The 71,442-nt window shown below is 42.5% G+C and overlaps 3 protein-coding genes across 4 annotated transcripts in view; 2 read left to right on the top strand and 1 right to left on the bottom strand.

Moving 5' to 3' along the window:
• The window catches only part of AZGP1 (alpha-2-glycoprotein 1, zinc-binding), a 6,199-nt gene extending 562 nt beyond the window's left edge, over window positions 1-5,637 (bottom strand). Inside the window, exons 1-4 of the mRNA XM_007073968.3 lie at window positions 5,493-5,637; window positions 3,472-3,732; window positions 650-925; window positions 1-17 (exon numbers count right to left, since the gene is read on the bottom strand). The exon at window positions 1-17 is cut by the window's left edge and continues 562 nt beyond it. Coding sequence (XP_007074030.3) covers window positions 1-17; window positions 650-925; window positions 3,472-3,732; window positions 5,493-5,568 — 630 coding nt within the window. The 5' untranslated portion in view covers window positions 5,569-5,637. The remainder of the gene's footprint in view (window positions 18-649; window positions 926-3,471; window positions 3,733-5,492) is intronic.
• Window positions 5,638-30,210: 24,573 nt separating this feature from the next.
• Window positions 30,211-31,802, top strand: GJC3 (gap junction protein gamma 3). 2 transcript variants are annotated; one of them, XM_007073966.3, is made up of 2 exons: window positions 30,211-31,006; window positions 31,319-31,802. In XM_007073966.3, the coding sequence occupies exons 1-2, from the start codon at window positions 30,226-30,228 to the stop codon at window positions 31,324-31,326; spliced, it is 789 nt and encodes a 262-aa protein (XP_007074028.1). In that variant the 5' UTR covers window positions 30,211-30,225; the 3' UTR covers window positions 31,327-31,802. The 2 variants fall into 2 exon arrangements, with proteins under 2 accessions (XP_007074028.1, XP_042827915.1); XM_042971981.1 differs by lacking the exon at window positions 31,319-31,802 and having other exon boundaries at window positions 30,211-31,052.
• A 4,466-nt stretch (window positions 31,803-36,268) lies between these two features.
• TRIM4 (tripartite motif containing 4) lies at window positions 36,269-53,265 on the top strand. Its single transcript, XM_007074028.3, has 6 exons — window positions 36,269-36,979; window positions 41,973-42,068; window positions 42,737-42,967; window positions 47,302-47,324; window positions 47,588-47,685; window positions 51,072-53,265. The coding sequence occupies exons 1-6, from the start codon at window positions 36,587-36,589 to the stop codon at window positions 51,656-51,658; spliced, it is 1,428 nt and encodes a 475-aa protein (XP_007074090.2). The 5' UTR covers window positions 36,269-36,586; the 3' UTR covers window positions 51,659-53,265.
• Window positions 53,266-71,442: the final 18,177 nt, after the last annotated feature.

Genomic DNA, 71,442 nt, shown 5'->3' with positions numbered 1-71,442 from the left:
GGACATAGATGGGGGATCTGCGGGGGGACAGAGTGTGGACATGGAGGGTGTGCCCTAGATGACTCCCTGCTCGTGTCCCTTCCCTCCACTCTCTGGGTGTTGGTGATGAGCAGAACTCCAAGTTTTGTGTCTGCCTCCCCAGGGAAGCTTTACGAAGATCAGGGAAGGCTGAGGGTTCCCATGTTGGATCATGGAATGACTGTGGCCACCCTCTTGCTCCCCTGTCCCTCCACCATGTACTGACATCTGATGGCAAGAAATTGTGAATGCCTCCATACAGTTTTTATTTTTTCCCAAACTTCTGAGTGGGCTTTGGGGCTCTCTCCTCTCCCAGGCTCAGCTCTAGGCCTCAGTTCTGCCTGCGGCTCTGTCTGCCTGCGGCTCTGTCCATCAGACCCTTCCCTGCTGTATCCTGTAGGACCCTCATTCTCATCGCCTCCCAAACCAACGTGTTAGCTTGTGCCGACCAGTCCTGTCGCAGGCAGGCATTTTACATGCCTGCCTCCATCCAGTGTCAAGCCAGGAGGCATCAGCATAGAGACACCACCATGGGATGTGCCTGAGATATTCCCTGGGCTCCCAGCCTGAGATCACCTTGGTCCTTCTCAGCTCAGCTCGGGAGGAGCAGGGCACAGGAAGTGGGGGGTACCTTGTCGGTCCAGGAAGGCCTTGCCATATTGCAGGTACCTCCGCAGCATCGCCGGGCACTCCTCTTCCAGATAGGCCTTGGCCCGCTGCACGTAGACCTCTTCTGCCTCCCACTTCCTCTTGGTGTTCAGAGCTGCTGGGTCCTGGGGGACCCAGCCTGGGATTTCTCTGTTGAACTCGATGAAGTTCTGTCCATCGTAGGCATACTTCCAGAATGCTCCACTGCTTTTGTTATTCAGGAGCTCACAGCCAAACCTTCCCTGAAAGGTGTGAGACCCTGTACCCTCCCCGGGCCCCCAGGAAGTCAGTCAGTCTGGCATCATCTCCGTCTTAATAACTGCTATTCCTACACAGTTTGCAAAAACAGCAGGAAGAGTGGTTTTGGAAACCTAAGCACACGGTCCCTTTATCTTGACAAATGGGTTATGAGCCAGACATACAGCAGACAGAGACAGGGAAAGTTGCTTTGCTTTGGGTTTTAGGCCCGTCTGAGCAGAGAAACATTCTTCCCAGCTGGGGAGTATCAGGGAGCTAGAGACTAGGCACAGGATGTCTAGTCCCTGTGCATCATCTCATTTAGTGAACTGTGAATGCACTGGGAGCTCTTTTTATATTTTGTAAATTCTTTTACTAAACATTTTTTAATGTTTTATTTATTTATGTAATTTTTTAAAATGTTTATTTTTGAGAGAGAGAGACACAGAGACAGAGACAGAGAGTGGGGGAGGGGCAGAGAGAGAGGGAGACACAAAATCTCAAGCAGGTTCCAGGCACTGAGCTGTCAGTGCAAAGCCAGATGTGAGGCTCAAACTCATGAACCACGAGATCGTGATCTAAGCTGAAGTCAGACACTTAACTGACTGAGCCACCCAGGCGCTCCTATGTTTTACTTATTTTTGAGAGAGACAGAGAGAGACAGAGAGAGAGACAGAGTTGGAGTGGGGAGGGGGCAGAGAGAGAGAGGGAGACACAGAATCCAAAGCAGGCTGCAGGCTCCCAGCTGTCAGCACAGAGCCTGACACAGGGCTCTGACTCATGAACCGCGAGATCATGACCTGAGTTGAAGTTGGACGCTTAACCCACTGAGCCACCCAGGTGCCCCATCGGAAGCTCTTAGAAACCTGACACAACCACGCTGAAGTGCTGTCTCTGAGTGAAATAGAATTTCATATTTAGAGTTTTATGCAGATTATGAAATGTCCCCCATTTCCCCCTCTCATTTCTAAGTGGAGCTGACATCACCACTGGAGTAAACGTGATGTGATCACTGCTTCCCTCTTCTCCGGAGTTTGATGTCTACATTACAAATCTCGGAGGCCCCCTCTCTTCCCAGCGAGCCACAAGCCTTGGAAATCATCCTCCTTAGGGAAGGGGACACATGTCTTCATTTTGGTGATAAAGGGAGGTGTTTACCCAATACTGATTAGCGCCGAGGGCACAGGTTCTCATCTCAAGCTCCCTGGCCTCAAGTGGCAGCTCTCTCCCCACCCCCACCTGGCTTGTGCACCAACTTGGGCCTTTAACCTCTCTGGGCCTCTGTTTTCTCATCTTGGAGACAGCGATGGTGACAGTACTACTTTAGAGGGTGAGCGCGAGCATGACAAGTGTTAACACCCGTGCCTGGTGCCTAGCAAGTGCTCGATAAGTGTTCGCTCCCATCCTTTTTCTGCCACCCTGTGTTCATCTCTTTACCCTCTTTCCTCATAATTACTCGTGTCAACATTTTTATTCCAGCTGGTGAAATGTCTGCTGGCATCTCTGGGCACTGTGCATCACTCACCCTGTCCTACTTCTGACACACTCACTGGGCTGTTTTCCTTACCTGGGCTTCCCATTCCTTATCCTTCAGATTTCTGCAAAACTCTGGCCTCCTTTAGGAAACTTTCAGGTTCCGTGTAGCTTCTTAGGCATTTTTGTACTCAGAAACCCATCTTTCGATGCCCGCCCTGCAATGACTTAGCATCAACAGTTTGCCAGCCTGTGACTGGCTGACTTGGGGAGTGGGCAGTGTGCAGGACTGCGTAGTGGACTGGACACATGGGAGCCAGTCCTGGTGCCCTGCACTGTCCTGGCTCCTCAAATGCCTCCTACCACATGTCCAGATGAGCCCTCATGGAGAGGAGGGCCTTTAGGATTCCCTGTACCTCTAACAGCATGTGGCTTTGAATTCACTCACCACTAGCTCCCGGTATGGGCCATGGTTGGTGCCAGGCACTTTCTCTCAATCATGCAACACATTTCATTTGAGCAGGTGTTACTGGCTATCCTAGGGGATGGGACTAGAGGGGTGATCAAGACAGATGAAGTTCTAGCCTTTGTGGAATTCACATAGGTAAGTTTGATGGAATCTCTTGGAGATTCCAGTTTTGCCGATTCAGACCAGGCATTAAGATGCGTTCACTGTGAAATGGCTAGTGACTGGCTGGGCTGCGACGTGAACCCACGTCTGACCGACCCCAGGGTGAGCTCACTCTCTGCTCGACATCCCTGGGCTGGGGAGTCTGATGCCTTCTGAAGTGCCAGCCAGCAGCCCCAGAAGGATTGGGGTGTGGAGCTGAGAGGTCACATGTGCCTGGGTGAGAGCTGACTCTGACATCACTTCCTGTGAGAGCTGAGGTCTGGGAGTGAGGATGGGGACATGACGGGGCAGGCGGAGAGCAGCTGCATTGTGGGGTGGGGGTGGGGAGATGCAGAATGTCTACATATTTCTACTCTGCTTTCTGTTCCTTGTTAGGGGTGGGGATTAGTTCCATCCTGCTGATCCCTTTCCACTCACACCTGCAGGGCTAAGACCCTCCACCCCACCCTCCTTGGTCCACTGACCTTCTCTGTCCTTGTAATAGTCCATGATGTCCTGCAGAGTCTCCATGAAGATGCTCTCCCTGGCCTGCTGAAGTTCACTCTCCTTCTCCCAGTCCTCTATTCCTTCCATCTGGCTCCATGGGTCCAGGGGTATGGCCTTCCTGCTTTTACTGTCATAGTGAAAGAAGACCTGGTCATTGAGGTGGGCAGTGGCCTGGAAGCTGGGGAGGCTGTCAGTGGGCCTGGACACCCCGGTGTAGAGGAAGCTGAGACGGTAAGACCCTGAAAAAGAGGAAGAGACTTTGAAGTGTGGGGTCCATGCAGGCCCAACGTGGGGCAGCAGAGGGCCAGGAAGGGGGATGTGGTCACTGGGCCTTGGCCTCTGCAGCCCACAGCCTCACCTCACTGGAGGCTCGCTCGAGTGAAAGGGCCCTCCCAATTCTAGGGATGGCATTTCAGAGACCATTCTGTAGCTTCACTACACTGTCTTGTCTTGGCACGAGACAACACAATACTTCTCAGCCCCCTTGTAGGTATATTGGGATCATGAGACTGAGTTCTGCCAAAAGGGGATGTGAATTGTAGTGATGTCTTTCTTCTGGTCTCAGGCCCTATTAGCTGGTTTGTTGTCTCTGTCTCTTATTTAGGTGATGACTGTGGAGGCCTCAGGATAAAACAGGAGTCCCTGGATTCCCGAGTCACCCCACGGAAGACAGGAAAGTTGCCTTATCTGTATTCACTTTACATGAGTAAGAAATAAACAATGTGTTGGGTTAAGCCACTAACAACTTTGTTACTGGAACACAACCTAGTCTAACCTAGTCTAATACATATAGTTCGAATGTGTAGGAAGAATTTACCAGAAAACTCAGGAAATGACCTAGAATGGATCTAGAGCTCAGAATTCCCAGGGCTGTGCCTTATGTTTTGGTATAAGGCAGGGACTTGGAGAGGAGGACATTGCCATAATTAATTCATGATACAACTCACAGGGGTGTTAAATGTTAATCACATTTAGAAACTAATTAGCAAGAATAATTTCAGTACTTGAACTAGGAATCTGCCACATGACTACCAACATTATTAATTCAGTAGACCTCAAGTAAAGCATATTACCCTTCATAATGTGGGTGGGCCTCACCCAATCAGTTGAAGGCCACAAGAAAAAAGCCTGGTCCCCCAAAGAAGAAGTAATTCTGCCTCCAGACTTCCTTTGGTCTCAGGATGGCAACACCGACTCTTCTCTGGGTCTCTACCTGCTGAACTAGCCTGTGAATTTCAATTGTGCAAGCCAATTCCTTAAAGTCAATCTCTGTCTGGATATGCATCCTATTAGTTCTGTTTCTCTGGACAACCCTGGCTAATACAAATTTTGGAGTAGGGTGTGATTAACATTCTCAAATAAAACCTATGTTCTCATAGTTTGTAAATGTAGCAAACTTAAAACATGCACACTTTGGCTTATATTTCTTCCCCCTGAGATTTTTGGCTGAGAAACAGCCTCATTTTCCTGTTCTAGAGTTGACTTTGGTTCTTTCAAGGTTCCAGCTGGCCTCTCTCCCAGTAACTTGCCTTCAGGGTTAACAGTGGCACTGTGGGGGGAGGGGACAGATTTCTTTCTAGAACCCTCCAGTTAACCTGCCTTCATATCTGCCCCTTGGGGTTGCTCTCTCTTCCCTGAGAGTCAGACAGATTCCTCCAGCCCTTGGAAGAAAGAAAAGAACAAGAAGTTCTACCTGTGTGGCTCCTGCCCCGTCCTGGCTGTATGACTCTGGCCAGGTCACTTCACCTCTCTGGTCTTAGTTTTGTTCATTTGTAAACTAAGGGGTTTCAGATCTTTACAGCCTCATTTAGCATGGGTCCAGAGGCTCCCTCAGTGCTTCTAGAAGTTTCTGAGCTGAGTTAGCTGACAGCCTTGGCCTCCCATTCACACAGTCTACTTGTGGATCACAGCTGTAGGAGGGGCCCTTCTCCAGCCCACCTGTTCCATTTATTACTTCCCCTCCGTTCTTCTCCAGAGCCACCCTTACTTCCTCACTCACCAGCTTGGGTCTCCTGAGGGACTGCAGGACCCAGAAGGAGCAGCAGGGACAGCAGGACAGACACCATTGTGCCCATTGTGCCTGACTGGAAGGTTCTGGACTGCCTTGGGTCCTGGAGCTCAGAGCAGACTACTTGGAGATAAAGCCAGGTGTAGTTATGGGAATGGTTGGGCTTTGAGCCCGGCCCAGGGAAGGCAACTTTGCAGGCCAATGAGAGTGCAGGACAGGCTCCTCCCCTGACAGTGAGAGAGAAGGATGCACAAGCCACCCTGGGCAGAGGCTGCACTCAGTGAGCTCAGAGACAGTGTGCAAATCGAGAGCTGAGACGGCCGATCTGCAGGCTGAAAGTCTGTGTATCCCCCAGGTGAAAGAATGCCAATGGCCGGGGGTATCAGGTGGCAAATGCCTCTGCAGTCTATCATGACCCACCCTAGGCTCACTGTGGGTGCGGGGAGGGGACTTGGGTGTTGTCAGACCACCTCTGGAAAAGCTCTGCACCTGGCCAGAGCCTGGGCCCCTGGCAGAGCCCATCTAGGGTATGACTCTCTCTCTCTCACACCCAGCATCCCAGAGTTCTGTCTGGAGGACATTCACATCCCTGACTCCCTCCCTATCTCTCTGTCCCCAGAGGAATCTGCCAAAGAGACAAGGGAGTACTAAGGGACTGAGGAACTGCCAAGAAGGAGACAGCGTGTGGCAGTGAGGCCCTCCTGGGGTGGGGCATCTTTAAAGTGCGCTTGAATTTGGTTCTGCCTGCAGGAGGATCTGTTGCTGGTTCTCTGTTGGGCAGGTGGGAGGTGCTCAGGGAAGGACACACATTTGGTCCTCTGGGCACCTTATCCTCCCTGGTGAGCCTGGGGGTGCCCATGGCCCAGCTCCACTCTCAGTCATGTCCCTTGTCAGGTCCCTGTGACCCTCCACTCAGCCGTCTCATGCCTGACTGGTCAGGAACAATCTTTTTACCTCTTCTTGGCCAGCTGTCTTGGCTTTCACACCTCCTCTGAAATCTGAACCCCTCCAGGAAGTTTCTCTAGGTGTCTGAGTGGCTCTGTGTCCCTCTCCCCTTCCCCCACAGCTGGCCAGGACTGGGGTCTTCCAAGGTTCCCTTTCCTGGCCGACCCCCAGCCTATGTCCCCTGTCCTGGGTGGGGCGGGGTCTCACATTTCAGTCTGCCTTAGCCCTGGCCTGTTCTGTGGACTTTGGGTTTCCTTATTGATCTGAAATTTTTCTTTTGTCATGTGTTCTTTCAATTTGTTCAAAGAGCCCAAAGTTGCTTTGACATATCACTGGCTGAGTTATTTCCTTCTGAGTTATTTGGGTTTTCTTCCATGACTAAATATCAAAGACCGTATTTTTGCATATGGCTCACCCAATTCGGTGTAAGAGAAAGTACTATTGGGCAAGAGATCTGAAGGAGCTGGCTTATCCAGGCCAGTTTCTCCCTAGGGAGCTCAGGATAAGGACAGAATCTGAACTTAGGCACCTTCCTTGAGTCTCACGAGTGTGCTGGCTGGCAATGTCTCTCCCTGTCCCCATTCTCGTCCTGAACCCAGAGCTTTTGAGAATACGTATAGTGGCTAAAGTAGGATTCTGAGGAACACCATTGCATACTTCTAAGCCCTCTTTCTATTCTGCAGGGTCTTCTGCCTGCTGTGTCCTCTCTTCTCGAGGTTCCTTGGTCCTTCTCATGCTCGTTGCTGGCGAGTAGAACATAAGAAGCAGTGAATGCTTAGTCCAGGTAGTAGGCGCTCACTCTGAACAGGTCAGAGTACTCCGCCTCCAGGTAGACCTCAGCCACTTCACTGGGATGTTCTCTGATTCCCATTTTTTACTGCTGTCCAGGGCTACAGGGTCCAAGGGTGCTCAGGCTGGGATTTCTTTGTTGAATTTGATGTCTTTTTTTCTTTGTTTTTACTCTAGAGCTTTCAACCCAACATTCCCTGGAAGGTGTGAGACCCTGAAGGTAGGGCCTCCATACACAGCCAGCTAGTCTGGCTTCATATTTTTTTATTTTTTATTTTATTTTATTTTATTTTATTTTATTTTAGTTTAGTTTAGTTTAGTTTAGTTTTTATTATTGATTTTATCCTATAAAGCTATAAAAGCAGTTGAGGATTGAGTCAAATTTGTGTTCAAAATAAATTTCCAGGGGTACCTGGTTGGCTCAGTTTGTAGAGTGCTCAACTCTTGAGCTTGGGGTTAAGTTCAAGCCCCACGTTGGGTACAGAGATTACTTAGAAATGAAATTTCCACATTGTTACTTCCAATTGCATGATCTTTCTGCAGTTCTTCTCTTTTCTGTCAACCATTCCCAGTGAAAATTCTTTACTTAAGGACAGTAAGTATTTTTTCAATGCCTGGTTTATGCAAAGTAAAATGATTTCCAAAATATTTTTTCTTTATTTTTCATTCAATGATTTTCATATCTTTTTAGATGGTTATTTTGGAGATGTATACCTCCATGTTTTTGAATAAAATGCTTTCTTGATATTTCAGTGTCAGGCATTATATAGATGTATATAGATATCCTAGATATTCTGGAAGAGATGATTTACCTTCTTTCTTTTGCCAGCCTCCATCACACACACCCACTTCCCATCATCCATCCCCCTAATATAAATATTATATATGAGAACTTAGGTTAGATCTATATTCATTGTTTTCATTATTATGACTATGTAATACCTTTACAGCTCTGTTATGCAATCAACTATAATTATTTTACTTTTCCACACAAACTTTTGTTTTCAATGGAGCCGCTAAGTCATTACTTTTCTATGTTCTTATTCAACTGCAAACTCCTCACCAATCATATTAATCTCATTGCAACACATGCAGAGAGTTACCAAAGATCAGTGTGTCAGTACCTTTGGGATACAATCCTGCCTTGCCAGCAGAGCAATCATTTTGTGAGTTGCAGAGCTCATGGCGACAACTGGTCAACCCAGTGCAGAGGTAGGGGGGGTCAGGGGTGTCTGCTGGGCAGGGCAATCTGCCATGGGTCTTGAGCTTGAGCTTCTTGCATGTTCTTACTGGGCATGTCAAGAATGCCAAGCCCTGTGTGGTCACCACCTGGGCCATTTCGCAGGGTAGTGTTTGCAGTGAGCAACCTCAAGAGATGCCCTTTGGAAAAAGATCAGGCTCAAGACAGTTCATGAGAAAAGCATGCCTTTCCCAAGTTCAGTGTTCCTTGACTGTAACGTACACAAGCCTACTGCTTATATAACATCCATCTGGGTCCTTCAGAGATACTGCCTGGGATTTAGGGGCACAGGGTAACTCTGGCCAACGTGATGTTCATACTGCCTGATGTGCCATGACCAACAGTCCTTTGTGTCCGAAGGTTCTCCTGTCTTCTGCCAGCATCCACGAAATAGTAACAGTTAATTTATGGGCTTGCAAGTAGGGCTAAATTCCAGACTCTGACAAGCACCTGCCTCAGGGATGGTCCCACACCCCTCCTGTCTGCATGTGGATTCCCACTGGCAGAGGGGATTTTGTGTGCCAAGGTGATCAACCCGCCTGTGTGCTCCAGTCTTGGCGGAGGGGGGTTGAGCAGGGAAGGCTCCTTTTGCATAGATATGCTGGTGCAATTTTGGGAAAGCTGGTCTACCACTGCAGGGCAAACAGGATGATCCAGTCCTCACTGCTGGCCTTCTGGAACTGCAGTAGACCTATAAACCTAATATCCCCACATCATTAAGGTCCAAGTCAGACATTTCCACTTGGGTTGGTGTTTCTTGAGTCTTAAAGGTAATCTCCCATTTGCCACAAGAGAGAGCTTATTGGTGGGCTGGGAGAGGAAAATCAGATCTGAGGATGCTCTTGAGTCAGTTGAACAGAATTTATTTCTTTGGATATCTTGTGACTGCTGAGAGCACCAGACACAACATTTGTAGGTATTCCAGAACCAAATAAAAATTATTTTTAGTCTTTATATTATTTGCAATTTTTCTTTCCATTCAACGTAAGATTTCAACTGTTCAGTTTTATGGTTGTGCAGTGATTATGTCTGCTCCTTTATTTTTTTACTGGCCCTATCCCAATTCCGAATGTCCCCATCTCCCCCACCCATTTTCAACAATGCCCCTTTGTTTTATCCTCTCTGAGTAGCCAGTCTCTGGGATCAATATAATCCCTACCTAGGGCTTCCTCCTCCCTCCTTCTGATTACTCAAAACAGTAACTCCTAATATGGTGAGAGTTTTGGTCAATGATCCAGGTTTTACAGAAAGCATGTCTGGGTTTGATCCCCAGTGCCACCATCACCTGCTACATTTGTGACCTGGAGGAAATTACTTAATTCTTCTCTGCTTCAATTTCCTCATTGTTAAAATGGATATTAATAGTAATAGTTTTATCTCTGATGTGTTTTTTGGTGAGAATTAAATAAGATCACAGGTACTTGGTACATAGCACTTGCTTAATAAATGCCATCTATTATAATTACCTTGGGTCCCCCTCTTCCTCTCTTTATTTATCATCCATTACTCATGACTTCTGACCACAAGTTTTCTGTTCCAGGTAATGTCCTTTCCAGTCCTCTGTGCCCTAATCACTCCTACTTATGATCCAGGCTCTTTTTCTGGTTCATCCTCCTGGAGATTCCAGATTCCCTGCAGCTTTTGGGGCATTTTGTTCTCTACTCCCACTCTTAGTCTCTAATTCTGTGGTCGGTATCAATAGTTTACTGGGTATGAGGAACTGGCCTCTTGCTTTGCATCTTGCAATCTGTATGACCCACAGAAATGATTTATTCTGGGTCTGCTTCCTCTTATGTAAAATAGCCTGGAGGATCCTTAGGGTTCCACGTGGCTGTAACAGTCAATGGCAAGGAAAACATTCAGTAAAAACCACAAATGGACTATGAACTATGGACCATATTTAATGAGTAAGTTCTAAATGCCAAGTAATGTCCTTGGCAACGGGGGAACAGGGCAGATCAAGAGACACTATCCCTTGTCCCCATGCAGCTTACATAGGCTAGGTTTTAAAAATGGAATTCTCACAATAACCATGAGAGGAGTTGTTGATACAAAGCAGCCCAGATGATTAAGTCACCTGATGAAGCCACTATGAAATATCTAGTGAGTAGTAGAGCCACCATGTGAACCTTGGTCAGAATGACCCCAAAGTCAGCTCATTTTCCACCCAACAACCCTGGGCAGGGGTGAGTCTGATGCTTTCTAAAGTGGAATCAGCCTCAGATGGGTAGGGGTGTAGTCAGATGTGCGTGGATGAAAGTTGGCTCTGACACCACTTCTTGTGTGAGAGCTAAGGCCTGGGGTGAGGATGGGAGGAGGAAAGTAGATGAGTTGTGTCTGCGTATTTCTACTGTGTCTTTTGTTGGTTTTCAGGGCTCTGATATTGCCTTCTTGCTAACTTCCCTTTTCATGCCTATGAGGGATTATCCCTTGAGCTGTGAAAACAGCATAGCATTCATTCTACTGGCCTTCTCTGACCTTGGAATAGTCCATGATGTCTTTCAAAGATGTCTTTTCTAGTCTTCTGAACTTGGCCTTCCTCTCGTTCTCCATCCCTACTACTTGGCACTAGAGTCCCAGGGGATTTCTGCTTTTATAATCATGGAGAAAGAAGGCCTGATTGTTGGAGCAGGCAGTGACCTAAAACCTGGGAAAGACTTCACTAGGCCTGGAAAATCTGGCATAGAGAAAGTCACAGACTAAGGAGCTACCAAGGTGGAGAGGATTTTGAGGTATGGGTCAACTGTGAGTCCCTTTGTGAGGTAGCAGAAGATCAAGGAGGAAAAAACTTGGTCATCGGGATCAACAGCTGACCATGGCCTCTGGTCTCCAGGCTTTCCTTCCTGTCCATCTCTCAGCGTTGCATTCTTGCATGGGCAAGAGCTTGCCTTTACGTAGTACAAAGTGCAGGAAGGAGGATTTTCTAGAAATTCTAGAAATGAGCCAGATGGGATCAGCATGGAATAAAACCAGGATGCTGCCTCTATATCATCAGTTCTTGAGTTAAACTTGTTGCTAAGTTGAGTTCTTTCCATAATGGTGAGAAATACATTTGTTGACTATTTGTAAATGTTACAGATTTTAAACCTGCACAATCTTAAGAAATTGTTGGTTTATATTTTTGTTTCCTCCAGATTTTCATTGTGATGATGGGTCCAGGACTAGCTTAGCTCTCTTCTTTCCAGGTCTCTTAGGTCCAGTGCTGCTGTATTCAATTCTCTGGGGGAGATGTTTTCCTTCTTGTTCTGATACTTTACTTCTGCTGACCCCTCCTCAACCCTTGTTCCTGGTGACCTCTCATACTCCTCCAAACCAGACAGATATATCCAACTGTGAAAACGAAGGAGGGAGGGAGAGAAGAAAGGTTTCTCCTCCCATAGAGGTGGGTTACAGAGACGCCAGGCCTCCAAACTTTTTTTTACTCCCTACCCTTGGGTGATCCCTGCACCCTGCTGCTCCAGGTCATGGCACATGTCAACAACATAGGGCTGTGGGAGGAGGCTGGTCTCTTTTGGTGGGAAGAGGAGAGACAAAGAAGGCATTGTTTGGTGGAATAAAGAAGTGGGAGGAGAGCTCTCTCGACCCTCGGGGGCTTCTTTCTTGGCACCAACCCTCAGAAACTTATTGTGAAAGAGAAGTTTGTCTTGGTGTTTTAGGGTCTTGTCAGAAGTTTAGAAATAACTAGGCAAAAACCCCCTTCTCCTACTACTCCCCCCGGCCCCGCACCAAACTTAGCCTCCTCCCTTGATACCCACACTGACCCGGGCACTGGGGACATTTATAAATGGAGCCATTGAAGAATCTGGAGAAATTCATGCAACTTTGAAAAGTGTCCCTATTCCCCAGGCTCTGTGCACCTCCCCACTTTCCACCCCCACTTCAGACATTTAAACAAGGACTTTGGTCACTCTGGCGGACCATCTGCATAACCCTGAATGTGGGGTCACGGCTCTTGGTTTCCAAGGAGATGATTACAAGCCATATGCAAAGATGTGCAAAAGGCACCTGACTCAGTAGCTCCTCCTCCTTGAGAAGTGGTTTGGCAGAGGACTAAGAGTCTGACCCTAGAGCCACCCTTAGTTCCCATCCTGCCTCTTTCAGAGTAGAAATAAATGAAACAGGGACCAGAAACACAATAGAAAAGATGAATGAAAACTAAGAGCTTTTTTTTTTTTTAAAAAAGGATAAACAAAATTAACAAACCTTTAGCTAGTCTTACCAAGAAAAAAAGAGACAGAACTCAAATAAAATTACAAATGAAAGTGGGGATACTACAACTGATACCACAAAAATACAAAGGAGTATATGAGACTAGAATGAACAATTATACATCAACAAATTGGATAACCTAGAAGAAATGGATAAATTCCTAGAAACAGACAACCTACCAAGTCTGAATCATGAATAGAAAATCTGAACAGACTAATAAGTAAGATACATAAGGAGATAAGTAAGGAGATTAAATCAGTGATCAGAAACCCCACCCCCAACAATAAAAAGCCCAGGATGGGGCACCTGGGTGACTTAGTCTGATGAGCATCTGACTTTGGCTCAGGTCATAATCTCATGGTTTGTGAGTTCGAGCCCTGCATCAAGCTCTGTGCTGACAGCTTAGAGCCTGGAGTCTGCTTTGGATTCTGTGTTTCTCTCTCTGTTTCTCCTCTGCTCATGTTCTCTGTCTCTCTCTCAAAATAAATAAACATTAAAAAAAAAAGAAAAAGCCCAGGACCAGATGGCCTCATGGGTGAATTCTACCAAAAATTAAAAAAAAAAAATTAATGTCAGTTCTTCTCAAACTCTTCCAAAAAATAGAAAAGGAGGAAGTACTTCCAAACTCATTTTACAAGGTCAGCATTACCTGGATACCAAAACCAGGTAAGGGTATTACAAGAAAAAACTATAGACCAATATCTCTGATGAAAATAGATACAAACATTCTCAACAAAATACTAGCAAACCGAATTCAACAGCAAATTAAAAGGATTACACACCAAGACCAAGTGGGATTTATCCCTGGGATGCAAGGCTCATGCACCATATGCAACTCAATAAACGTGATAAAACCACACTAATAGAATGAAAGACAAAAATCATATGATCATCTCAATAGATAAAGAAAAAAACATTTGGCAAAATTCAATGTCCTTTCATGATAAAAATTCTCAACAAATTGGGCATAGAAGGAACACATCTCAACATAATAAAGGCCATATATGATAAACCCATAGCTAACATCATACTCAACAGTGATAGGGTTGAGTGCTTTCCCCCTAACACCAGGAACAAGAAAAAGATGTCATCTCACTACTCCTATTCAACGCAGTAGTGGAAATCCTAGTTAGAGCAATTAGGCAAGAAAAAGAAATAAAAGGCATCCAAATTGGAAAGGTAGAAGTAAAACTGTTTCTGTTTGCTGCTAACATGATCTTGTGTATAGAAAATCCTAAAGACTCCACCAAAAAACTGTTAGAATTAATCAATGAGTTCAGTAAAGTTGCAGGATACAAAATCAACATACAAAAATCAGTGTGTTTCCAGATTCTAACAACAAGCTAGATGAGAAAGAAATAAAGAAACAATTCCATTTACAATAACATAAAAAACAATAAGATACTTATGAACAAATTTAACTAAGGAAGTGAAAGGTCTATATATCAAAAACTGTAAGACTTTGATAAATAAAACTGAAGACACAAATAATTGGAAATATATCCCACGTTCATGCATTGGAAGAGTTAATATTGTTAAAATGTCCATACTACCCAAATCTGTCTATACAGTCAATGCAATCCCTATCAAACTTCTAATGGCATTTTTCAAAGAAATAGAAAAAAACAAAGCTACAATTTGTATGGAACCACAATAGACCTCAAATAGCTAAAGCAATCTTGAGAAAGAACAAAGCTTGAGGCCTCCCACTTCCTGATTTCAAGCTATATTACAAGGCTATAGTAATCAAAAGATATAGCACTGACATTAAAAACAGACATGTTGACCAATGGAACAGAATCAAGAGCCCAGACATAAACCCATGCATCTATGGCCACCTAATATTTGACAAGAGAGCCAAGCATACTCAATGAGGAAAGGATAGTCTCTTTAATAAATGGTGTTGGGAAAACTGAATATTCACTTGCAAAAGAATGAGACTGGACCTTTCCTTACCTTACTACATCACTCACAAAAATTAACTGAAAATGAATTAAGGACTTAAACATAAGACCTGAAATTATAGAACTCCCAGGAGAAAACATAGAGCACCATCTTCTTGATGTTTATCTTGGCAATGATTTTTCGGATGTGACACCAAAAGCACCAGTAACAAAAGTAAAATAAATAAGTGAGACTACATCAAACTTAAAGGTTTCTGTGCAGCAAAAGAAACAATCAACAAAATGAAAAGGTAGCCTATGGAATGGGAAGAAATATTTGCAAACCCAATCTATCTGATAATGGGTTAATATCCAAAATATACAAGGAAGTCATGTAACTTAGAACAACCCCCCACCGCCCCCAAACAATCCAATTTAAAAATGTGCAGGGGTGGGGTGCCTGGCCGACTCAGTTGAAAGAGCATGCAACTCTTGATCTTGGGTTGTAAGTTCAAGCCTCACGTTGGGTATAGAGGTTACTAAAAAAAACAAAACAAAACAAATAAACTTAAAAAAGTACAGAGGACTTGAATAGACTTTTTTCTTCCCAGAGAAGATATACAAATGGACAACAAATATATCAAAAGGTGCTCAGGGTGCCTGAGTGGCTTGGTTGGTTCAATGTCTGACTCTTGGTTTCAGCTCAGGTCAGGATCTCACAGTTCGTGAGTTCAAGCCCCGCGACAGGCTCGCACTGATAGTGTGGAGCCTGCTTGAGATTCTCTCTCTTCCTCTTTCTCTGCCCCTCCCCTGCTTGTGATCTCTCTGTCTCTCTCAAAAATAAATAAGTAAACATTTTTTTCAAAAGGTGCTCAACATTACTAATCATCAGGGAACTGCAAATAAAAACCACAGTGAGATATCACTTCACACCTGTCAGAATGGCTATTATGAAAAAGACAAGAGATAATAAATGTTGGTTTGGATGTGGAGAAAAGAGAACCCTGGTGCACTGTTGGTGGGAATTTAAATTGGTACAGCCACTATGGAAAAAAGTATGGCAGTTTCTCAAAAAAATTAAAAATAGAAGTACATTATTATCTTGCAATTCCACATCTGGGTATATATCCAAAGAAAATGAAATCAGGATCTCAGTGTAATATCTGCACTCCCATGTTCACTGCAGCGTTATTTACAATAGCCATGGTGTGGGAACAACTTAAATGTCCATCTTGGTGAATGAATAAAGAAGATGTGATACACACACACACACACACACACACACACACTGGAATATTTTTCAGCTATAAAAAGGAAGGAAACCCCTGAAACCCATGTTGTTTGGGTTTGAACTGTGTGAGTCCACTTCTATGTGGATTTTCTTCAATAAATATACTGGAAAAATTTTTTGGAGATTTGCAACAATTTGAAAAAAGCCACAGAAAACCATGTAGCCTAGAAACATTGAAAAAATTAAATAAAAAGGGATGCATAAAATATGTGTAGATACAAATATACTTTATCATTTATCACCATAAAAATACATGAATCTATTTTATCTTTTATTTCATTATTATTATTTTTTAAATTTTATTTTAAAGATAAATATCCATGCCCATTGTGGGGCTTGAACTCAAGGCCCTGAGGATTGAGAGTCCCATGCTCTACAGACTGAGCCAGCCAGGTGCCCCTATTTTATTATTTTTTTAAAAGATTTTATTTTTAAGTAATCTCTGCACCCAACGTGGGGCTCGAACTCACAACCCCAAGATCAAGAGTCACATGCTTTACTGATGGAGCCAGCAAGGTGCCCCCACAAATCTTATCTTAAAAAGTTAAAATTTATCAAAAAATATGCACACACTTACAGACTGTAAATGGTACTATTTGCCGTTGAAAGAAATGTAAATAAATGTAAAGGTGTAGTATTAAGTCCTAACTGCATAAAATTAACCGTAGTACATGTTGTTCTGTAGTGATTTCACAGCCACTTCCTGTTGCTGCTGCAGTGAGCTCAAGCGTGAGCATCTGCTTAAAACGTGGGGTGCTAACCATCTCCCAGGGAGCAGTTTGTCTCTCCAGAACATTGTATATTGCAATAAAAAGCGACCTCTTGCAGTTCTAATTGTAGTTAAGTTTTTGGAGAGTCCTACATGGATTTTTTGACTGCGCAGGGGTCAGTGTCCCTAACCATTGTGTTGTTCAAGGGTCAAATGTATGTAGCATAGGCCAAATGGACCCTCCTCCCGACAAACACACACTAGGCCAAGACAGTAAGTAGAAAACAATATTGGGGCACCTGGGTGGCTCAGAAGATTAAGTGTCTGACTCTTGATTTAGGCTCAGGTCATGATCTCACAGTTTGTGAATTTGAACTCCACAGCAGTCTCTGTGTGGACAGTGGGGAGCCTGCTTGGGATTCTCTGTCTCCCTCTGTCTCTGCCCCCTCCCCGCCTATGCTCTCTCTTTCTCTTTCTCTCTCACAAAAATAGATAACTATTAAAAAAAATAAAAGAAAACAATATTGTATCCTAGGAGAAATGGAAATCGGTAGCATCTCCAATTCGTTAAGGAATGCATGGGGGTGGTCTACATAAAATTCCCATTGAATTCACTAGTTTGGGCCCTAGATAATGGATGACAGAATGGATAATGGCAGATGATGGTAGACCACTGGAGAATTAACTAAGTAGGAGTCCCAGATTTTAGCCACTGGGCCAGATGTAGTATATTTTAGTAGAGCAAAATAACACAGCTTCTCTTATGTGGTAAATAGCTATTGATCTGATTAGTGTCCATACTGATTCAATGTTAGAAAAATGTGTAAAATACTTATCACAATGAGCACTGAGTAATGTATATAGAATTGTTGAATCCCTGTATTGTACACTTGAAACTAATATTAGCGCTGTATGTTAACTGTCCTGGAATTAAAATTATATACACACACACACACACATATACACATATATATACATATATGTGTATACATATATGTATATATATGTATATATATGTGTATATATGATGTGTAAAATCATTATTAGATTTCAAAAAGTTTAAACTGACATGAATTCTCATATCTCTGGCTATTTCACAAATATGTTTTTCTTTTATTTGGAGCTTCAAAATTAGTTTGTTCATCTGTGGTATGATATCAGTGGGGAAGCATGAATCACAGTGCCATTATTTTGGTCTTTGATTATTGAATCTTTGGCAAGCATTTCTTTTGTTTCAAGAAAACCTTACATTAGCATTATCAATATGGTAAATCTTTGCAAAACTCTTCCACGGCTCAACCAATAAGCATTAGCAAAGAGTACAAGATCATCGAATTAATTTCTTCTATTTATTACAGCCGTTCCACAAACCAGTGATGACTTACAGTATTTGCACATTATATTCAGTGGATTTATCAACTGTATTCATGATGATTTTCTTAGAGTCTGCTTCGGAAAACTGAACACAAATATTTTCAATATGTATCACACAGTGAAACAAAACACAAGGGAAACATCTAGAGAACTGTCCATTGTGATAGTAAATATATATTTTTTTAATTTCTAGCTGAAATTCTTCTTTGATAGTTGTAAAAGACTATAAAATATCTATGCTGAAAGTTTGATTTTTTTTTTAGGCCATGACTTGACAATATTTTTTCATGAATTTGGAAGTATACTGAGATGAAATGTACCCAAAATATTAATTGGGTAGTGTCTCTTTTTATCACATGATTCATCTGATTTATTTTGAGAGAGAGAGAGAAAGAGAGAGAGCAAGCACAGGTGTGTTTGCAGGGGAGGGGCAGAGAGACAGAGAGGGAGAGAGAATCCCAAGCAGGCTCCACACTGTTAACACAGAACCCAATGGAGGGCTTGATCTCACAAACCATGAGATGATGACCCAAACCAAATCAAGAGTCAGACATCATCAGATTATTCTCTACAATTAAGTAAAATGCTAAGTTCTTTATCTCCACTTGATTCTATATCAGTAGTGTGACTTCATTTTAAATTTAAAAATTGATCCCTATTTTTATTGATTGACTTTATTTATTTTTATTTTTTGAATGTCTATTTATTTTTGAGAGAGAGAGAGAGAGAGTGAGAGTGAGTGGGGTAGGGGCAGAGAGAGGGAAACAGAAAATCCTGAGCAGGCTCCATGCCGCCAGCACAGAGCCTGATGTGGGGCTCAAACTCAAGAACCTGTGAGATCATGGCCTGAGGAAAATCAAGAGTCAGATGCTCAACCCACTGAGCCACCCAGGCGGCCCTTGATTGATTTTTAAGTAATCTCTACACCCAGTGTGTGGCTTGAACTCACAACCCGGAGATCAAGAGTCACATGCATGTTGTCCCATTTATTTTTTTTAAAACTAGTAAAATAATTTAATTATATTATAATTAAATACTATATATATATATATATATATATATATATATATATATATAATAAAGTACTTCAATTTAACTACCACTATAATTTACATAAGTATAACTGTAACTCATGCTGTCTGCATAAAATATTTAATAAATACATTGTGTTTTACATTGGTAAGTAGAAAATTAAATTGAATCATTGAACTGAATTAATCTATTGGCATATCAGTGATATGTTTATGTGAATTACCAGAAACAATGCACATTCCTGATATTTGCACAACAATGTAACAATAATATCTTATGCAATGCATGGTTAAAGGCAATGTTGTCCTACTAAAACAACAAAGCAGTATTTAACAGAAAAGTATTTTATGGGGTTTCAGTTTTTAAATTTAAATAAATTAATTATACTTAGATGAATTTAAAAATACCTTTCCAGGGGTGCTTGGGTGACTCAGTCAGTTAAGCATCTGATTCTTGATTTCGGCTCTGGTCATGATCTTGTGGTTTATGGGTTCAAGCCCTCCATCAGGCTCTGCGCTGATGGCATGGAGCCTGCTTGGGATTCTCTCTCGTTCTCTCTCTGCCCCTCCCCTGCTTTCTCTCTCTCTCAGAATAAATAAACATTTTAAAAAGGTAATTTAAAAAATAAAACGAAAATCCATTTCTTCAGGGGCCCTAAGTTGGTAGAGCATCTGACTCTTGATCTTGGGGTCATGAGTTCAAGCCCCACTTTGGGTGCAGAGATCACTTAAATAAGCAAAACTTAAAAATTCCATTCCTTCAGTTGTCCCAGATATATTTCAGATGCTCAACAGCCCCATGTGGCTTATGGTTACCATATTGGGTAGTATAGACACAGAACAAAATACAACACTAATCTAGTGATCTTATAGGGGACACTGTACTCAGTAATCAGAGGAAAACAATATTTTTAAGCATATATATAGAGTATTAAAGAAAACTGAGCACATGTTAAGTCACAGAGTAAGTCTCAAGAAAATTAAAGGGCTGGTATTACAGAAATTATGTTCTTTCAGACCACGATGCAATTAACATCAAGAAGATTAGCAGAGAATTCCAATACATTTAGAAATTTAAAAACATACTTCTAAACATTCCATCCATGCAGTTGAGAAGAAATAATGATGGAAAATTAAAAAATACTTTAAGCTGGATGACAAAAATTCTACAAATCAAAAGTATCGTATCTGGATAGGGAAGAATATCTTAAGACAAAAAGTACACACTATTGATAAAAAGAATGGGAAGCTTTGACTGTGTGAAGAAATCTGTTATCAAAAGCCTCCGTGACAAGAGTGAAAAAGGAAATCACTAACTGGGAGAAGATATTTGCAAAATATATAACTGACCAAAAAATAACACATTCAAAATACAAAAACCTCCTACAAATCCCTAAGGAAAACAACCCAATAAAAATTTGGGCAAAAGTCAAGAACAGGCATTGTACTTTTTTCCAATTGCTGCTGTAACAAGTTGCCATAGACTTAGCGGCTTAAAACAACACACATAGGAGTGCCTGGGTGGCTCAAGTGGTTGAGCGTTCGACTCTAGCTCAGGTCACGATCTTGTGGTTCATGAGTTGGAGCCCCATGTGGAGCTCTGTGCTGACCGCTCAGAGCCTGGAGCCTGCTTCGGATTCTGTGTCTCCCTCTTGCTCTGCCCCTCCCCAGCTCATGCTCTGTCTCTCTCTGTCAAAAATAAATAAACATTAAAAAAAAATTTAAAAAACCCAACAACACAGAAGTCTAAAATCAAGGTTTTGGCTGTATTCCTTGCGAAAACTTCAGGGACAATCAATTTCCTTGCCTTTCCCAGCCATTTGTGTTCTTTGGCTCATGGCCTCTTCCACATACGGCTCCAGAGTCTTGCCTCAGTCATCACATCTCTTATCATACCCTTTGACCTCCTCTCTCCTTATAAGGAACCCTGTGATGTCATCAGGCCCACTAAGACCATGTGTGTCCCCATCTCAAGATCCTCAACTTGATCACATCTGCAAAGTCCCATTTCTAAATTTTTAAAAAATATTTATTTATTTTGGGGAGACAGAGAGAGTGCAAGCAGGGGAGGGGCAGAGAGTGAGAGAGAGACACAGAATCCGAAGCAGGCTCCAGGCTCCAAGCTGTCAGCACAGAGCCCGACGCAGGGCTCGAACCCACGAAACACAAGATCATGACCTGGGCTGAAGTCAGACGCTTAACCGACTAAGCCACCCAGGTGCCCCTGCAAAGTCCCATTTCTGATATAAGGCAACATTCAAGCTTCTGAGGATGACGACGTGGATACCTTAGGTGGCATTATGTGATCTTCTATAGGCATTTTACATAAAAGACTTATAAACCCACTAGATAGTAGAAGGCAATTAAATAATACCTTTAAAGTTCTGAAAGAAAATAATCATCAACCAAGAATTCTCTAGCCAACTAAATAACAATTCAAGATTGAGGATAAAATGGAAGCACTTTGAGACCAAAGAGGATCAAAAGAGTTTACCCCCAACAGTTCCCCAGTAGAAAAACTACTGAAGGTTGTGTTTTAAGAAGAAGAAAATTTGGCACACTGTGTTCACAACAGCACCATTCATGATTGCCAAGTGGTGGAAGCAATCCAAATGTCCATCAGTGGATGAATGAATGAACAAAATTTGGTATATACATATATACACACAAGGAATATTATTTGCCCTTAAAGAGGAACACATTTCTGATAGATAACTATAATATGGATGAATGCTGAAGACATTAAGCTAAGCCAATCACAAAAAGACAAATGCTGTGGGGCCTCTGGATGGCTCAGTTGGTTAAGCATCTGACTCTTGATTTTGGCTCAGGTCATGATCTCGCAGTTCATGGGTTTGTGCCCCACACTGGGCTTTGCACTGTCAGTGTGGTACCTGCTTGGGATTCTCTCTCTCTCTCTCTCTCTCTCTCTCTCTCTCTCAGGATAAATAATTAAAGAAAAAAAAAAGACAAATGCTGTATGATTCCAGTGAATCCAATGAGGTAGTCCAATTCGTGGTAACAGAAGGTAGAATGGTGTCGCCAGGGGCTGAAGGGAGGGATAAATGGCTATGAGGTTTCAGTTTTTCAAGATGAAAGAATTCTGGAGGTGTGCTGCACAACAACATGAGTACACTTAACACTACTAAACTGCACACTTAAAATGATTAAGATGTTAAAAAAAGAAGAAGAAAATTTAACGCAGAAGGAAGGTACGGGGTTCAAAAAGCAACACTGAGCCAAGAAACAGTGAAACATGTTTTTTGTTAAATCTAAATAAGAATTGAGTTAAACATTGTTTGCAATGCACAGAATGGATTAGAGGTGGGACACATCTAGGAGCAGGGCCATGAGGGTGGTCATTCGCTCTTGAACTAAAACACCATCTTAGTTCAAGGGGCAGAATGTGTGCCACTGGTCAGCAGGGAAGACGTGGTCAATGAAGGAAGGGTTGTCCATGAGGACACCCAAGGTTTTGGTTGGGATCCAGGGTGGATAATGAAGTTAGTCATTAAGAAGTGTGACAGGTAAGCAGAGGATTTTTATTTTCTTGCGGGTATGAAATTACAATGGGTTTACAATCAAAAGTTCTTTAAAGGCTGATAATCTGAATAACGGGGAAGCTAGCCATGTTGTGGCATTTAAGGGTCTGCCACCTGCTGCCACGATGCTTGTTCAAATCCCAACTTCTCCACTCACTAGCTGTTCACCCCCGAATAAATTACTTAACTGCCTTATTCTTCATCTCTCTCCTCTGTAACAGAGGATGATAATAGACTTACATCATGAGGTTGCTATGGGGGATAAGCAAGTTAGTAGTCCTCTAGCACTTAGAATATTTGTCACTTATTAAGTACTGAATAAGTGCTAGTGTAACAGGATATTAAATCGGAAAATCTGACTAGGGTTTCAAGATATCATGTTTTAGAAAATACAACACATAGGACATTCTAAAGTGATTTGCTAATCTGAGATGAAATACTTCAAAGGAAAAAAAAGTGCCAAATCAATAAATAACGGGCATATCATTCTTTAAAATTTTTAAAAAATGTTTATTTACTTTTGAGAGAGAGAGAGAGAAGGGCAGAGAGAGAGGGAGACACAGAATCCAAAGCAGGTTCCAGGCTCCGAGCTGTCAGCACAGAGCCCGACGCAGGGCTCGAGCTCACAAACTGTGAGATCATGACCTGAGCCGAAGCTGGACGTCCAACCGACTGAGCCACCCAGGTGCCTCACGGGCATATCATTCTTAAACTCTATGCCCACATCAGAATTGTATACAATTGGCAGAGTTGTTGGAAATTAGAGGGAGAGAGGATTTCTTTGGAAAGAGATATGCTATTAGTTCTCAAGGGCAAGAGGTGAGGGTGCCGCCTTCTTAATCTCAAGCCTAGAGAGAGGGACTCAAAGAGGTCTATTGACTCCTGCTTGAAAAATCAAAAAGGCAAGTGATGGGCGAGCCAGCAGATGAATGGATGGACATATGGCTGCATTGGAACTGGCCTGTGGATCAGATGCGAACATGCCAAGGAGAGAGGCAGTGCCAGCTTATCTTATGCCTTGCTTGATGGAATCCCCTGTAGGAGTGAACAGGCTCCAAGGATCATAAAAAAAAATCCAGTTGGCAACTGTCAAGAAGGTCAAATAACTTAAGCTTCGAAGACTATCAAGCTGGACTTAAATGTCTCCCTGACAATGCTACGTGCTAGAAGACAGTGGAATGATGTGCTAAGACCCACAGGGGCAGCATCTGGAACCCAGGGTCCCTCCAGCTCTCCTCCTTGAGGAGTGCAGGGTTGACTCTGGTCAAAACTCTGCAGTGGTGAGTTGTGCTCTCACCCACCACCCGCTTGCTCAGCCTCACCCCTTCCTTCCTCTGGAGGGGATCCTGGCTTGAGCCATGGGGACAGGAATGGGTATAGGCAGGTGTCACAGTTCTCACCGGGCCTGGTGGAGAGGCGCTAGGCTCCCAGAGATGCTGAGGGACAGGGAACAGATGAGGCGAAGCCTGTGCTGTTTCTCCCAGCCAAGAGCGCGTGCGCGCAAACACACACACACACACACACACACACACACACACACACACACACACTCACACTTTTGTGGGTAAACTTGTGCTTTGGGTATTTTGGCCAGGAGAGTGGGGGGCTTAACAGAGATGTAAACTTACAGAAATTCTGTCTGTTGTTGCCTGTGAGTGCTGCCTCCACCCCCCACTTGGAAACATGCAGAGGCCATTGCTCTCCTTTCGGTTGATTTCAAAACTTGTTTCAGTTCACTTAGAAGAGGCACCCCTCGCCCTCAACAACAGAGGGTTATTCTCCAGACCCCATTCTTTAATAGCAGGGCTACGGGCTCCTCCAGCTGCCAGTCTCTCACCCTTTGCTAAGGCTGCCAGGAATGAAGAGGGGAGGGGAGAAGACGTGGGTGGTGGCAGGAGGCAGGGCCTGGGGGAGAGAGAGCTGGGACCCTGCTGGCTGCAGCCTGAGGACTCTTCCCTGACTCTTCCCCGTGTTGTTGGTGCTTCTGTTAGGCGCTGCCAGGTGAGTGCCGGGAAGGAGAGTGGCTGGGCTGGGGCAGGGTGCAGGGGTGGGAGGGTGAGAGACAGTGGGCTTCAGGGCTGCACACACCAGTGAGCTGGGGGTATTATTACAATTCAGATTTGAGTTGCTAACCCTGGGATACAGCCTGAGGTTCTGCCTTCCTGGTGCTGCCAGTGCATCCAGGGATCACACTTTAGGTAAAAGAATCTAGAACGTTTTCCAGGCCAGGTGGGCTGAGACGGGAGCAGAGAGCTGGGTCAAGAACTGCCCTCGGTGGACATCCCTCCCTTGTGCCTTCACTGGCTGAGATGAGTTCTGCCACCCATGGAATCTTGAAATTTTTCTCCCACAGAATAGAGATGCTTAGAAAGATTCTTACCAAAATCATGATGAAATTAAAAAAAAATCTATTTACATATTTGAAAAATCCCCTCACATGCTGGGCTTTCCTCCCTCCCCCAAGTCTTTTTTAAAATACTTATTTATTTTTGAGAGAGAGTATGCAAGCAGGGGAGGGGCAGAGAGAGAAGGAGACACAGAATCCAAAGCAGGCTCAAGGCTCTGAACAGTCAGCACAGAGCCCAATGATGGGCTTGAACTTGTGAACCAAGAGATCATGACCTGAGCTGAAGTCAGATGCTTAACCAACTGAGCCACCCAGGCACTCCATCCCTCCCCCAAATCTTGAGCTCACAGGTATTGCTTCACCAGTGAAAATCTTGACAGGGCTCAGATTCCACCAACTCCTTCCCAAAAGATTTATTTGCAAATGATTTCTCCACTCCCTGGAGCAGAGTGGTTTCCCTGGTTTGAGCTTTGAAAACAATGCTGAGCTCTCAGCTCCTCTGGTCTGACTCTAGCTTGGGGGCTCTGGTGCCCTTGTGCAAAGCTGCAGATGTTTGTGGGATGCTGGTCTCAAAGAGTGAGCCTGGAAGGCTGGGGACAGCTAGAAGAGATGGGGGAGACCACATGAAAGCAGGGGAGGAGGGAGGAGGAAAGACCTGCCTGTGTTGAGGCCCCATTTGTATAAGAAATTGCCTTTGGTCTGCAGACTTTAGCAGATGGAGTATGATTTTGTGTGAATCTTTCAGGAAGTCCCAGAATTAGTGTTGTTTTGGTTGTAACAACCACAGGGCAGAGGACACAGAAGGGTGCTCAGAATTTAATATGGGAGCTCCAAACCAAGGAGTTCTTGGGCAAGTCCTTTCATCCTGCTTTTTCCACGCTCTCTCCCAAATCTCCAAAGCTCTGTGGTGAGCTCTGAAGACCCCAGTTCAGTTCCTAGAGCCTCTGAGAGGACACTGGGTATCTGGCTACAGGTCTGGGTGGGCAGGAGAGAGAGAAGAACCAGTTATAGGGCCTCTCAGAATTCCTCAAATTCCCAACATTGGAATATGCCAAGCCTGCTCTGGGTTAAATTCCAGGTCTGCTGGGAATGTGCTGGAAATGTGTTTAGAGTGTGCTGGGCCTCCACTCTGAAACAAGATGAGGCTGAGAACCAGACTTGTGAATTTACCAAATCAGTCTCTAGTCTCTCAATGCTCCAGGACAACCAGGGCGGACCCCCCCTCCCCCACCGAACCTGGGGGTGCCTCCCCTAAGTGCAAGGACCCCATAGGGCCTGCAGGCTTCCTCACAGATGGAGCTTGTTGAGGGGAGGATGCGCAAGGCAGCTTGGAAATGGGCCGATCATCACGTCCCACCAAATTAAAACCCTTTGAGATGCTCCAGCACGAATGTCTTGCTTTACAGAGCTGGTGACTGAAGCCATGGGTGGAGAGGTGATGGACAGGTGTGACCCTCAGATGGTGGTTCTCAACCAGGGGTGAATCTGACCCCAGGGGACATTCAGCAGTGTCTGGGGGTTTCTGGGGGTGGAGGGGAGAAGCGTGCTACTGGCATCTGGTGGATGAAGGCCAGGAATGCCGCCAAACATCTCACAACGCACACGACAGTCTTCCCTGCCCCCAAACCAAATGATCGATCAGTCCCCGAATATCAGTGGTGCCAAGGCTGAGAAACCCAGGGCCAGCACTGGAAGCTGACCTTCCTTCTGGTCCTCTATGGAACTCAGTATCTCTCCAAACAAAACTTGGTTAAACATTTATGGAGAAACTGCTCTTTTTCCCAGGCACTTCACTAAGTATTTTCTCATCCAATAAACAGACAAGGGATTTTGCTTTATTGTGGTCTTTGATTTTCAAATTAGGATATAGATTTTCCTTATCTAGTCACCTTTTATTATTTTCAAGGATTTATCTTCTTTCTCTGAATTCTGGAAGAATTACCCAGTGTGCTCGCCAGCACCGCAATCTGAATTTGTCTATCCTCTTGCTTTCAAAGTGGATTTTTAGTTGTGCTACCGGTGATCTTTCCCTTCCACGTGTAGTGGGTTTATACACTTAAAGATCCATTTACTCTCATTTTGGAGGAGTCTCAGGAATGAGAGGGGGTAAATATCCATCTTCAATCTGCCATCTTTTAATCATGAGACCGATTTCACATCTTTCTAAGGACGGAGAATGCATTTCTTCTAAAAATTTTAACCCAATTTTATGGAGAATAATTTTCAGTGGCCTGACAGACTTCGGAGTCTTCACAGTCTATGAGGGAGGCAGAAAGATAGGGACAGACAGGCGGGTAGAGGTTCAAATTCTGATCGCTAGTGACTCAAAACATGGTCTCTCACAGTTGATGGGTGGTGACATGGTTCTCTGGTCAATTAAGCCCTTTACAACAGTCCCTTGGAAGCATCTCAATCCATCTGTTCCGACTGCATAGAAGTGACCATTCCACCTCAGCTTTGGTGCTATGGCCTGTTCTTATCTATACAGGTGACCCTTGAACAACACAGGTTTGAGCCCTGCTGGTCCACTTATATGTGAATTCTTATTTACTTTTCATTATTTTTTAATGTTTATTTTTTGTTTATTTATATCTTTGAGTGAGTGAGAGAGAGAGAGCGAGAGAGCGAGCATGAGTACAAGCAGGGAAGGGGCAGAGAGAGAGGGAGACACAGAATCAGAAGCAGGCTCCAGGCTCTGAGCTGTCAGTACAGAGCCTGATCTGGGGCTCCATCTCATGAACCATGAGATAGTGACCTGAGCCAAAGTTGGATGCTTAACCAACTGAGCCCCTCAGGTGCCCCCTCATATGTGGATTTTTTGAAAAAGAAATCTCTATACCCAATGTGGGGCTAGAACTCATGACCTTGCAATCAAGAGTGGCACACTCCATGGACCCAGCCAGACAGGTGCCCTAGTGGATTTTTTTTTTAAATGTTTATTTACTTTTGAGAGACAGAGAGAGAGAGAGAGAGAGCGAGCATGAGCAGGGGAGGGGCGGGGGGGGGGGACAGAGGATCTGAAGGAGGCTCTGTGCTGACAGCAGAGAGCCCGATATGGGGCTTGAACCCATGAGTCGTGAGATCATGACCAGAGCCAAAGTCAGGCGCTTAACTGACTGAACCACCCAGGTGCCTCTCCAGTGGATTTTAAGGGAGTTGACAGGAAAAGGCCACAAGGCATTTATTTACAGCTGTGCACCCTGTCTCCATGGGACTGAACAGAAGGCTACTCGGGCAGTCGAGACTGCTGACCTGAGCACCTGGGGAGACCTGACGACGTCCGCAGCCCCCAAGAGGCCCGGGTACTGGTCAGGCCGCAGGTTGTCCAGTGTGCTGTTGGGGTGGTCAGGTAGAACACCTGGGTCTCGGGGCTGTGCCAGGGCAGCTGTGGGCCTTGGGCTCCTCCCTACCAGGTACTGATCCCTCCTCAAGGCAGCTTCCTGGAGGCCAGCACATTCATGAGTGGCCGCAGCTGCCCCTGTCCCTGCCATCTGGCCTATACATGGGTTTCTTTTTCAATATACATGTAGTACTATGAATGTATTTTCTCTTCCTTATGAATTTCTAGTAACCTACAAGCATGTGTTAACTGACTGTGTTATTGGTAAGGCTTCCACTCAACAATAAGCTTAAGTAGTTAAGTGTTTTTTATGTGGGGGAGCCAAAAGTTATATGGGGTTTTTTGTGTAGGAGTCAGCGCTCCTAACCCCCACATTGTTCAAGGGTCAAACAACTGTAGTTTATTTATGGCACGAATCCCCACTTAAATTGCTTTGTGCATCTTTCTGAATATTATATGTAGCTTTTTTAAAGCTTATTTATTTTTGGAGACAGAGAGAGAGCACAAGTGAGGGAGGGGCAGAAGAGAGAGGGAGCGAGGTAGAGAAAGAGAGAGAGAGAGAGAGAGAGAGAGAGAGAGAGAGAGAGAGAGAATCCTAAGCAGGTTCCACGCTGTCAGTGCAGAGCCTGATGCGGGGCCCAAACTCATGAGACATGAGATCATGATCTGAGTGGAAACCAAGAGTCAGACACTTAATGACTGAGCCACCCAGGCACCCCTCTGGGTCTTATAATAGGGAAGGTGATATGAGACAAATTGGGCATGTCTCATTTGCTGCCATGTCAAAGAGTTAGAAATTCAGTTTATTATTACTAGAGTTGAAAGGGAGAGACTTAAGCAGGTTCAGGGAGGAAATGAGGGTGGTCAAGTCCTTGAAGCAGCTGGAGAGACCCAAGGACATGGATCTGGGAGGGAGAGTGGCCTTGGGTAAATGCTTGACCACTTCTTTAAGATGCTACAGAAGGGAGCAGCATGTAGACAAGACGGGGCTGTGCGGCTCCCCAGCAAAGAGTCTTTATATTCCCCGTGGAGTAAAATGTTTGCAAGGTCTTCTAGACCCTTCAATGAGGGGATGCAGGCATGTCAGAGTTTAGGCCAAACACAGGCAGTGAGAAGCAGCAGCTGGGCATTGAGGAGGCTGCCTCAATAAAAGATAAATAAAGATGACACACAGGCTTATAGCAGGGTGTTACTCTCTCCAGAGAAGTGAGAAATTTTCTGAAGCCTGTCCCTGAGCACGGTCACCTCTCACAGTGTGGGAGAGATGAGCCCAAGGGACAATTACAAAGCAGAGAGGAATTTCCAATTTTTATCCAGTCATCTCTGGCTTTGGCCCCGTACTCCATTACATTCAATCAGTAAATTCTGCTGGGTTTCTTTTAAAATGTTCTCCTTTTCCCAAGCTGGTTAGGTCTAAAGAACACCAGACTGAAGCGGGCCTTGACACTCACTGTTCACTTGACCCGCACCGGGGCCCGTAAGCTAACTGAATCTCAATCTTACCACTGTGATGGGAGCGGAGGGCAGACCGCACGCCTATGAGCAGCCAAGGCCTGGTGCAAGAGAAAAGCAGAGAGCAAGAGAATGCACGTTCCCTTCTGGGGTCGGCACCGATTCTGTTCAGGTGCCAGTGACAGTAGCGCCAGGCCTGGTGGCCATCAATGGGGGAAACAGTAGTTTTCAGAGGACTCTGGACTCTCTGGCTGTTTAGCCTTTGGGAAAGGGACAGACAGAGGGAGGGAAAGAGAGGGAAAGATGGATCCTGGCTTTCCACTGCCAGGTACAGAAGGGGGCAGAAGAGACAGCCACACCCACACTCCCTCGCTATTTTCCATGATGACTCCATTACCTATAAACAGGTGCCATCAAAGTCTTGGTAATAAACCAACCAGATCCTTGGAGAGGCGCGCGAAGGCTTGCCTTATCTATCCTTGGATTCACAGTGAAGAGGTGGCCCCATGCGCCTCCTCAAGATCAGGGAGCAGTACACTCGCACTCATTATTGCCCTCTGCTCCCTAACAGGATGTGTGGCCGGTTCCTGAGGCAGCTGGTGGCTGAGGAGAGCCGGCACTCCACCTCCGTGGGACGCCTCCTGCTCCCCGTGCTCCTGGGGTTCCGCCTCGTGCTGCTGGCTGCCAGCGGGGCCGGGGTCTACAGCGACGAGCAGAGTGAATTCGTGTGTCACACCCAGCAGCCAGGCTGCAAGGCCGCCTGCTACGATGCCTTCCACCCCTTCTCCCCACTGCGCTTCTGGGTCTTCCAGGTCATCTTGGTGGCTGTGCCCAGCGCCCTCTACATGGGTCTCACTTTGTATCATGTCATCTGGCTTTGGGAAGAGTCAGGAAAGGGGAAGGAGGAGGAGACTCTGATCCGCCGAGGGGAGAAGAGCAGAGATGCCTCCGGTCCTGGAAGCCCCAGGCTGCTCTGGGCCTATGTGGCACAGCTGGGTGTGCGGCTGGTCCTTGAGGGGACAGCCTTGGGGGTGCAGTACCATGTGTATGGGTTCAAGGTGCCCAGCTCCTTTGCATGTCGCCGAGAGCCTTGCCTTGGTAGTATAACCTGTTACCTGTCTCGCCCGTTTGAGAAGACCATCTTCCTAAAGACCATGTTTGGGGTCAGTGGGCTCTGTCTCTTGTTCACGCTTTTGGAACTTGTGCTCCTGGGCCTGGGGCGATGGTGGAGGGCCCGGAAGCACAGATCTCCCCCTTCTAACTACTCCCCAACTTCAGAGAGCACCAGAAGACACAAGGAACCGACTGAAAACTTCCCAGCGGTGGAGACCAAAGAGCCGTTCCGAGAAGCAGGTGAGAAGAGCACTGATGTCCCTCTTTCTTCCTGCTCCTGAGGTCTCTGTCCTGATGACCTCCCAAGGCAGGTCCCTGGACCTCTGGGAGGCACACTTCCTACGTGTTACAAAATAGAAAACCAGGTTCGAAGCAGATGTCTTCTGACCGCTGCTGCTGACCCATCTCCCAACCCTCATCCCCTTCCGTTTGCCGATTCCTTCCAATGAACCAGGACCAGGGTTCTTAGCCAGCTGTACCTCCTGCCCTTCCTTTTAGGTTTCTTCCCACTTAGAAAAAGTCTCAGCTCCTGCTTGATTCTCTACTTTGCAGAGTTATGAAGCCACCTGGTTCGCCTCTGAAGGGAACTCTGCGATTGGATCTTCTTCCGAACATCCAGTGAGTGGGGATTTACTTCTGTGACAAATGAGAGGCCGTTGAAGCATCTCTAAGGGCCATGGTGGGCCACGCTGCCTAAGTCTTCCTGGGAGATTTCCCCCTTGTGCCTTCCTGCCAGAATCCTCTGGCATCAGCTTTACAATGATCATGGGCTTGGTTCCAGACTTAGCCAGCAGAAGCCTCCGTAAAGCTGTGCTTCTCCCCTGTCCTGCGCAATAAATTCTGACCGCTGCTGTTGGCATTCCTGTGGCTGAATGCGACTTTCCTGTCATAGTGACTCTACTTCCCTGTCCTCTGTTCTTCCACTTTCTCTGCTCCCCCCAACTCTGAAGTCTTGTAACCTATGGATGCCCCCAGCCCCGCAGCATATGCCATATTCAGACTGGCCTTCCACGCATATCTAACCCAATGTCCTTTATTTTTTTTAATGTTTATTTATTTATTTATTTTGGGGTGGAGGGGCAGAGAGAGAGGGGGACAGGGAATCCAAAGTGGGCTCTGTGCTGACAGCAGATAGCCTGATGTGGGGCTTGAACTATGAACCTGTGAGATCATGACTTGAGCTGAAGTCATATGCTTAACCCACTGAGCCACCCAGGCTCAATCCCCATCAAATTGCTACTTTTTAAACTCATTCCCCTCATTTCCACACAGAAAAGACAGGAGAGTTTTGCTGCTGACTCAGGAAGGGAGGTTTACATCATGGTAGCAGATAACATAAAGCTAAATATCAAGCGTCTCTTTTCTGGAGTCTCTCTGCCAAGTCTGCCCAAGGGTATTCCAGCCTGTCACCTTCCTGCAGAAACATCTTCCCCTCCCTCCTTCCTTGCCTTCAAATTGTCAACAAGAGCAGCTACCTAGTTTTGTTTTCTCCTTCTGAATCCCAAATTATCCTTAGGTAAAGTAGGAAGGCTCGTTGCTAAGGAAAGCTATTTGGTCCCCCAGGGGACATTTTGGCAGCAACTAGAAAATTAATAATTTTTCTTTCTGCTATACAAGTGTTTTATAAAGAATCCCTCATCTACTGTAACCAGAGTCCAGCCAAGTGACCAAGGATGGAAAAAAGCAAATGTCATCATTCATAATTCCTCTTTGATAACCCTTTTGAAATAGCTTTATTGAGAAATAGTTCACATGCCATATAATTCACCCATTTAAAGCATACAATTTAATGGCTTTTAGTAGTCACAGAATTGCACATCTGTTAATACAATTTTAGGACATTTTCATCAACTCAGAAAGAAACCCTGTTATCCTTAGCTTTTACCCGCAATCCTCCATGCTTCCCACCCCCCCCCCCAACAAACATAAACAACCAATAATATAATCTCTCTATATAGATGTTCCTATTCTGGACTGTTCATATAAATAGAATCAATCATACAATATATGGTCTTTGGGACTGGCTTCTTTCACTTAGCACCATGTTTGTTTGTTTTTTTATAAACATATGCAAATTTATTTTAAAAATGTTTATTTATTTATTTTGGAGAGAGAGAGACAGAGAGAGAGAGAGAGAGTGTGTGTGAACAGGGGAGGGACAGAGAGAGAGGGAGACAGAAAGTCCTAAGCAGGCTCAGTGCTGTCAGTGCAGAGCCTGATGTGTGGCTCGAACCTACAAACTGTGAGATCATGACCTGAGCTGAAGTCAACACTTAACTGACTGAGCCACAAGCGCCCCAGCACCATGTTTTTGAAGTTTACCCATGTTGCACGAATCAGTACTACATTCCCATTTATGGTTTAGTATTTCATTGTATGCTTCACCACACATTTTTTGTTCATTTTTAGTTGATGGACTTTTGAATTGTTTCCACTTGTTGGTTATTATGAATAATGGTGCTATGAACATTCATATACTAGTTTTTGTGTGACTATGTCTTCACCTCTCTTGGGTAAATACCTAAGAGTGGAATTGCTGGGGCATATGGTAACTCCTTTTAAGGAACTACCAAACTGTTTTCACAGCAGCTGTACTATTTACATTCCCAACAGCAATGTATAAATGGGTTCCAATTTATCCACATCTTCACCAACACTTGGTAGTTTTTTTCTTTTTGTTTTCTTCTTTTCTTTCTTATTTGATTTTTAAAACTGTAGCCATCCTAGTGAGGTAAAGAGGTATCCCACTGTGGTTTGATTTGCATTTCCCAAACAATGTTGAGCATCTTTCATATGCTTATGGACTATTTGTATATTTTCTTTGGAGAAAGGTCTACTCATCCTTGGCCCATTTTTAAATTAGGTTGTTTGTATTTTTTTGGTTGAGTTCTTTATATATTCTGGCTCCTAGGTCCTTATCTGACATATGATTTCCAAATATTTTCAACATTTAGTGGGTTGTCTTCCACTTCACTGTTAGTCTCCTTTGATGCATAAGTTTTTAATTTGGATGAAATTCAATTTATCAATTTTTCTTTTGTTGCTTGTGATTTTGGTGTCATATTTAAGAAACCGTTGCCTAATCCATGATTGTGAAGGTTTACACCAGCATTTCCTTCTAAGAGTTTTACAGTTTTAGCTTTACATTTAGGTCTGATTGATTCTGAATTAATTTTTATATATGGCATAAGGGTTAAACTTCATTCTTTTGCACATGGATATCTAGTTGTCCCAGCACCATTTATGGAAAAGCCCATTTTTCTTCCATATAATGGTTTTTGGCATCCCTGTTGAAAACCCATTGCTTGTCGATGTATGGCACTATTTCTGGACTTTCAATTCTATTTCACTGATCTATATGTTTATCCCTATCCTGGTATCACATGTTTTGATTGCTGTAGACTTGTAATAAGGTTTGAAATTGGGCAGTGTGAATCCTTCTTTTCAAGGTTGTTTGGCTCCTTGGGGTCGCTTGAAATTCCGTATGAATAAAATGGCAAGTTAGCGGGGCTCACTATTTTTAGTAAAGAAGGAAGTTTATCTCAGGCATATGGCAGGATAGAAGCCATAAGAACCTTAAGGTGTCATGGGACCTTATGTTTGTCATTCAGTACACAGGAAGACATATAGACACATACACACTTATATCACACTCATGGCAAACATCAATAACTGATGAGAGCATTTCTTTCTTCTTGGTCCATACTAAGATTCAGATTCCTTCTCAATACAGTATTCTAATTTTCATAGAAAATGCATTTATTAGTTGTGTAATTTAAACATTTATTTATTTATTTATTATTTATATTTTTTGAAACATTTAAAAAAGTAGATTTTCCGTTGGGCTTTTGTCAAAAATCCCAAAACGGATCACAGGAATCCCCTTTCCAAGTCATTTAATTGGACATTTGGTAACTACTGACTGAGCATATTATGGGAAAGGCAGTATCTGATATTGGGATGCAAGAAGAATTTAAACTTGCATTGAAAAGAAAAGGAATAGACAACAATAAAATAAAAACTCCAATGAAGGGAAACAGACAATTCCCTGAAATAGGCAAGCATTTTGCTTGTTGAAAGCCTCAATGGATGTTTCTTGAGGTAGAAAAATGGTTGCTGTACTACAAGTTGGATACCAAAAGGGATATATCCATGCTTCTGAATCTTAATCACTCCCACTTAAAAAACTTGATCTCTTTTCCACCCACTCTCTGGTCCCAGCAGATCCTTTTTTTTTTTTTTTTTTTAATTTTTTTTCCAAGTATGTGAAGTTTTATTTTTTTTTTATTTTTTTTTATTTTTATTTTTTAAGGTGGCAATCTTTTTTTTTTATTTTTTTTAATATATGAAATTTACTGTCAAATTGGTTTCCATACAACACCCAGTGCTCATCCCAAAAGGTGCCCTCCTCAATACCCATCACCCACCCTGCCCTCCCTCCCACCCCCCATCAACCCTCAGTTTGTTCTCAGTTTTTAACAGTCTCTTATGCTTTGGCTCTCTCCCACTCTAACCTCTTTTTTTTTTTTTTCCTTCCCCTCCCCCATGGGTTTCTGTTACGTTTCTCAGGATCCACATAAGAGTGAAACCATATGGTATCTGTCTTTCTCTGTATGGCTTATTTCACTCAGCATCACACTCTCCAGTTCCATCCACGTTGCTACGAAAGGCCATATTTCATTTTTTCTCATCCCAGCAGATCCTTTATAATGTCCTCCTTATGACAGCTCCAGCTCCACTCCCCAGGCATTGTTTTGGCACCTGGTCTTGACCTCCTCAGGCTCCGGCAGCTGGGGCTGAAGCTACAGGATCTGCTCCTTTCTAGCATCTTAGATAACAGCCACTCAGCGGATCACCCAGAGCTGGCTTAGCGCATCCCATACCCACAGACCTCCTAGGAGTTGAACCACCGAAGACACCGGTGGGAAGTCTCAGATGTGGGTAAGATCATCTAACCCGAGATTCTTTACCCTGCCTTAACTGTTAGAAGCCCCATCTGCGCTGGGTGAACGTGTCCCCTGCTCAAAGAATGGGCTTCCTTTACCTGGTGTTTGTCTCGGGTGCTTGGGAAGAAAGAGAGGGAAATCAGGGTGGCAGGGCGACCAGCCATCACCCCACTAGCTCGTGGGCGGCTAAACGCTCCCTTTCCTGCTCCCGTCCTGGAATACTGGCTCTCCAATTCACCCAACACCAGGAGAGTAGGTGGGCTTCGCGGGGGCAGCAGGAAATCCTGCCTTTCCAAGAACTCGACTAGCTCTTGAGGGTGGAGGCCAAGAATGAAGGCTGAATGGAAAGAACGGACTTCAGGGAGAGCAAGCCTAAACTGGCCCGGCGCCTCATTCGCCTCCACTCCACGCCCAGCTGCACAGACCTCCCTCACCCCAGGCCCTGGCGCTGCAGCACTCCCAGAACGCCCGCCCGACTGCAGCTCGCCAAGGACGCCAGAACTTGACCTCACCTCTCCAACGTGAAGGACAGGCCAAACTCCTTAGCGCCGCCTCGCTTTGCTCCTCCAGCTTCGGCTCGCGAGGGCTCCTCCGGTCCTCTCTAGGCGTCCCGGAGCAAGTTCCGCATCTCTATTGTTGGCCCGAGGGGCAGCCCGCGTCCCGTCGTGCCCCGCGGCGCCCTCGAGGAGCCGAAACCCCGAGGCGGCCGGGCTCGCGCTCGGGCCCCGCGGCGCGCGCGGAGAGGGGCCGCCGGTTGGCCAGCGCGCGCCGGGACTGGTCCCGAGGCCCCGGAGGAGGGACGGCACTTTCCCCTCCCCGCCGCCCGCACTCCCTCGCCTCGCGTCGGACCCCGACCCCGGGGCGGAGAATCGGCATGGAAGCCGAAGACCTCCAGGAAGACCTGACCTGCTCCATCTGCCTGGACTATTTCGAGGACCCGGTGTCCATCGAGTGCGGCCATAACTTCTGCCGCGGCTGCCTGCACCGCAGCTGGGCGCCGGGCGGCGGCGCGTTCCCCTGCCCCGAGTGCCGGCAGCCGTCGGCGCCCGCGGCGCTGCGGCCCAACTGGGCCTTGGCCCGGCTGACGGAGAAGACGCGGCGCCGGCGTCAGGGCCCCGTGCCCCCCGGCCTGTGCGGCCGCCACTGGGAAGCGCTGCGGCTCTTCTGCGAGGACGACCAGCGGCCCGTGTGCTTGGTGTGCAGGGAGTCGCAGGAGCACCAGACGCACACCATGGCGCCCATCGACGAGGCCTTCGCCAGCTACCGGGTGAGCCGGCCGTAGCGGGGCTGCCGGTATTCCCGGAATACCATTGTCATGTCATGTCGTAGGCCATTGTCATGAGAGACCTACGAGGTGGCTGCAATGCCCATTGGAAGTACGACCTCCCCCGCCCCCCACCACCTGTGCGAAGAAATTAAGCGACACACAGATCTCAGAGTTGGGGTTAAAACTGAGATGAGGAGGGTCTGCATAGAATTTTCAAAGTATTGGCCTCTGGGAGCTTCTAGTTTAAGACAGTCATACCGAGGGGGTGTATACCAGTGCCGCCCAATAGAAACACGATGTAATAAAACTTTCCTAGTGGTTAAAAGAAACGGGTGATGCTAATTTTAATAATATGTTTTATTTAACCCAGTTTTCCAAAGTGTTATCATTTGACATCAATCGCTATGAAAAGTTATCAGTGAGACATTTTAGTTACGTTTTTCGTAATAGGACTTGGAAATCTGTGTTTACGTTTACAGCACATGTCAATTCGGACTATCCACAGTTTGGGTGCTCACCTGGCTAATGGATGCTGTATTAGACAGTGCAGGTGTATATCTACAGGGTTTATAGACAACTGATGATTTGGGAAAAGCTGGCTTGAAGTGCGAGGCCGGGATTTGATACTAGCTTCCTTCATCAGTTGGGAAAAATCACTTACTGTTTGAATTTGGAGATTAATCTGTCCTGCCTATTTTATGGATTAAGGCGCTTCAGTTGAATAAAGCAGTTTATCTTACTTTACTCCAGCCACACTGCCTTCTTTTGTTTCAAGTCTGTTCTCTTTCTCTACCCACACCTTCCATCCTTTACATCTTTTTAGCTTTTAGCTTGAAGACCTTCCTTCATCATCCTTTCCAGAGTAGCCCTACCCCCTTCTATACTGATGGTGTAACTCCAGTGGTCTCCAACAGAATTGGTATCTAGTAAGTACTGGTTGAAAACACAAGTTTAACGACACAACTTAAAGTATTTTGTAAACTATAAAATGCCATACAGTTTTATCAACTGACTACAAACAGGAAATATGCAAAGTAGCACTATGAACTATACATCCACCCCTTCACTCAGTAACCTTTATTTATGCTTACTGTAGGCCAGGCATTGTTCTAGAATCTGGACATAAATGGATAAGGACAGGAGCCTTGTCTTGTAGGGTACATAAGCATGTAGACCAATAAGTTCAGTGTGTAAGTGAGTTATTCAAGTTTGTATCGAGTACATGGAAGGTCTGAGGAGAAATGGCTTCACGGAGTTGAACATGAACTCACTTTTGACGGGTGAGTATGATAGGTAAAGGAGAGGATATTCAGGCCAAAGGAACAGCATATTCAGCATGGCTGCTTGGAATGGCATGTGATCAATGTGAGAGGACTGGAAGTTGCTTAATATTTTTGGAGGGTAGAGGGAGAGAGGAAGGTGGCAGTTAAGTTTGGAGAACTGCTTGGTGTTGCCCTCCTGCCACCTCCTGGCAGTTTCTGTTATTGTAGGGAAGGATTTTTCTAATCTCCCTGGAATTACCATTTTCATTCAGGGGCCCCTTTTCAGATCTCAGTTGTGGTAGGATTCAAAAAGACTTAGGTAAAAACAAAACAAAACACAAAACAAAACAAAACAAAAAGAGGTAGAATCTTGGAATACAACCAGCAATACAGGATAATTCACAAATACTGGAATTGTTAAGGGCTTTTAAAAATTGAAAAATTCTATTTAAAATATTTTTTCATTATTATTTTTAAACATTTTTAAAAATGTTTATTTATTTTGGAGAGAGAAAGACACAGTGTGCGAGTGGGGGAGGGGCAAAGAGAGGAAGACACAGAATCTGAAACAGGCTCCAGGCTCTAAGCTGTCAGCACAGAGCCTGACACGGGGCTTGAAGTCATGAACCGTGAGATCATGACCTGAGCTGAAGTTGGATGCTTAACTGACTGAGCCGCCAAGGCACCCCAATATTTTTTTCATTATTAAACAAAAGTGAAAACTTAAAAAAAAATCTTGATCACATTCAAAAGAACTACTTATCTGATTGCAGTCCTCCCATATACATCGAAGTTGACAGTGATTACAGAGTGGCAGTTGTATAATTGATAGAGGAATAAAATTACTTGAAATAGCTTTCCAAATAGCAGGATTATATACCTGTTTAACAACTAGAGGTAATAAGTAGATTATATAATATTAGAAAACATAGTGTTAGAAAGAAAATAACACAGGTGATTTTGTGACGTATAACAGAACTATAGGAAGTCCTTGGCAACCTAATTTTATCCACCCCCCAACATTTCACTATGCGATTTCCAAGCAAACATGAATGTTTGACGAAGTTTATGATACCAGTATACCCACATCTAGGTTCTGCCATTAGCATTTTACTCTATCACCTATCTATCCATCTGTCTGTTCTCTGCATCCATCAATTCTTGTTTCCTTTTGAGGCATTTAAAGTTAATTGCAGATAGTCCACTTCCTCCTATACTTTAGCATGCTTACCGCCAACCAACCACATTCAGCATTAGTGGTGGTTTTTGAAGTCACATTTAATTTAATTAAATATGCACATCTTTAGTGTACATTTGCTGAGCTTTGACAAATGCATACACCTGGGCACCCTAAGCCCTTCTTAAGATAAAGACGATAAAGATTACTGGGGTGCCTGGCTGCTCAGTCACGGGAGCATGTAACTCTTGATCTCAGGGTTGTAAATTCGAACGGCACATTGGGTGTGGTGCTTACTTAAATCTTAAGACAAAAAAAAAAAAAGAACATTGTCATCACTGCAGAAAGCTCCTCCATCCTCTCTCCCAGTTAATCTGCTCCCTCTTCCCAACCCAGCTACTGTTCTAATCTTTTTGCACTGACGATTATTTTGGCCTGTTGTGGAACTTCATGTGAATGGAATCCCTTTGCAACCTAGTTTCATCTGCCCCCTCCAACATTTCACTATGCAATTTCCAAGCAAACATGAAAGTGGGAAGAATAGTCTGTACTCCTTTATATGGGCTCCTTTTGCCCAGCGTATCGATTTTGAGATTCACCCATTTTGTGTGTATCAGTAGCCTGTTTCTTTTTCCTGCTGAGTCGTATTCCATTTTATGAACATACCGCAGTTGGCTTATCCATCTTTCCATCACTGCATACCTGGGTTGTTTCCAGTTTTTGGCTTTTATGAATAAAGCTGGTATGAGTATTCTCATAGAGGTATTTTTATAGATGCACACTTTCATGTTTCCCGTATCTAGAAGTTGTACTGCTGGGCCTGGGATTGATGTATGCTTAGTTTGACGTTGGACCTTTTCCCAGAGTGGTGGTTCTGTTTCGCACAGCCACCAGCACCATGTGGCCATGGGGGAGCTCTGGCAGCTCCACACCTTCACCAGTTTTGGTGGTGTCGCTCTTTCCAATGACTTCATTTTGCTGTAGACATTGTCATTTGTAAGTGTGGGAAGAAAAGTGACACCGACTGGTTTTCATTATTCTCCTAGGGAAGAAAAAAAAAACTTGCCCTGCTTATTTCTTAGTTCTGTTCATTTTTTTTTTTCCTTTTAGCTTTTTATTTTGACACATATTTACACTTCCAGAAAGCTGCCCTAGGCCACTCTTCAGCATTTGACGGTATTCACTGGTTTTTATTTAAATTTTCTCTTCCTTTGGTGTGTGAGAAACCATCCTCTCTGGGTTTTTCACCAACCACCACTCAGCTTAGCTTCTTGGCAGGGTTTTTGTCCTCTGCACACCCCTTAAGTGTGGTTGTTCCTTGTTCCAGCCTGTATTGCCTTCTTGATAGACTCTTACTGGGGGATTTTACTCATACCCTGGCTGCACCTGCTGCCTGTGCTCTAACCCTCCCCCCTCAATCTACTTCTGCAGCTCAGATCTCTTGACCCTTAACTGTTAACTGTACTCATCAGGGACACCCCCCTCCAAACTCAATTTAGTAAAGTCGAATTTAATTCCCCCCCTTCCATTTACATACTGCTCATTTCCCTGTATTTCCTTATTTGGTAAATAGACCATAGTCCTTCTAGTTGTCAAGCCGGAACCCAGGGGCAAAATCTGGACTCCTTTCTCTCACAGCCATTTGGTCATCTGTTCTTGCTGGTTTTCCTCGTGTGTGTGTGTGTGTGTGTGTGTGTGCGTGCGCGTGTGTGTCTAACCTGTGTGCTTCTGTCTGAGGTCATGTCTGACCTTATGCTACCAGGTGCTGCCCCTCCACAGCCATTTTTGTTAATGCTGATCGACTCCTTTTACTTTTTAATAGCTCATTCAGGTTGTTAAATTCTAAAATCAAGACCGAAATTCATAAAAGTTTTAGTCCCCACCCTCCCAAACTTCCAAGCCATTTCTATTCCCCAGAAATAACCAGTGTTAATCTTTAGGTGTATGTTCTTCCAGATTTTTCTTCTATTTAAATACACACATCCATGCACAGATACATGTGTATTTGTTCTTTTCAAAACAATTATACAATACTATTGTTTTACAGTATAGTTTTTTTACTTACTAAAACACATCAATATATAGAGAGAACTACCTGAGATTGTCACAGAGTATCAATATACCATAATTTATTTAATAATTCCCCATGAATGGATAATGAATACTGCTGCAGTGAACATTCCTATACATATTATTTTTGCTAGTGTCTTGTTGCACAGATTATTGGAAGTAGGATTATGCACATTTCAGATGGTTTTAAATCCTGTCAGTTGCCCTTCAAAAGGATGGCACCTTTTTACAAAAGTCTCCTACTATTATAGTGTCAGAGGCCTCCCTCACCAGTACAAGGTATTTATTAAGCCTCTAACAGTTTTCATTTTTTGCCAACTTAATAGGCAGGCTCTATAGAGTATTGCAAAGATTTCAGATCAGAATACTTTTTATGCCTAATTCTGTAACTGTCTTCAACATTTTCTCAATCTCATTGCCTGTTCAGCTCTGAACAAGCAAGATGTTTGCGGAGATGCTTTCTGATATGTGTTTCTGCTGGCAGGAGAAACTTCTTGAGACTCAGTGTAGTCTGACGGCCAAGATGAAGAAAGCCATGCATTTGCAGGACATGGAAGTGAAAAATGCTACTGAGTGGAAGGTAATAGCAGAATCGGTTGAGCCTTTCTTGCCCCTGAGACCCTTCGGTATTGTTGGGAGGAGCTTGCATGATGTTAAGAGTGGTCAGGCCCCTTGCAGATAAGGTGATAGATCAGGAAGTGTGTGTCTGTACTGACCTGTGGCTTTGGGCGATGGGAGTACCACATACTTCATCCCCATCTCTCTAAGGTGGTACCCCTCTCCTTCCCACTTTTTCCTAAATATACTCCCTAGGTTATGGGTGGTCTGAGTCCATGGCATCGTGGAAAGTAAATGGACTTTGCTTTCAGAGATACTGGTCTAGTTGGGAGGCATGATGCGCACACACAGAAGCACATCTAAAGCTTAATGAGACCAAACAGTAGGTGTTCTGGAGGCTAAACTGAGTAATAGATGTGAAAGTGTGTTTTAGTTTAAAAAGTACACAAACAAGGCATTGCTGTCAGTAGTAGAGCCTCAAGTGTCACAAAGAATGAACTAATACTATACAGGCCAGTACAAAGATACCAAGTGAGTATAAATAAATTAGCGGGAATTTGTGGAGGGTGGGCAGGGGCTTTCTGGAGGAGGTGATTGGGATGGAGGGGCCATGGACTGTTGGGGAGTCACGTGCATGGAATTTAGGAGCAAGGGCAGGACAAGGACTGAGCAAGTGTCATGTGGCCGTAGGAGAAGATGAAGAACCAGCGAATGAGATTCGGTGCAGAGTTTGCTAAGCTGCACCACTTCCTGGCCGAAGAAGAGCAACTGTTTCTTCAGAGACTGAGCAAAGAAGAAGAAGAGACGAAGAAGAAACAGAATGAGAACACGTTAAAGCTCCATCAGACGATCACTTCCTTGAAGCAGCTCATCTTAGAGGTCGGGAGGAAGAGCCAGAGCCCCACCCTGGAGTTGCTGCAGGTGAGACAGTCACACACTGAACTCCCTCTTGTCTTTCCTGGTGAGTGGGTTTAATAGAGGAAATGTGTTCTCTCTGTTGATAATTGTGTACTACTGTCACTATACAGTTAAAGAGTCAAAGATTCACCATTCAGAGGAAATTAACGCAACATTTAGGTATGCTGAGCTCAGGTGCTGTGGAGATACCCAGGTTCACTTGGTTTGCCTCGGGTCTGAAGCACATCTAAGACTTTACCATTCATGTTACTTATACATTTATGACTCTTTGTTAAAATAGTAAAATAAAGCAAACCTACAATCACCAAGGAGATAACTGTATCAGTAGTTTTTAAGATAAATTTGTCTTCCTTACTAATTTTTAATCATTATAATCATAGCTTGATAATAACTTTGCTCTTAGCCTCAGATTTTGATAGGTACATTCATTTAAATAATTTCTAATATCTAGCAACTGTTAAAAAGTTATAATTCTAATTTGGTAGCACTTAGGGGTGCCTAGCTGGCTCAGTCAGTAGAAAATGGGACTCTTGATCTCAGGGCTGTGAGTTCAAGCCCCATTTGGGCATGAAGCCTCCTTAAAAAAAAAAAAAAGTAATTCATTAGCACTTAGATTTGGAACTTTAAGGCAGTTTATTATATAATCTTTACCTTTATATCCTCAGCAAGTAAAGTATCCTTATAGGTTCTTTCAGTTTTTGGATAGGATCCAATATTTGTAACTGTCTTAGATTCCTCAGACTCTCTCTTCCACATCATGTGACTGAGGAGGAAAGAATTGTTGAAGAGCGCTTCAGTCTGTGATTACTTTTTTTTCCTCACCAGGATACAACATTCTGCTCTACCTTTAAGGAAGAGAGACACATGGACCCACTCACCAGTTATTTTCAGCAAGAAATTGCTAGGGGAAGGGTATAGCTTATGTTAATGTAATGATTTCCAAGAATTGTCTACAACTTTTACAGCTTGCTTAAGCCACGATGTTCAGTTACATATCCAAATGTATATTCAGCAGAATCTTTGAAATAACACATTGGAATAATTTTTTAAATAGAGGTTTAATATCTACTCAGAATCTGAAACCTCAAAGATATGCATGAACCAGCAGAATACTTACAAAATATATATCAGCCAACATAAGTGCAACGGTAGGGAAATGATTAAAGAAGACAGAACTGGATTATAGAATCTCAGCCTGAGAGAACTTATTTTACTAATCTATTCACTTATCCATCTATTTTTCCTTTATTTCATCATTTTTAGCCTATAACTCACTTCTTTTCTTCTTAGAACTGTATAGACACCTTAAAAAAAAGAACTGTGGAAACATTGAAAAAAAATTCTGTTGTACCTAATTTTTATCTTTTCATTTGAATGTGTTCTTATACAATGTACAGTATTGCTTTGGTTTATGTATTTTTAATTTATGCAATGATTTAATCTTGCTGCATTCCATCTCTTGCTTCTTTCCTTAGGCACTATGTTTTTGTTTTCTTTTATTTTTTTTTAACATTTATTCATTTTTGAGAGACAGAGTGTGAGGGGGAGGGGCAGAGATAGAGAGAGAGAGAGAGAACGAGACAGAATCTGAAGCAGGTTCCAGGCTCTGAGCTGTCAGCACAGAGCCCGATGTGGGGCTGAAACCCACGAATTGTGAGACCATGACCTGAGCCGAAGTTGGACGCTTAACCAACTGAGCCACCCAGGCGCCCCTTAGGTACTATGTTTTAAGATCCATTCCTGTCGCTGTCTATACAGTACGTTGAACCCACGTGTCTACCTACCACATTTTGTCAGTTCCTTCTTCCAAAGTTGGAAACCCAGGTTGCCCCAACACCATTACCACTACAAATAATGCAGTGAAATCATTAATATCTGCTTTTATTGTTTTTGTTTTTATTTTTTTTTTTTATTAGTTCTTGGGTTTGCTCTATAGTTCTTTCTCAGCCTCTGGAGCTGGCATGCCTAGCTCATCTACATTGACCCTTTTGTTTGCTGGTAAATTTATTTATTTATTTATTTATTTATTTATATTTTTTATAGTTTATTTTAATCTATTTTGAGAGAGAGAGAGTGTGTGTGTGTGTGTGAGCAGGGGAGGGGCAGAGAGACAGAGAGAGAGAGGGAGAAAGAGAATCCCAAGCAGGCTCTGTGCTGTCAGTACAGAGCCCGATGCAGAGCTTGATTTCCTCAAGAGCTGTGAGTTGAAATCAAGAGTTGAACACTTAACCGACTGAGCCACCCAGGTGCCCCTGCTGGTAAATGTTTTTAAACTATACTTTCACCTTTAAGTATCGTTTGTGTCCATGGATTCGGGCAACATCATTTTTACTGTCATAACAAAATAAACATGTTTAAAAACATTTTAGTATAACATCCATAGAGAAAAATGCATAAATCATAAACCTGATAGATTATCACCAAGTGACCCACCCACGGAACCACCGGCCAAGTCTCGTAATAGAACATGAATAGCTTGCCAGGCGCCCTCTGCGTGCCCCAGTCAACACCCCTTCCCTTCTCCCTGAGGGTGTTCTCCCTCCAGACTTCTCACACTGTTCTGTCTGTTTCTGAGTACTACTCTTTCAGCATTTGCTGCTTTTGCTCCACATTATGTTGTGAAGTTCACCCAGGCTGTCGTAGGTGGCAGCAGACATTTGTTTCCATCACTGTGTACAACTTCTCCACCAGGAGGGATTTTGCTCCCCCAGGGGGCAGTGCTGGAGACATTTTTGGTTGTCACAACGTGAGGGTGGCTACTACCGGCGTCTGGCGTGTAGAGGCCACAGATGCTGCTAAACATCCTATAATGCACAGAAGACACCTCCCCCCCAGCTCCCAGCAAAAACTTTTCCAGCCCCAAATGTTAATAGTGCCAGGTTGAAGGCCCTGTTCTGTAGTATCCCATGGTACTAATATACCAAAAACACCATTCACTCTACTGTTAGCAAAATTTGGGTTGTTTCTAGTTTTTATTGTTACAAAAAAGCAGTTATGAACATGTCTTTTTTGGTGTACATGTGTCCACATTTCTGTCAGTTATGTACCTGTGAAAGCAATTCCGAGTCACAGGGCATCTGTTGGTTCCAAACGGAGGATTCCAAACTGTTTTCCAAAGTGATTGTATCAGTTTACACTGTTACTTGCAGTGTGAGAGAGATCAGTGGCTCTGTGTGATCATCAGTGCTTAGAATTGTCAGCTCTTTACTTTTAGCTGAATGGTATAGAATGTTAGCTCAGGCCCTCAGTCAGCACCCCTTTCCTCCTTCCAAAGGGTAGATGAATTTTGCAAATGACTAGTGTGCTTGAGCACTTCTTCATGTGGTAATTAACCATTTTGATACACTTGTTGTTTTTTTTTAAAGCTTTCTTGAGGTGTAATGTACATATCTTATAATTCACCCACACATATACCCATACACTTAAAAGTGTACTTTTTATCATTAAATAAGTGATTTTTATAATTTTCCCTAGTTGTGGAAACCTTACCAAAGTCCAGTTTTAGAGCATTTCCATCACCCCAGTAAGATCACTTTGTGCTTATTTATAGTTAATCTCTGTTCCTGCTTCCAGCCCCTAGACAACTTACTTTCTGACTCTATAGATTTCCCTTTTTGAAATATATCATATAAACAGAGTCATATAATAATGTGGTCTTTTGTGTATGGAATCTTTCATTTATAATGTCTTTGAGGTTCATTCATGTTATAGCATATATTAGTATTGTATTTGTATTCCTTTTTTTTCTTTTATCCCTGAATAGTATTTCATTGTAGACTATACCACGTTTTGTTTCTCTTTTCAGTTGATGGACATTTGGGTTGTTTCCACCTTTTGGCTATTAGGAATGATGCTGCCGTGAACATTTGCCTGACATTCTTTGTGTGGACGTACATTTTCATTTCTCTTGGGTAGATAGTAGGAGCAGAATTGTTGGGCTGTGTCATATATTTATATTTAATTCTTTAGAAATTGCCAAACTGTTTTCCAAAGTGGCTGAACCATTTTATGTTCCTACCACGTCCTCAAGCAACACTTGTTAATGTCTGTGTCTGAAAGAGAATAGATGGAGAAGTAGGCAAAATTCAGGAGAGAGTTAGTGTCATGGTGGCAAAGGAGAAAGAATAGGGTTTCAGGGATTGGTTAACATTGTCAGATGGTGCAGAGAGGTCACATGAAGAAAAAGACTCCATGTATCAGTCCATTGGCTTTGGCAGCATGAGAGCATACATGACATTGACAAAAGCGGTTGACAGAAAAATACCTGCTCCCGAAGTTGAGTACCAGATCTCAGGAGGAAGGGGCATAACTTACTTATGTTTTTCTTCTCTTCACAGAATCCAAAAGATGTGTTGACCAGGTATGAGCGGCTGCTTTCTTATGGGGCCTGAGTGGAATGGTAAAGATACAGGCTGAGGAGAGGGGAAACAGGCTTGGGGTCCATAGAACAGTCTGGGCACACCCTGGGAGTCCATGGAGGAGGGATTTTACTGTTGACTTTTGCAAGGGGGAATGGGAGAGTGGTGGTGTGAGCTTTGGGCTTGGAACCTTCCGCAGGAGTTGGGGGTCTTGGCTGCCTGAGTTGTCCCCTTTAAGAAGAGCAACCCTCTGTACTTTTCTTAGGAGTGAGAACCAGGATGTGAACTATTCCCCTGAAGTTCTAACAGTGAAGACTGTGTGCAAGATACCCATGATGAAGGAAATGCTGAAGCAATTCCAAGGTGAGCAAGGTTGGAGCTCCCTAGAAATCTTTAAAATAAGAGAATAAGCAATGAGAAAAGTCTGGAAAGGAAAGAGGAAACAGAGCATACAGCTAGCAGGAAAAGTGGTAAAAACTACTTAGGAATACATGGATATGTGCTTCATTCAAGAAGCATTTACTTAACATATACTGTGGGTTATAAGGTGCCAGTGATACAGAAAGAAAAAGGCCTAAGAATTTAAGCAAACTGGAGAGGCAGACCCATATCACTTACTGTAACATAGTGGGATGTACTGTTTATGGTGGTATGAATAAAATATTATGGAAGTACAGAGAAAGAGCTCTGTTGGGGGTGAAGTGGGGGGGTTTCACACACAGGTGACATTGATCTGGGATTTGAGGCGTGAGTAGGAGTTTGCCAAGTAGAAAATGGAGGCATATTCATGTAACCAGAGGGAGCAGTGTGAGCCAAGGTGTGGAGGAAATGGAGGGGAGGGTATCCAATGTGACTAAACCATAAGGTGCATTGCGGGAAAAGGCAGGAGCTGAGGTTGAGAAGATGAGCATAGGAAAGTCTGAAGATAAACTTACCGGATCTCCAGGGAAGCACCAAGGCACATAGGTGTTGTCAGAACTACATAGCCGGTTCTCACGTGCACATCTCTGATGAAGAACCATGTGGTAGGTGTCTACTTCCAGCTAAAATGAAGTAATGGGGACTGGATTTACTCCTCGGCCTAAAACTTAGCTAACTAAGAAAACTAAAATAAAACAGATACAGTACATGAAGAGAACAGTTTTCCCAACCCTGGATATCAGGCAGTGCAGGCCAAGGACCCCCGAAAAATGTGAAACAAATGAGGTGAGCTCTATGATGGCTCCAGCCTCTAGCCTTGAAAGAGCTTTCAGGCTACTGCAGGGAGGGGTAGTGGAGGTGGAGCCAAGCTGAGGAATGGGGCTGAGTCCAGGGAGAACAAAGCAGTGAGAACTTGCAGAGTACTGGGCAGAGTACTGGTGAGGAGAGGGCCGTCTATAGAGAGAACCCTGATGATCTATGGAGGTGCCCCCTGAGTATTCAGCAGAGTAATGCTTAGCATATGCTTGTGAAAAACTACCTTAGGCTGAGGAAGGCCGTTTCCAAAATGATTAGAAGGAACAGTTCCTGGTGCTCCCACAGGGCCTAGACAATGCCTGTGCCTACCAGCCAGACTGGAAAACTCCTAATTCCTGGGGAAATCTTGCCTCATTAGTAGAGAGTCATTAACCCTACACTGAGTACTGCTTTGGGCCCACCTTAAAAGTCATGAGTTTAAGACCCAAAAGGATCACATTATTTCCAAGTAACTTTATCCTGAGACAAACCATGAGAATTTTAAAAATGAGTACCTAACAATCTAAGTTCACAATGCCTGGTATCCAATCAAAGATTACCGGGTATGCAAAAAGTTAGGAAGGCATGACCCATAATAAGAATAATCGATTGAGACTGACCAGGATTGATCCAGATATTAAAATAAGCTCCGAAGGACTTTATAATACAGTTATTATAACTATCCTGTAAAGAGGCATTTGGAGACGTGGAAGATGTAAAAAATACCAGATCAAACCTCTGGAGATAAAACCACAGTGACTGAGACAAAGAATACACTGGTTGAGATTAATACGTGATTAGATATTACAGAGAAATAGGTGAGTGAACTTGAAGATGAAGCAGTGGAAACTACAAAATGAAATGCTCAGGAAAAAAACCTTACAAAATGAAAAAAGCATTGGTGAGCTGGGGGACAATATCATGCAGCCTTACATGTGGTAATTGGGGTCCCTGAATAGATGAACAGGATAGGGATGAGATAGGAAAAAATATCCGAAGAAATAATGGCCAAAAATTTTCCAAATTTGATGAAGACCCTAAGTCCACAGATCGCATAAGCTCAGCAAGCCCTAAAGAATAAGAAATAGGATGGAAACTACACCAAAACCAGTGTTAAGAGAAAATTTCCAAAGCAAGAAGAGAAAAAGGACGTTACTTACAATGGAAAAATAAAGATGACATCATATTTCCCTGAATTCGCCAAACATTTAAGAAAGAAATCTCCAGGGGCACCTGGGAGGCTCAGTCCGTTAAGTGTCCAACTTCTGCTCAGGTCATAATCTCATGGTTTGTGAGTTCGGGCCCCGTGTCGGGCTCTGTGCTGACAGCTCAGAGCGTGGAGTCTGCTTCAGATTGTGTGTCTCCCTGTCTCTCTCTCTCTCTCTCTCAAAAATAATTCTACGAGGCCTGCGTTATCATGATACCAAAATCAGACAAAGACATTATGAGAGAAAAGGTCTATAGATCAACGTCCCTTATGAACACAGACAGAAGAATTCTAAAGAAAATTTTAGCAAATAGAACCTAACGACATATTGAAAGATAATGCGTCACAACCAAATGGGTTTTATTCTAGAAAAGCAGGGTTGGTTTAACATTTGAAAAATCAGTGTAATTCACCACATTGGAAAACTGAAAAAGGGAAAACTATATGATCACCTCAGTAGATGTAGAAAAAACATTTGTCAAAACCTAACATCCATTTCTGATTAAAAAAATCCTCTTGAGAAACTAGAGAGACATGGAGAGTCTGGGAGGGAAGAGAATTGGGAGGCAGGGAGGCCAGGGAGGAAGTTAGAGACACCGTTAAAGTGGAAGGTGCTGAAAGTCTGAGTGAAGACAGTGGCAGTGAAGACAGAGAGGAGGAAAGGAACCTGGGTGGTATTTCCAAAGGTGGATTTGATAGGACTTGGTGACTAATAAGCCATCAAAGGTCAGAGGGAGAGAGGAGTCAGATAACCTCAAGATTTCAAAGTGTGAGTTGTCTGGGTGAAGGTAGTGCTGTTACACCACAGAGAACACAGAAGACAAGATGTCTGCATGTGAAGGGGTATTCGTCTCAAGAGGATGGAAAGGCACAGAATAGTGAGTTTCATTTTGAGTGATCTGTTAGGGGCCTGTGGAGCTTCCCAGTGAACAGCTGGAACCAGGAAAGAGTAAACTTGCTAACGATGACTTTTCTGTGTCCCAGGGCAAAGAACCAGCCTGTCAGCCATCTTGGTCTGGTCCTGATTCAACAAGTCAGAATTGTTAGTGTTTTCCGAACTTTATGCTGATTGTGAAGACTTGGGGCCATGAAATAATGAGCCCCCTGTTTTTAGGTCTTAATCTTTTAGAGCAGAAGGGAAACGAAGATTTCACTTTGCTTAAGGCCACACCCAGCTGAGGATCAGTTGAGAGGCAGTGGGGTATCTCATCCCTAACAGTTCTTGTCAGGAGAAGGATGGGGTGAAGCTGGAAAAGAGGGGTATTTCTGGAGGAGGTTTGGTGGTAAGTTGTCACATTATAAATCTCTGCTCTCATTTTCTCTGCAGTGGCTGTAAATCTAGCTGAAGACACGGCCCATCCCAAACTTGTCTTCTCCCAGGAAGGGAGATATGTGAAAAATGGAGCATCAGCCAGTTCTTGGCCATTGTTTTCCTCAGCGTGGGACTATGTTAGTGGATGGAGGACCCCTCCGAAGACCACACAGTCTGTGGAAAGATTTCAGCACTTACCCTGTGTTTTGGGAAAAAACGTTTTCACTTCAGGGAAACATTACTGGGAAGTTGAGAGCCGAGATAGCCTGGAGATTGCCGTGGGGGTATGTCGGGAGGACATCATGGGGATTGTTGATAGTTCAAAAATGTCCCCCCATGTGGGAATCTGGGCTCTTTGTTGGAGTTCTGCTGGCTACCGGCCCCTAATAAGCTTTTCTGTAAGTCCTACCAAGCAAGAGCCTGCTCTTCACCGGGTGGGAGTTTTCCTAGATCACGAGGCTGGGGACATCTCCTTCTACAGCGCTGTGGATGGAGCTCATCTACACACTTTCTCTTGTCCTCACGTCTCCTGCCTCCGGCCATTTTTTTGGTTGAGTCCGTTAGCATCTTTAGTCATCCCAGCAGTGACTGGTGGGAAATGAGTCTTCCCCTACCCAGGAATCTTTGCCTGTACCCTAGCCTGGGGCCATGCATCCCTTGGCCCTCTTCTTTCACTCTGTACATACTGGTCCAGGTAGCACATCAGTACTGTCCATTCAGATTCTAATTTGATGTCTTGTTCAGCTCCCTGTGTGTGCTGTGCACAGAAAGTATGGTGGAGCCCGTTGGTGGCCTTTCCGGCACCCACTTGCCCCATGTCCCTCCTCCTCTTCTGCTTCTTCCTCATTGAGCTGTTTGGTGTGCACCCTCCCTGTGCTTCAGGAGAGGCAGCTCTCCCCAATGCGAGGCAATTCTGGCCAATGAGCTGGGATGAGAAATGTTCCAAGATGCTTCTGGGGAAAGATCATGTAGCTTTAAAAAAGAGGTGTTTAAGGAGACACAGCCCCTCTTCTGACGTTAGTAGCTGTCTTGGAACTGAGGAGAGCACAGTGACAGTGGAAAGGAAGAGGGAATGTGGGCTTTGCTAGCATTGTTGAACTGTTGGAATTTCCTTAATCCCCAATTTCTTGTCAGAGGAGGTTACTGCTCCCTCACCGTACAAGGCAATTCAGGTTGCATTTTTGTATAGGATGGTTTCTTTTCCTGAAACTTGACAGATTTGTAGACTGTTTCTGCTCAGTCACATAATTCCTCTACTCTCCAGTAAGTACTGATACCTTCCGGTCAGAAAGTTGAGGGAATCTTCCCTTACTCTGCCCAGGCTATGACTCTTTTTCACCCGACCACGCCTACGCCCTCAAGTGTTGATCATGTTTCCATCTGTCAAATTCTTACTGTTGTGTATGCAAGGTATTCACGTCACATCTAAAACATTGGGAGGCACTTGCCAAGTATTCACACTGCACTTCTGGCCTCTTCATTAATGCTCTTGTACGACTCCTGAGAAGCTTGGTGTGAGATGGCAATTAAAATCCTCTTTTTACAAGTAAGAAAACAGACCTTTGGGGTAACTCACTCGGCATTGTTTGGCTGGCAAATGGGAATGCTGGGATTAAATCCAGATCAGTCTGAGGTAAAAGCCTGTGCCCTTTTCTGGTCTTTGTAAGCTTCTGGTTTTTGTAATGCTCTTTGTGAGCATTTATTGAATGCAGATTGCATGTCAGCAACATCTCCGTGTTGGGTTTTTACTTTGTTACACATTTTTATCCATTTATATGTGTTTTCCCTCATTTTATCTTTGTTTTCTAGAGTATAAGCTCTCAGGATTGTGACAGGAACTGGGTAGTTATTTTAAAAATAATGATTGTTTCTCTCTGTAAAAGTTGTCCACTTATGGTAGAAAATTCGGAACATACAAAAAGTATAAAAAGCTGAAAGTTATTGGTAATTTCACCACTTCTAACATTTTAATGTGTTTCCTCCCAGATTTCTGTAGACTTTCTGGCAGTGATTTAATAGCACCCTCCCTAACCCCTCCTCCCCTCCTATGTCTCTGCCCATCCTGGCTTGTCTTTCTCTTCAGCCTGAGCAACCCCCTCATTCAGTGATTTCTGCTGGATTCTCCTTAACTTTCTAAAGTACTTGCTGTTAGGAGTTGCATTGGGTCCTCTAGAAAGATAGGTTGAAGTCCTACCTGTGAATATGACCTTATTTGGAAATTAAGATGCGGTCATTAGGGTGGGCCCTAACCCAATGTAACTGGCACCCTAATAATAATAGTAATAATAATCTGTGGTGCACACGGAGGTGACGTGTGAAGACACAGGGAAAATGACTGTGGGAGAGATTGGTGTCATGCTGCCACAAGCCAGCTGAGGGCTGCTAGAACCTGGAAAAGGCAAGGAAGAACCCTTCCCTAGAAGCTTCCGGAGGAGCATGCTCCTGCCAACACCTTGATTTGGGACCTCTAGCCTCCAGAACTGTGAGATGATTAACTTTTGTTATTTTAAGCCGCCGGTTTGTGGCTTGTCACAGAGCCCTAGGAAGAAGCAAATACACTTGCCCATCAGGACTTCCCCCAGTGTCTGCCTTGTTCGTTTCCGGTCCTTGGGAAACTCATTGCTACCCTTCCTCCATCCTCCTCCTGGGCTGTTGAGCCAGGTTGACTGGTTCTGCTACAAAGTCTTGCTCTCTGACTTCAAGTGGGCTATTTGAACTCCTTGGTGAACAAACTTTATTTTTTCATCCCTTGACTTCCTTTTACATTTTTGGTGGCAGTGATTCCAGACCATTTCCTCCTCTTTCAAGGCTTCACGAGCCCTGTCATACTACCGTAGGGGAGGCAAACTTTACCTCTACCTGTCTTAAGTTTTTGGCTGGGCCTCTGACAAGAAATCAGATTAACAAGAGAAAAACAGTTTACTAACACACGCAGCACACACCATGCAGGAGAAACCTAAAGTGAAGAGCAACTCAAAGTGGAGGCTTAGAATTCTGGTTTACATAGTACCTTTAATAAAGAACAATACATTTGTGGAGGACGCAGGAGGAACGTCTTAGCCTTCCAGGTGTGGCAGTCTGTGGGAAGGTAAATGCATGTGAGGAAACTAATGGAGGAAATGTTTGCAGATTCCTCTTTGGTGTTGTCTCCAGCAAAAGGAGAATGTATATCTTGTCTGCAGGCAGGAAAAGGGGAGCTTTTTCTGGGTTTGCTGCTCTTAATTGCCTTCAGCTCAAAATAATTTTTATGCTAAAGAGGCATATTTTGGGCTGACACATTCTGGTTTCCTTCACTATTATTAAAGAACTTGCATCTTTTACAGAGAAAAATATTCTTCTCTTACTCCACCTAATATATATATATATATATATATATATATATACACACACACACACATATATATACACACACACATATACATATATATATACACACACGTGTATATAATACATATATATATATATATATTTTTTTTTTTTTTTTTTTTTTTTTTTTTTTTTTTTTGCTTCTTTTGTGAGTCTTGATATTGGCTCCCCTCAGGTATGAGCTGGGACACAGGTATCATATTTACTAAAAATGAAGTAAACTCATGATGCTTCTGATATACAAACAGGACTGTAATAGTTTTCAGTGTTACTTAGGGATTTTTCTGAGTCTTTACTATGTTAACATGTTATGACATATTGGAAGAGGTATTTATTACACAGGATTTCTCAAGCTTATTTCACCACAGAAACTAACTGAGGGACTAATTCAGAGACTTTCCAGAAGATGGTTTGGCAATAACTATCCTACACTTTCTCCAGATGGTCTTGACTCTCTCAGATTTCAACCTAGACTTGCACTGCCTCGCCCTCAAAGTTGGTGGGTATATGCATTGGTGCTGTAAGCACCAATATCTACACTGTGTGACAGTGGATAAGGCTCTGCTAAGATCTTTTCCCCTGGAGACTGGGCTTTTGTTATGTAGAGCATTCTAGGCACATTTTCCAGTGATTTCTGTTCCTCCCGCCTCCTGACTCTGGTAGGAGGAGATCTTCCTCAACTTTTAATTCTGAGAATTTGGTGGAGTTCCTGGAGTTAAACCCATGAATATATGCTCTCCAGCCCCCTGCCCAACCCTGCAGCTCCAAGAAGTTTCTCACCCTTAAGCTAGCCCACACTCAACCTCACACTCAATCTTCATCAAAACCATTATTTATTCCTATAAGTTTATAGCTCTGTTGGATTTTGCTTCAGGTAAGGAGGTCTTAGCTTTGCCTCTGTGGATTTGCTTGTCTATCCAGATTTTGGGGTGGCAGTTTGCCATGCAACCTAAATTCTCTGATGAGTGCAGGAAAAGCCATTACTTTTCAGTTTTCTCATCTTTTTCTTGTAAGGATGTGCGTTAGGACTTCCCAATTCTTTACATGTAGGAGCTGAAACTGCAAGTCTGTCATAATATATCATAATATTAAAATAGACTTCTCGTGAGACCTCTGTATGGTTAATTGTGTCAACTCGACTAAAGGGTGCCTAGATAGCTGGTAAAACATTATTTCTGGGTGTGTCTGTGAAGGTATTTCCAGGAGAGATTAACATTTGAACTGATACACTGAGTAAAAAAAAAGATCATTTTCACCAAAGTGGGTAGACATTGTCCAATCAGTGGAGAACTGAATAGAACAGAAAGGCAAGTTTCTCCTCTGCATGAGCTGGCACATCCATCTGCCCCGGGGACATTGGCGCTCCTGATTCTTGGGCCTTCAGATGTGGACTGGGACTTATACCATTGATCCCCGATTCTTGAGCCTCTGGACCCCAACTGGAACTTACACCATTAGTTCTCCTAGTTTTCAGGTCTTTGGACTTGGATTGAATTACAGCACCAGCTTCCCTGAGTTTCCAGCTTGCAGACAGTAGATTGTGGGACTTCTTGTCCTCCATGGTGACGTGAGCCAATGGCCAGTGATCCATCCATCTTATTGGTTCTGTTTTTCTGGAGGACCCCTTGCTTTTTTTTTTTGTTGTTGTTTGTTTTAAATCAAATAGTCTTTCCATTCTTAACTGTTATTCTTAAACTATTCACCTTTAAAGTTATTGTTTCTTTCCAACATGGCCCAGCAGAATAGCTCCCACAGAGAAGGGTGGTGAGAGGAAGGGCTATTCTTCTATCATCAAGGTAGTGACAAGAGAATACACCATCAATATTCACAAGTATCCATGGAGTGGATTTCAAGAAGTGTGCCCTTTGGGCACTCAAAGAAATTTGGAAATTTGCCATGAAGGAGATGTGAACTTCAGATGTGCACATTGATACCAATGTGGGCCAAAGGAATAAGGAATGTTTCATACCATGTCCATGTGTGGTTGTCCAAAAAACAGCAAGGATGAAGATTCATCAAACAGGCCGCACACATTGGTTACATATGTACCCATCATCACTTTCAAAAATCTACAAGTAATAGATGTGGATGAGAACTAACCACTGATTGTCAAATAAACGTATAAAACTGCAACAGAAAAAGTTATTGTTTGATATAGTTGGATGAAAATATATTATTTTGCTAGTTCTTTTATTTAATTTTTTCTAAGTTTTTTTCCTTTTTCTGCTTTCTCTAGTTTTATTGTATATTTAAAAAATACAATTCATTTTATCTCCTCTACTTATTATTGATACTTCTTTTAAAAACCTTTTTAGTCATTGCCATGGGATTTACAGTATACATTTTGAAAAAATCTGAATCTACCTTCAAGTAACGTGTCACTTAATGTGTAGAAAGAGACTTTATAATAGTAGAACTTGTTTTCCAGTCCTTGTTCTATTGTTATCATACATTTCACTTTTTTTGGAGGCAATAAAAACCCAATACATTGTTACTTTTAATGTTTTAAACACTTACTTGCTTTAAACATCTTCTGGTATATTGAAAGTGTAAGGGGGTATGAACTGACAACAACAACACAAAAAGGTGGAAAGGAGACACAATGAATAAACCCAAGTAACTGAAGACTCAAGAGATTTTGGAAAAATGACTTATAACTTATAGACTACATTCCTGCAGCCAAAGAGACTCAGGAAAGAGAAAATCACAGCTCCAGAATCTAGATGTTGACACTTTAGCCTTCTATTCTTCAATGACCTGGCCTATTTTCAGGGTTAAAAGAAAGAATGCAGAAGATAGATAATTACCTTTTTTTTTTAAGTTTATTTTGAGGGGGAGAGGGGCAGAAAGAGGGAGACGGAGAATCCTGAGCAGGGTCCACACTGTCAGTGCAGAGCCTGATGTAGGGCTTGATCTCATGAACCGTGAGATCATGACCTGAGCCAAAATCAAGAGTCAGACACTTAACCGACTGAGCCACCTAGGCACTCCAAAGATAGATAACTCTTTTTTTTTTTTTTTTAAGTTTATTTATTTTTGAGACAGAGAGAGACAGAGCATGAACGGGGGAGGGTCAGAGAGAGAGGGAGACACAGAATTGGAAGCAGGCTCCAGGCTCTGAGCCATCAGCCCAGAGCCCGACGCGGGGCTCGAACTCACTGACCGCGAGATCGTGACCTGAGCTGAAGTCGGACGCTCAACCGACTGAGCCACCCAGGCGCCCCAATAGATAACTCTTAAATGGAAAAGATTTCCAGAGTCAAAGGGATCAGAGTTCTCTGAAAAAAATTGAAGGTTACAGTTTGTCTTTCCTTAGTTTTACCATTATCAGTGTCATAGTGTAGATGTGTGGAATGCTTATTGACATGTCATCCCATTTTTGGTTTCTCATTTAGCATGACATACACTTTCAGGTCTTTCTTCTTTGCCCATTGTAAGAATCTCTTTTAGAACCGCTTTTAGTTGAACTGTTTAGTCCATTTATATTTAATGAAATTATTGATATAGCTGAGTTTAAATCTATGAACTTGTTTTAAATTTTGCCTTTCTGCTTTTAATCTAATACTATTTTCCTGTCTTCTTTTGAGTTAATAAAATAATAAGTTTTATTTCATTTCAGCTTTTGGATCACTTTAGAGCTATAATTCTATTAAAAAATAAAAGATTTTAGGGGCGCCTGGATGGTTCAGTTGGTTGAGTGTCCAACTCTTGATTTTGGTTCAGGTCTTGAGCTCAGGGTTGTGGGATCGAGCCCTCTGTTGCGCCCCACACTGAGTGTGGAGCCTCCTTAATATCTCCTTTCTCTGTCTCACTTCCCCTCTGTCCCTCTCCCCTGCTTGCATGCACTCTCTCTCTCTCTCTAATAAATAAATAAATTAATTAATTAATAAAATAAAATATTTTAAATTTGACATTTTGGTCAACTGTTCTTCAACAAGGGTGTCAAGAATACAGAATGGGGAAATTATAAGCTCTTCAAGAAGTGGTTTTTGAGAAATTGGATCCTTATGCAAAAAACGTGAAATGGCTTAAAGAATTAAATGTAAAACCTGCAACTGTAAAACCTTGATGTTGGCCTTGGCAATCATTTCCTAGATATGACACCAAAAGCACAGTCAGCAAAAGCAAAATAAATGGTATTAGGTCAAATTAAAACATTGCACAGCAAAGTAAATGATCAACAAAATGAAAAGGCAACCTATGGAATGGGAGAAAATAGTTGCAAACCGTGATCCGATAGAGAGTTAATAACCAGAATATATAAGGAATTTCTACAACTCAATACCAAAAATAAAATAACCCTATTAAAAAAAAAAGGGGGGGGGGCAAAGGCTCTGGATAGACATCTCTCCAAAGAAGACATACAGATGACCAACAGGTACATGAAAAAGTGCTCAACATGACTAATCATTGGGGAAATGCAAATCAAATCTGCAACAGCAGATATAGCATCACATTTATTTGGATGGCTATTATCAAGAAAGCAAAAGATGAGAAGCAGTATGGAGGTTCCTCAAAAAATTAAAAATAGAACTACCATATGAGCTAGAAATCCACTTCTAACTATATATCCCAAAGACTTGAAATCAATATCTCAAGGAATAATCTTTGAGATACTAATAAACTCATGTTGATTGCAGCATTATTCACAATAGCCAAGGCATGGAAGCAAAACTAAATGTCCATCAGATCATGGACATCATGATGAATAGATAAAGAAAATGGTATGTACATGCAGTGAAATATTATTTGCCTTTAAGTCCTGCCATTTTTGACAACATGGACGAATCTGGAGGACATCAGTTAAATGAAATAAGCCAGAACCAAAAGGACAAATGCTACATGATACCACTTACACATTTATGTAATCTAAACTAGTCAGACTCATAGGAGCACAGATTAGAGTGCTGGTTGCAAAGGACTGGGGAGGGGGGAGGCAGAAATGGGAAGTATTAGTTAATGGTTATAAAGTTACAGTTATACAAGAGGAATAAGTCCTAGAGATATGTTGTACAGCATACATACTATAGTTAACAATATGGTATTGTATACATAAAATTTTGGTAAGAGATCCTACGTTAAGTGTTCTTATCACAAAAAAATAATAAGGCAGGAGGAAATTTTGGAGGTGATGGGTATAGATGGCATAGATTATAGTGATAGTTTAATGTATGTACATTTATCTCCAAACTCATCAAGTTTTATTCATTAAATATGTATAGCTTTTTGTATGCCAATCATACCTCAATAAAGTGGTTTAAATAAAACAAATACCTACTTATTTCTCCTCTGATTTATCTTTTGATATACACTATTTAGAGTTATGCTATTAAGAAATATTTGAGATTTTTCTGGAGATCTTCTGTTATTATTTCTAATTCTATTGTGACCTGAAAAATAGTTTGTATGACTTAAATTCTTTTAAAATTTATTGATGGTTGGGGTGTCTGGGTGGCTCAGTCGGTTAAGTGTCTGACTCTTGATTTCACAGTTTGTGAGTTCAAGCCTCTCGTCGGGCTCATGTGGAGCCTGCTTGGGATTCTCTCTCTCTCCCTTTCTCTCTGCCCTTCTCCCCCCTCAAAATAAATAAACTTAAAAAAATTTTCTGATGATTTTATTATGGCCCAGAATATAGTCTATCTTGATAAACGTTCCATATGCACTTGAAATATGTGTATTATTCTTTTGTTGAATGGAGTGCTCTACAAGTGTCAATTTGGTCTATTTATTTATTTATATATTTTTAACGTTTATTTTTTTTTATTTTTGAGAGCGAGAGACAGAGTGTGAGCAGGAGAAGAGCAGAGAGAGAGAGAGAGGGAAATATGGAATCCGAAGCAGGTTCCAGGCTCTGAGCTGTCAGCACAGAGCCCGATGCGGGGCTGAACCCATGAACTGTGAGATTATGACCTGAGCCAAAGTCGGAAGCTTAACTGACTGAGCCACCCAGGTACCCCCAATTTGGTCTATTTAGCTAATAGTGTTTTATTATTTCCTCAAACATTCATTCATTCTTTTATTTATTTTAACTTTAATTTTAATTTTAATTTACTTTTATTCTTGAGAGAAAGAGAGAGAGAGAGAGAGAGAGAGAGCGAGCATGAGCAGGGGAGGGGCAGAGAGAGAGAGAGAGAGAGAGAGAATCACAAGCAGGCTCTGAACTGTCAGCACAGAGCTCGACATGGAGCTCGAACCCATGAACCGTAAGATCATGACCTGAGCTGAAATCAAGAGTCAGATGCTTAACTGACTGAACCACCTAGGCACCCCTCTTTTTTTTTTAAGTTTGTTTATTTATTTTGAGAGAGCATGAGAGGGGGAGAGGCAGAGAGAGAAGGCAAGAGAGGACCCCAAGCAGGCTCTGCACTGTCAACACAGAGCCTGACGCAGGGTTCTATCCCATGAACCATGAGATCATAACCTGAGCCAAAATCAACAGTAGGATACTTAACCAACTGAGCCACCCAGGCACCCACCTGAAAAAAATTTTTTTAGCCCTTCTATCTCTGCTCTTTCAGGACTCCAGTTATATGTATATTAGGCTGTTTGAGGTTATCCTAAAGATCACAGATGCTCTGTTCATTATTTTTTAGACTTTTTTTTCTATCTTGTTTCATTCTGAATAGTTTATATGCTGTCTTCATATACTGGTATTTTCTTTTGCAATGTCCAATTTGCTGCTAATTATTCTGGAGTGTTTTTCATCATAGACACTGTAGTTTTCTTTTCTTTTTTTTTTTAACGTTTATTTATTTTTGAGACAGAGAGAGACAGAGCATGAATGGGGAGGGTCAGAGAGAGGGAGACACAGAATCTGAAACAGGCTCCAGGCTCTGAGCTGTCAGCCCAGAGCCCAACGCGGGGCTCGAACTCACGGACCGCGAGATCATGACCTGAGCCGAAGTCGGCCGCTCAACCGACTGAGCCACCCAGGCGCTCAACACTAGAAACATGTATATGTGTTTGTGTTTTATCTTTCTTGTCTCTACTAACATGCCTAATATTTCCTTTAGCATTTTGAACAGATGGAATACAGTTGTAATATGTGCAATGTCTTTGCTAATTCTGTCTGCTCCAAACCACATAATCAATAAGATACCTTAAATTGGTATATTGAGTATCAGTTCTGGGTTGGTTTCAAGTCACATATTTTTTTCTATTAATGATGGGTAATATTTTCTTGTTTCTTTGCATGCTTGGTAATTTTTTATTGGATGCTAGACATTATGAATTTTACCTTGCCATGTTCTGGATATTTTTGTATTCCTACAAATATTCTTGAGCTTTTTTTCTGGAATACAGTTAAATTATTGTGAATTGAATCCTTTTGGATCTTGCTTTTTAGGATTTGTTAGGCAGAACCATAGCAGGGTGTAGTCTAGGTCTAATTATTCCTCAAGACCCTTCTGCATATTGCACCCAATACTCTAAAACTGTTTTTCTGGTTTGGTGGTGGTAACAGGCACCGCTCCTGGCCTGGTCCAGATCCAGGTACTGTTCCCCCAATATTTTCAGGTAATTCTTTTTCCAAGCGTTGGGTAGTTGCATCAAGTGCATATGCTGCTCAATACTCTGCTAAATACAAGAGGGAAAGCTCCTGCACATCTCTGGATTTTTCTCTCTGTGCAGCTTTTTTTTCTTTCTAGCGTACTCTGACCTACAAATTCCAGTAAGCATGGAATTTTCAGACTATCAACTCCATATTCTTAATTCAGGGAGTTGGTTTGCTTCCACTGGTTTCTTCTAGCACTGAAACCTGGAAACTCTTAGGGTAGGGATCACTGTCCTTTTAAGAAATCTGATGTTTTGTATCTTAAATTGTTTTTTTCATACATTTTGTGCATTTTTTAGTAATTTCAGGCAGAAGGGAAAATCCCACCTGTGTTACTCCATCTTTAGAACCAGAAGTCCCTACAAGTATGTTTTAAGCAATTAGAAAAGGATTTTTCTCACACTCAAACCATCTCTACCTCTCGTTCTGATTTTATTTTCACTAGACAACACGTTTTACTTAATTGGAATTTTTGAGTACCTTAATACTTGTCATATTCTAATTGTATAACTTGAATGTTTAATATACATTATTATAAAGTAATGTGGATTTATGAACAGAGAAATTAAAACAGATGTGTTAAATTTCTGGCTTTTTTCCAAACCTATCTTGGTAATATGATTACATAAAATTATCTGTGGTCAGAAAACTCAAATTCTGTTTTAGGTAATGAGAATGTATCAGTGAAGAAAACATCTTCTGCACAAATCAGAATGTAGCTCTGCCCTTGTAGAGCTACATTCTTGTGGATAATAATAGCTTACACGTACATAGAACTTATTATGTAACAGGCACCATGACACTATTCTGTATGTTTTAAACATGTTAACTTATTGAATTCTCATAAAATCCTGTGAAGTATATATTATTTTTACCACCATTTTTCAAAAGAGAAAATAAGCATAGCTGTTGAAGTAACTAGCCTGAGACCACATAGCCCGTAAGTACTGGAACTGGGATTTGAATTCAGGATCTCTGGGCCCCATATTCCTCCGCTTAATCACTGCACCAGGCAGGTTCTCTCAGCAGACTATGTGGTTAGGAATCTTTCTTTTCTTCAGTCTTGAATTGTATTTTTGTCCACCTAATCTTTTTTAGACTGAGAGGTGGATTAATGTTTTCTTCCAACAGTGAATCTCTGTTTCTCCTGTAGTTCCTATAATTTGCTTAATTGAGTGTTGTTGCTGTGTTGGTACTTACATTTCATAACTACTATGTTTTCATTATAGATTGCATCCATTTTTACAGTCTCTTATAGATTTCAATGTTGATGTTATATACACTTCAGAGAATACCCTTTAACATTACAGTATTTTCTTTGTCTTTCATGCCTTTGGAATCGAATTTGAATTTTTTAGATGCTAAGATAAAAATCCTTATTTTTAAAAATGTTAATTTAGCTCTGCCCATCCTTTTATATTTAGCTTTATGAACTACTTTTTTTAGAGTTACATTAAAAAATTGCAATAGAGTTCAATTTTTCTTTGTGACCTAATTTGAAAATATTTTTCAGTGAATAACTGGATTAAGTCCATTTACATTTATTAATACCTCAGCTATCTTTGTCCTGTATTCTGTCACATTGTATTCATATGTTTTCTGCTCTTATTTTTAAGATCTTTATACATATATCTACTTTTTTCCTTTTAAATAGTTCTGAAATTTAAGAAAGTTGTATATTTTTATCCTAGTATTTTCCTTCATAATTAATTTTACATGACACCTTTAAACCTCTGTTTCTAAAAGCAGTTTTACTAGTCTTCTATCATGACAGTCCTTTATGCTCAGTAAGGATTTTGATCTTAACATCTAAAAAATTCGAATTCAATTAAATAAATAAATGAATCTTCAGGTTATGTTAATGACATCCTCTGAAAATATCTTGAAATCATTCCCTGCTACAGTCTTAGTCCAAAGCACTATTGTTTCTCCTTGGAATGGAGCAGCAACTTCATAAGTGGCCACACTGCTTCTGTCCTTACCACTGGTATATGTCCACCCTCCTGCATCATCTAGTGTAAATTAAAACATGTAAATTTTATCTTGATATTCCCTTGCTTAGAAGCTTTCTAAAGACTCTGTATGAAATCTTCAAGGCCTTGCTTTTTCTCTTTTTGGACTCATGCTTATTTCCCTGACATCATCTCCTACCTCTTTCCTCATTGTAGCTCCTGTCACTTTGGCTTCCTTTCAGCTCCTCAAGTACACCACACATTTTCTCAACTCATGGATTTTTAACATGTCTTTGCCTTTATCTGAACCTATTTTTGCTTTTAGTTACCAGGTTAACACTTACCCTAATTTAGAGATCTTAGCTTAGATGCCACTTCTTTAAAGAGGCTTTCCCTTATGACCCAGTCTAATATAGCAACTTCTCTGTTTTACTCTGGCATAGTGAATTCTTCTTTTATCACACTTTAGTAGGTGTATGCACTGTTTTGTCCTTTATGGATTCTTTCCCTACTTCTGTTAAAGTCACCCCTTCAAACCATGGTTTCTTTGTGATACTACTTTGATCCAGATCCATGTGATTCTGGTGGTTCTGTTACCACCCTACCTCTCCAACCCCTGCAAGAGACAGGCACTGGTCCTAGGCAAGTCTATCATTTATCTGCAGGCTCCTGGCACACAGTGATTGCTCTAAAGAGTGGCCACCAGGCTAAACTGTTGAACAGAATTCTTTTCCAGAGTTTTTTAAATTGGAGGTGATGGAGTATTAGATGTTAAGCCATAAATATGGCACCAAAGTTTCCAGCTGTATGTGTACCCTCTATATAAAAATGCCTGAGAGCAGGGGGACCTGGGTAGCTCAGGTGGTTGAGTGGCCAGCTCCTGATTTTGGCTCAGGTCGTGATCTCACAGTTGTGAGATCGAGCCTTGTGATGGGCTCTGTGCTGAGCATAGAGCTGCTTGGGATTCTCTCTCTCTCCCCCTCTCTCTACCTTTCTCTCTCTCTATCAAAATAGATAAATAAACTTAAAAAAATGCGGAAGCAAGGTTGAAGGATATAAAACCAATGTACAGAAACCTGTTGCATTTCTATACACCAATAACAAAGCAGCAGAAAAAGAAATCAAGGAATCGATGCTATTTATAATCACACTAAAGACAATTAGATACCTAGGAATAAACCTAAGCAAAGAGGTAAAAAAGAGCTGTATTCTGAAAGCTATAGAACACTTATGAAAGAAATTGAGAGGACACAAAGAAATGGAAAAACATTCCATGCTCATGTATTGGAAGAACAAATATTGTTAAAATGTCTGTACTACCCAAGGCAATCTACACATTTAATGCAATTCCTATAAAATGCCACCAGGGGGCGCCCAGGTTGCTCAATCAGTTAAGCCTCAGACTGGATTTTGGCTCAGGTCATGATCACATATTGGTTGGTGAGATAAGAGTCCCGCGTCCTGACAGCACATTGCCTGCTTGGGATTCTCTTCCTCCTTCTCTCTGCACACACCGCTTGACTCATGTTATGCTCATGCTCTGTCTCTCAAAATAAATAAATAAACTTAAAAAAAATACCGCTAAGCAATTTTCACAGATGTAGAGCAAACAATCCTAAAGTTTGTATGGATTCACAAAAGACCCCAAATAGCCAAAGCAATCCTGAAAAAGAGAAAACTGGAGGCATCATTATTCTGGATTTCAAGCTATATTACAAAGCTGTAGTCATCAAGACGAGATGGTACTGGCCCCAAAACAGAAATATAGATCATTGGAACAGAATAGAAAATCCAGGAAGGGATCCACAACTATATGGTCAACTCACCTTTGACAAAGCAGGAAAGAATATCCAATGGGAAAAAGATAGTCTCTTCAACAAATGGTACTGGGGAAACTGGACAACAACACGCAGAAGAATGAAAATGGACTACTTTCTTGCACCATGTACAAACATAAATTCAAAATGGATGAAAGACCTAATTGTAATACAGGAAACCATCAAAATCCTACAGGAGAACACAGGCAGCAACCTCTTTGACCTTGGCCATAGCAACTTTATACTAGACACATTACCAGATGCAAGGGAAACAAAAGCAAAAATGGACTATTGGGACTTCATCAAGATAAAAAGCTTCTGCACAGCGAAGGAAGAAACAAAACTAAAAGGCAGCCTATGGAATGGGAGAAGATATTTGCAAATGACATATCTAATGAAGGGCTAGTATCCAAAATCTATAAAGAACTTATCAAACTCAACACCAAAAACAAATCATCCAGGGAAGAAATGGGCAGAAGACATGAATAGATGCTTTCCCAAAGAAGACATCCAGATGGTGGCGCCTGAGTGGCTCCATCAGTTAGACGTCTGACTTTGGCTCAGGTCATGATCTCGTGGTTCATGAGTTCAAGCCCTGCATTGGGCTCTGTGCTGACAGCTCAGAGCCTGGAGCCTGCTTCAGATTCTGTGTCTTCCTCTCTTTCTGTCCCTCCCCTGCTCACACTGTTTCTCTCTTTCTCAAAATTAAACGTTAAAAAATTAAAAAAAAAGAAGACATTCAGATGGCTAACAGACATGAAAAGATGCTCAACATCACTCATCATCAAGGAAATACAAATCAAAACCATGGTGAGATATCACCTCACACCTGTCTGAATGGCTAAAATTAACAACATAAGAAACAACAAGCGTTAGCAAGGATGTGGAGAAAGGGGAACTCTCTTGCACTGTTGCTGGGAATGCAACCTGGTGCAGTCATTCTGGAAAACAGTATGGAGGTTCCTCAAAAAGTTAAAAATAGAACTAACCTATGACCTAGAAATTTCACTACTAGGTATTTATGCAAAGGATTCAAAAATACAGATTCCATGGGAGACATGCACCCTCATGTTTATAGCAGCATCATCAACAATAGCCAAACTATGGAGAGAGCCCAAATGTCCACTGACTGATGACTGGACAAAGAAGATTGTGGTATACACACACACACACACACACACACACACACACACACACACACACACAATGGACTATTACTCAGCCATAAAAAAGAATGAAATCTTGACATCTGCCATGGCATGGTTGGAGCTAGAATGTATTATGCCAAGTGAAATAAGTCAGTCAGAGAAAGGCAAATACCATATGATTTCACTCATATGTGGAATTTAAGAAACAAAACAGATAAACATATCAGAGGGGGAAAAAGAGAGAGGGAAACAACTCATAAGAGACTTTTTAAAAAAGAGTTTATTTATTTATCTTGAGAGAGAGAGAGAGAAAGCAGGCAAGCAGAGGTGGGGCAGAGAGAGAGAGAGAGAGAGAATCCCAAGCAGAATCTCTGCACTGCCAGTGCAGAGCCTGACTTGGGGCTTGAACTCATGAACTGTGAGATCATGACCTGAGCTAAAATCAAGAGTTGGATCCTTAACTGACTGAGCCACCAGGCTCCCCAACCATAAGAGACCCTTAACAATAGGGTTGATGGAGGGAGGTGGGTGCAGGATGGGGTAGATGGGTGATGGGTATTAAGGTGGGTACTTGTTATGATGAACACTAGGTGTTGTATGTAAGTGATGAATCATTTAATTGTACTCCTAGGACCAATATTGCACTGTATGTTAACTAACCGGAATTTAAATAAAAATTGGAAAAGAAAAAAAAATGCCTGAGAGAATAAGATCAACACAGAGACCCAAGCCAAGATGAAAGATGGGAAAAGAAGACACATTATTCATGCTACTGAATCTAGCTGATTCTGAGATCCGTTCAACCGTATTCATTGCTGTGATTTCACACCTTTCTCTTAAGATAGTATAAGTTTTCTTTTATATCACTTGAGTATTGTCACAAGAGCACTGATCAATACAAACTTTTAGCCTAACATGATATGTTATATTTGTTTGTTTGTTGTATCTGTAAATCCCATGAGGGAAGACACTATGCTTGCATGTTAATCAGTGTACACATGGCACCCAGTATTGTGCTTGGGATATAGCAGATGCTTATCATATATTTGTCAAATAAGTTAGTGAATTATATAAGTACCATATATGCCTTAATTAGAAAAAGATTATATTCTGGTGAGAAAGAGAACACCAGCTTAAAGTATTAGACAGTAGGTTTTGAAGAAAATAATGATACATTCAATCTACTCAAAGAATAAACAACAAGGTAAGTTCAGTGAAGTAAGACATTTTAGTATTTGAGGTGAGATAGAGAAACAAAGGATAGTTCAACATATCCCTATAATGGAGAGGAAGAGTAGGATATGAGGATGATATGGTAGTAAATACAAAGAAGATAAACAGATACACCATTTTCTTTTTTAACTTTTGTATCTGAAATCTTTTCACATATTATATTAATGTAGTCTGTAAAATTGGAGTTTGACCCATAGTCAGGGTGGGAAAGTCTAGTGGTTAATTGCCTGCCTCCATTCCTTGACTTCTTTTCTATGATATGGCACATGAGGAAACCTTCTAAAGTGTGTTGTGGGCAATAGGGATTAGATCTTTCTCAGATTGTGCTCTCAAAAGGGTTGGATGGAAAGGGGCTAGGGTGATCTGAGTTCTAAGATGAAAAACAAGCTAGGGACTCTCGGGATTATTTGTCTCCATAGTTAATTGGCCCTTGGAGAAGATACTCCCATGTTATCTTCAGATCTACACTCCTCAAAATATCTCATTCCCCTGACCTCTACAAGTAAACTTTAAGCAAAGCCCTTTGGGAATGCTTATCTCAATTCATATGGCAAGTCTAATTGGCATCTTGAGTAATGGTTTCCAGAAAAGATTCAGGATATGTCCCCTGGGTTGGGATCCCTGATGCCATATATTTAGTGTCCTCAGTTTGCTTCAGATGACATCATAGGTCTTCTGGATTAGAGGGATGTTCTATTTCTCACAGATGCTGCTCCTCTGTCCTCAAGATTGGTTCATGTCAGGACAAGTCTATCCTCATTCTCACCCCTATGATTGCTGCTGAGAAAAGATTCATGCAGTTAGGAAGGGGCTTATTCTAAAAACACCAGTGCTAGAAAAAAAAATTCTAGTTAAGCAGAAAAGGAAGAATAAAGCTAAGAAGAGAGTGCCTTGGGTGATTCAAAATAGGGGAAAATCCAAAACAGATGTTCTTTTGACTCTGGACTCATTGAAGATTAATCTAGTATTAAATGCAGCTTCTTAATCAGGTCACATTAATGGAAATTTTTATTGTCCAAGCTTGCATTTCCATTTTGGGATAGAGCAGTGGCTCAGATACATGTTTAGAGGCAGAGGAAATATATGCATGATTCAAAGGCCCCACTAGTAGAGGTTAAAGAAGTTCAGTTACTTAATCTGTCATGATGTGCACTGCTGAGTTCAAAATCTGAGGACAGATTGCAAGAGCATTACAGAATTACAGTTACTGTTGTTCCTGGTGATACTCTGTCACTAGGATAATTAGTGTCAACAATGGTAACTGTGTAGGACAATATCTTTTATGCCATCCCACTGGAATTTGAATGGCGATTTCCAGGATTAGACAAGGAAGTGTGATGAGCACCTCAGAAAAGACCTGAGTGATCAGTAGCCACTGTGTGAGTCAGTGTGGACCTATCCAGCCCTCTCTATTCCACTTCTGTATTTGTTCTGCCCACAAGTCTCTGCAGAAGGAATTCCGGGTAAGGTAATGCTGGGGCTTGAGGTATCTAGGAAATCTTTATTAGAAGTTAGGGTATCCTCTGGTATTGTCAGCTTATTTCCCCACCTCTTTAGTCAAAGGGTGATATTTGGACAGTTTGTGAACAAAGTTGCCAGAAATGGCAGAAAAAAAAGTCACTTGAGGGCCACAAATCAAAATGAGAAATTATTAGGAAAGTTGCCTAAGAGAGGAAGGGACATGAATCAGGTGATGGAAAAATTTACACTGTGGAGACTTACAGAGAAAGATGGAAACCAAGAAGGAAGGAGATGGGGAAGAGTATGGATATCTAAGTAAAAGAGAAATATGTGGATGTTTTGACTGGGTTGGAGTGACTGGAGGGAGCATGGGGAAGGTTGGGCTCTTAATCCACAAGAGGCGAGTTTGAAATGGCAATGTGAGGGGGATGACCAGATAGATAATCCCAGACTGCATTAATTTGGAGAGAGAAAATGTGACCTCTTTCTTAGTGGTCAAATTATATTTTAAAGAATACATTGAATTCTGAGTTATTTGCTTTAAAAAGTAAGTAGATAATCTGGAATGTATAAAGATCTAAGGAAATGTTCAGGAGGAAAAACATAAAGAGGGATGGCTGGGGATCAATTTGGACTATTATTCTGCTGAGTTGAGCTTTCCCATGGAGACCAAACTATCTGGTCAGTATTCACATAAAAATTAGATAAAGGGCTGATTGGGAAATCTGGATGATTAAATTTCATAATCCTAGTTTTATCAGCCCGATTTGAAGGCTCTCAGGTCTACCCAGAACATATCTTTTTTTGTGTTCAGGTACATAAATATGGTGGCTTTGTTATGTGTTCACTTGGCACCTATACACAACTCTTTAAACTATACTTAACTTCCCAATAAAGACAATACCAAGTTACCCTTCCACCTAACATGATACAACTATCCCATGTATAATGAAAAAACATGTTATCCTTTTCCCAAGAGGAGAATATAAAACACATCAAGCATTTCCCCATAAGAGGATACAAAATCCTCTTTTTGTCTTTAGCTAAAATTCATTATACTCCTATCTGATTATACTCCTGCTTTTATGTCCTATAGCTTAAATGCTGAGATATTTAATATTTAACTATATTAATATAGTTAAATTCATACTGAGATATGAAATTAATTATATTAATATATCTTTTGTTAGAAAAAGGGATGGCCAAGGGGAAGAAAACAAAAATATTTGGGTAATATACATGTACAAAATGTTCATATTAAAATAAGGAAGAAATGCCTATGACTATTACACTTGTGGTTTCTACAGCTGGTCACATGGTCATGGCTGGTGTTTATAACTATTTCTTTCACTACCCATTCCATATTTCCTTTTTCCACAGGGTCATTTTTCCTTGCCTGTGGAGTGACCCAAACCTTCATTCTTGAAGGATCTGGGCCATTAGCAGTCCTGTCTGAATTGGGTTGTTGTAGTTTTCCACTGACTGTTATCACAGGACATTTGAGTATAGAGAGACACCATAGAAAATATCCTACATCCCTGATGTGCTCCTTCTTATCCCCATGGTACAGTAGCAACTCAGTTTTTCCTTGCTAGTCAGGATCAATCACACCAAGCCAGTAGAGTAACCTCCTTTGCTTGTTGATTCAGTGATATGAGGATCCCAAAGTGGCAGGGTGACAGTCTCAACTCTGAGTAAATGGAATCATTGTTGTGTCACCTGGTGGAAGAATTCTTCCCCTTGGAACTAAGACCTCTAAACCAGCAAAGTCTAAAAGTGCAAGGACAGGAAGCAAGAATTTTGCTGGGGGACAACAGTTACAGACATTATAGTGAGAGGACTCACTCCCATTTCTAC

This window comes from Panthera tigris, chromosome E3 (genome assembly GCF_018350195.1).
Source record: "Panthera tigris isolate Pti1 chromosome E3, P.tigris_Pti1_mat1.1, whole genome shotgun sequence".
Taxonomy (NCBI): domain Eukaryota; kingdom Metazoa; phylum Chordata; class Mammalia; order Carnivora; family Felidae; genus Panthera; species Panthera tigris.
Note: the sequence above shows the minus strand (reverse complement) of the source record. Positions and strands in the feature narration are given on the sequence as shown.

What these genes read in the sequence shown, in the direction of transcription:
- GJC3 (XM_042971981.1), top strand. Translation starts at nt 30,226, where the DNA reads ATGTGTGGCCGGTTCCTGAGGCAGCTGGTGGCTGAGGAGAGCCGGCAC.
- TRIM4 (XM_007074028.3), top strand. Translation starts at nt 36,587, where the DNA reads ATGGAAGCCGAAGACCTCCAGGAAGACCTGACCTGCTCCATCTGCCTG. An exon ending in AAAATGCTACTGAGTGGAAG is followed by an intron (nt 42,069 to 42,736) that starts GTAATAGCAGAA and finishes ATGTGGCCGTAG; the next exon opens with GAGAAGATGAAGAACCAGCG. An exon ending in CCAAAAGATGTGTTGACCAG is followed by an intron (nt 47,325 to 47,587) that starts GTATGAGCGGCT and finishes TACTTTTCTTAG; the next exon opens with GAGTGAGAACCAGGATGTGA.